This window comes from Gallinula chloropus, assembly GCF_964237585.1.
Source record: "Gallinula chloropus genome assembly, chromosome: 17".
Classification (NCBI taxonomy): domain Eukaryota; kingdom Metazoa; phylum Chordata; class Aves; order Gruiformes; family Rallidae; genus Gallinula; species Gallinula chloropus.
In genome coordinates this window covers 15893058-15961506 of record NC_140102.1, presented here as the reverse complement: position 1 = coordinate 15961506, position 68449 = coordinate 15893058, and the positions used below count along the sequence as shown (strand labels likewise).

The following is a 68449-nucleotide window of genomic DNA, read 5'->3' as shown; positions in this document are numbered from 1 at the left end:
GTCATTTGGGTAATCTAGAGAGCCGGCCCCAACTAGGATCCACAGAGCCTCTGGCCAGGCCACGGAGGCAGGTGGCTCCCCAGAGCTCCAACATCCGCCGGCTCCATCCACTGGGAGGGGGTTTTATTGGGCAGCAGTGAAAAGCAGAGCTGAACATCCCAGTCAGAGCTGTCCCGTTCGGAGCGGGGAGCCGGGAGCTAAAGCTGGGTGTGGGAGGGCTGCAGAGCACCCGGCCCAGCTCAGGGAGCTGTAGGCTCAGGGGCTGAGACAGCAGCAGCCTGAGGGAATCTTTGTAGCCAGGGTGTTCTCCAAAGTCATAGAGGGAAAATACAGGATGTATTTGGGGCATGAAAAGCCCCCCAGAGATGCTGACGCTGTGCCAAAGCAGAGTGTGATGGAGAACAGGTTACTCGGTCAGGCAGGTGAAGCAGGAGATCCCTGTGTGCAAGGAGGGAGCAGAGGAATGTGACTCCAGAAGGGAACGTGCCAGCAGCAGCCTGGGAGGAGATGGGACAGGGTCCTTCCCAGTGGCCAATGTGACCCTGGTTCTCTACTGCTGGAAACCAAGTCAGCCAAGAAAGGCAGCCTGACACCAAGCAATTCAGAAGGTTTATTGCTGCTGTGCACCAGGGGTTTTCTATGGCAAGGTCAGGATTCAGCTGCTGCTAAACATGATTGCCCTTCTGTTGCCCCCACAAATTGAGCAGAAGCAGCCTGCTCTTTCAGGCCAAGCCTGATGTCTCTTCAGGACATCTCCAGGTGTTCCATGAGGAATGGGTCGTTTTTCTGGAGAATTTGGTAGAGCTTCTCCTGTGCCTTCACCCCTTTCTTCTCAACCATCTCCAGCAAAAGTCGGTTCTTCCTTTTTCTTGTGCTTTGAGCTTCCACTTGCTCCTCTTCATCGCTGTTGATGACGTTTTCCTGCCGTAAGTGTAGCAGAATGGTGGAGATCTGACTCATCCTGGAGCAAAGCTCAGTCTTGTAATTCTTCAGGAAGGCTGCACCTAGCAGACACCAAGCCCATGTTATTGTGCTGCCCATGGCCAGGCAGCTGCAGGCGAGTCTCATGCTGCACCACAAGGCACCCTAAGCTGGCAGACACCGTGGCTGTAGACCCTGTCCCACAGCCATGTGTCTCCATCCCTCCACCAAAAAGCACGGGCTCCTGCTGTGCCCATGATGGGGGCACTGGAAGAATGGCAAGCTGGAGGCTGGGAACGTGAGGTCAGAGCTGGGGGAGGCCAGGCTGGTGGCAGCCCCCATCAGCTGCAAGTGCCTGTCCCCTCTGGGATTCCTACAGCGTCTGGGCATGAACGGCCCATCCTGTGTCCACCCTGCAAGGTGAGCAGCTCCTGAGTCAGAACACGTGTTGCTCAAAGGCCTGAGATCTCACAGCACTGTGAATGGTTTGTGTGGAAACTGAGCCTGGAGAGGAGCTGACCCCAGCAGGGCGCTGAGCAACCACGATCAATGCAGTGGGCAGCACTGCCTGGCTTCTCCCAAGCCTCCACCCAGCCCTCCTGTGCAAGGCTGAAGTGGGAATCCATATGGCATCTCCCTGTAGCATCACAGGATAGTTTGGGTGGGAAGGAACCTCAAAGCCTCCCCAGTGCCACCCGTACTTTGGGCAAGGACACCCTCCACCAGCCCAGGGTGCCCAACGCTCCATCCCACCTGGCCTTGAGCCCTGCCAGGGATCCAGAGGCAGCCACAGCTTCTCTGGGCACCCTGTGCCAGGGGCCTCCCCACCCTCAGAGGAAAAAACTCTTCCTTGGGTTGAATCTAAAGCTGCCCTCTTGCAGTTTAAAATCGTTGCCCCTTGCCCTGTCTTTGCTTGGCAGCCCCCCTGCTGTCCTCTTGCTCAGGCTGTACCTGGTGTGGCGACTGCGTGTGCACAGCAAGGGAAAAGAGGAACACTGACACGTCCCAGTTTGTGTCTATCCCAGCCAGGCCTGTCTCCCTCAACCTGTGGCCTCGCTGCAGGGGTGTCCTCTTGGATCTGACCTTTCAGATGGGAGAGGTGTGAGGAGGACAAGGTGCAAGAGGTAATGATGCAGAGTTGTGGCCTTGGAGACACTGGGCTGGGATAATCCCCCCAGGCTGAGGGGCAGCGTGTTGCTCTCACTGGATCTGAGGCAAGGGGAAAGCAAAGCCCCTTGGTCAGAGTCTTCTGGAGCTGCTCTGAGGGGGGTCCTGCTGTCCCCTCTGCTCACGCCTGTTGCAGGCTCCTGCCCAGAGGTGTGGGTTGTGTCTCACATGGGCTCTCAGCCCCTCAGCTGGCTCTGAGGGGTCCCACTTACCAGAACCCAAAGCAGTTGTTATTTATGGACCGTGAACTGTCCCAGCTGCAGCTCATTCTCTGGGACAACAGAAAATTCCCTGTCCCCAAGAAGGCAAACCAGTGGTGGGGGGGACACCTTGACCCACCAGCGTGGCACGGATCCAGCTGCCAGCAATGTGGGCAGAAACATTTGAGGTTGTGGCTTTCAAGACTTTTTCCCCAGAAACTCTCCTAAGTATGGGAAGAGAGGCTGCTGTCTGCCTTACACCTGAGGATGCTGAAAGAGAAGGAGGTTCAGACTCCAGAGATGAAGCTCTGGAAAATTGGACTGACCTGGAAAGGTCCCAGAGAAACGGCCAGGAAGATGAACATCACCTGAAAGAGCAAGGAGAGAGATCACTAAATCTGCCCCCGCTGAAAGGATGGTGCCTGATCTTCCCCGGTGTCTTCCTGAGCTGCCTAATCCTCCATGAAGCCATTAGCCTCCCAGTTCTTGTACCTGTGCAGATCTCATGAGAAGGTCCTGGGCTCTGCAGGAGGCGTTACTTGTTCTGAGTGCTGGGCTAGGCTGACAGAGAAGGGCTGTGAGGGCACACTGAGCAGCACTGCTCCCCTGCAGCTCTTCCCCAAGCCTTCCCAGAGGGGACCCCAGGGCTCAGTGTAGCTGCAGCGTGAAGTTGGTGGCAGGTGGTGCTGAGCCCACCCGTCAGCATTAGGAATCCCGTGCTCTGGAGGCTGCTGTGCTGCTGCCCTCCTGGAGGACACATGGACACGAGTCTTGGCACCCACCATCGCTGACCCTGCTCCTGACACCTCCATCATCTGCTGCCCCCGACCCAGGTTCTGCTTGGGACCCAAGTCAGTGCCACCAGCCCTCCAGCAGCAGAGTCAGGAGCGACGGTCTCTGGATGCCCAGGAGAGCGGTGCCCATGCCATCCACAGCCGTGCTGCGTGCTGCCTGCGCCCAGGAGCGCAGACGGGACGTGGTGAAGGCAGCTGCTGGTCCATCCCGCCCTGCCCCGGCCCTGTGTGCCCCGTTCCACACAGCACATGTGGAGGAGCAGTGCTGGCTGGGATATGGAGGCTTTTAAGATGCTGGTTTTCACCAGAGTTTGGGTACTCTCCTTCCTTCCTTCCCCTGCATGGCACAGGGGTTGCACTGGCACAGCCACGGGTGTTCATTGCACTACTGGGTGTCTGGAACCAAGTCAGGTGTCCATGCAAGCAGAAGCCAGGAGCACAGAGAGACACCAGGAGTGCTGGCATGTGCTCTTAAACCCCAGCCTCTGGAAATGCCCATTCAATCTGGGGATGACCGAGGTGACAAAATGGGTGAGCTCTGCATGGCTGGCACAGCTCAGCTTTTGGTAAGGCAAAGGAGCCCCTAGATGGACCTGCTGTTCCCACCTGATCTCAGTGATGCCCTCCACACCACAGTGTTGTCCCGCTTGTCCATCATACGGAGCTCCATCTCCTCTGCCATGTTCTTGATGTAGAGCTCAAGAAAGGGCTGCTGCTCCTTTGGGCTCTTGTAGCACAATGGCAAGCGTGGCTGTGGAGACAGGAAAGGATCTGAGTCTGAGCTGCAGTGAATTCACCTACATCATCCCAGGACAGATTCACATCCATCCAGGTGTGTTCCCTGCTCACACCAGCACGAGGCAAGACGAGGGAAGACGCACACATCAGGGCTCTGCTGTGCTGTCAAGATCCCCAGGGCTGCTTGGAAGTGACCTCTGCAGTGTTTTGTCTGACCTGCCTCTCCGAGATGGAGCGATGTCAAGTGGAGATCTCATCAGCCAGGGCATTCCCAAGCTGAGTGGTGGCAATCTCAAAGAGCAGAGATTTACCACCTGGTAAGCCTCTCTCATGGCTGTGTCTCCACTGAGGGGGAACACTTGTCCCAACATCAGGCTGGAACTGCCCAGGTTGCAGCTTTGGGATTTTACAGCTGAGGGACTGAGAGACCCTCTGTGGTTGCTGACTGCAGCCAGAGCAGTGCCCCACGCTGGGGCAGCTGGGGAAGAGCTGAAGCCCCGTGGGAAAGGACTCCCGCTGGAGAAGCTCCTGGAGGACTGTCTGCTGTGGGTGGGACCCCAGGGTGCAGCAGGGGAAGGGGGTGAGGAAAACATCTGGTGAGGAACTGACCCAAACCCCCATTGCCCCAGTCCCTGCCCCTCCCTGTGCCACAGTGGGGGGAAGAAGGGAGCGAAACCCTGACTAAAGGGCAGTCTGCTGAGAAGGGAGGGGTGGGGGGAGCTGCTTTGAGATCTGGTCCCACTTCTCATCCCCCGACTCTGGTGGCACTGGGGGTGCAGGGCAGGGGCATCAATTAGAGAGTTTTCTGCCCTTTATCCTGTGCTGAGTCTGTTCTGCCCGTGACACTGACTGCAGAATGATCTCTCCCTGTCCTTAGCTCCACTCCTCAGCCTCTCAGTAGGTATTTTCTCCCCTGTCAAACTACAAAGGGGGGTGATAGAGCAGCTTTGGTGGGTGTCTGGTCTCCAGCCAGGGCCAAACCACCACAGCCTATGAAATGAGATTTTCATCCCCAGCCATGAACATGATCACAGAACATGTGAAGTCTGACAGACTCAGACTGTCATCAGCTGCTCTCAGGATGCCACAAACCCCTGTGTAAAACAAGTAACCACAAGGACTGACTGGCCAAACCTTCCCTGATTGTCCCAGCCGGTGCAATCTGGTTGCCACAGGGCATGGTGCCCGTGGTCAGAAACTCTCCAATGGAGCATCAGTAGAGAAAGGAGTCATGTCATGGCCCAGGGAGCAGGGCTCTCATCAGGCCTCCTCTTAAGCTTTGGGGGTTTGGGGTGAGCTGTGTGCTCTTTTGGGGGTGTCTATCATGAAAGACCTTTGCTAATCTGTAACCAGCACAGCTCCCACACCTCTGGCTTGGAGGGCTGGTAAGGTGGGTTCTGTTAGCAGAACATGGCCAAAGACAAAGACTTCTTGTATTGTCTATTTTATGGGGGGGTGGGGGGAGAAAGAGAAAAAGAAGAAAGGGAACAATCCCACTTCCCACTTACTTCAGGTGTTATCTCCACAAAGTTATTACTGGTCACCCAGTAATCACAGCCAAAGAACAGAGGGCTGAATGGAGAAGGCTTGGGAATAACCTTTGAATTCCAGTTGCTTTCTTGTCTTTCAATGGCCTGGAAACATCAAGAGTTACTCTTCAGAGGGCATGGGGTGGGGGATGGGGGAGGAAAGCACAGAGCTGTGACCTGCAGGGAGCCCTTGGAGCTGACTGACCTGTCAGAAGAGGCTCTGGGCTGTGTTACAGACAGCTTCAGGGCCAGGGAGCTGCTGTGGCACAAGCAGGAACCTCCTGTGTGTGGGCAGGAGCCTGGGCAGGCGAACGCACCCTCACTGTGCCCGGGGAGGGGGCCAGGGGCTGGCACAGGGCAGCAGCTGGCTGTGGCCAGCAAGCCCTACATCTGCTCTGTGTTGCAGAGTATCCCTGCCAGGGCTTCACTCATGCTAGGACATGCTGTCCTAGCTGACAACACCAGAGCTGTTCCTGGAGGCATCTGAGGAAGAGGAGGGGGAGGGAGGCAGGAGCAAGGATGCTGTCCTGCAGTGAGACATGGGGCACAGTGCGGCATGTGAGTCAGAGGCTGCTGGAGGAAGAACTGTGTGGGATCTCTGCTCATCTCCTCCAGGCCCTGAAAGGACCTAGAGGAAAGCTGGGAAGGACTGTGCCTGTTTGTAGGGCCATGGAACGATGGGACGAGGGGGGGTGGTTTTAAACTAGGACAGGGCAGGCTTAGATGACGTCTTAGGAAGAAGCTCTTCACTCTGAGGCTGCTGAGACACTGGCACAGGTTGCCCAGAGAGGTGGTGGAAGCCCCATCCCTGGAGACACGTAGGACAGGGTGGATGAAGCTCTCAGCAACCTGATGCAGTGAAGGTGTCCCTGCTCACTGCAGGGGGTTGGACTAGATGGACTTGGGAGGTCCCTTCAACCTGAGGCACTTTATGCTGATCAGATCCTGTCCCTGCTGCCGCAGCCACCCCAGATGTCATCCTCTCTTAACCCAGCCAAGCTCTCTCTGTCTTACCTGCTTCACAGAGTTGTCATCTGGGATCAGGTAGAGGTGCAAAGTTGTATTTGCAGCACTGAGCTGCTGGAAGATCAGCACCAAGGAGTGCGCAGGGAATGAACGTAAGGATGAACGTAACCTCCTCCAGAGCACCCCGAGTAGGGAGAAGCTGGGGTTCTCCAGGACAGCAGAGAAAGCAACCAGGCTGGTTGGTCTCTCCAGGGTCATTATCCCAGATTTAAAATGGGCAATGGAGCACAGGCTGGTATCTACATCTTCTGCAGGAGACAGCAAAGGCAACAAGTTCTGTTCAGTTACCCTGGCGCCCTCTCCAGCTGTCTTCTAAGTAAGGCTTTAGCAGCACGAAGAAGATGTGCACCCACAGGGGATGACAGGCTCTATTTTAGGTGCCATGTGTGCCCTGGGCTTTGGGGGTCAGCAGGAGCTGCTTTGGCAGCCTTTCTCCAGACTCAGAGAGCCACGGATCTGAAGGTGGCAGCTTGGGGCCATGAGAAGGGCCCTGGAGGGAAGGGTCTGAAGGGCTGTTTCCCAGGAGCCAGAGATGTCCCAGGGTAGGGGCAGGCTGGGGGCCTGGGAGACCCAGGTTCATGCAGTTGATGTACCTGCCAGGCAGATGAAGTGGGGGAGATACACTGCCTGCACCAGCTCGGGCTGCGCCTTGATGTCGAAGAGGGGTCCAGCAGGCACCCACAGCTCCTGGTCAGCCTGGCTCAGGTGCCGGGTCCAGGAGGTGTATCTGTAGGTGATGGTCACTGCAGACTTCACCTTGAACCCGAGGCCTGTGAGGCGGCACTGGAAGGTGCCTGCACCAGGGACGTGAGCTCTGCAGGCAGGAGAGACAACAGGCTGGTGCTACCTGGGACGGGGCGTTCCCAAGGGGCTCCCCCTTCCCCCAGCAGCTCTTACTGGTACGTGGTGCGGTGCTTCAGTGGGTCCTGGGTTATCTCTGGCACCACTTGTGGGAGATCCTGCAACACAAGTGTGGCCAGTTGGGCACCGAACGGGGTGTTGTGCACTGGGAGCTGCTCGCAGGAGGCGTGCTGGGCTTGGCAGTGAAGCAGGAGGCAGCGTGGCGCTGGGGCTCAGAGCCTGGCAAGCAGCAGCAGGGCAGCAGCAGCGCCTGCCTGTGCCTAGAAAGGCCTCACTCTCATCAGTGAAGAGGCTGGAAAAATCACTGACTGGCATCTCCCCTGCCCTCAGCTCCTCAACAAGCACTGGTCACATCTGAGGCTCCTCACCCCTCTGCTGCAGATCTCTGCAGCAGTGCCCAGGAGAAGTGCAGCACGCAGGCACAGCGAGGGGGAATGGACACTCTTCCCTGCTGGGTTAGATGATACTGGGGTGGGGAGGGCATCAGTTAGTCCATGCATCCCCCATGCATCAGTAGGAAGGATAATGGGTGGGTGAGCAGAGCAGCTCCCGGAGCTCCAACCTCCGTGTTTCACCCACTGAGATTTTGGATTTACTTTGCAAGTGGGAATTCCAGATACAAAGGGTTTGTTTCCTGAGGGAGAAAACGCTGCTGGTTGTGACCTTCTTGTGAGTAAAGCTTGGGCTCTTCCCTCTCTCCAGGGTGTATCAGCAGAGAGGACAGTGCCCACAGGCAGACAGACTGGGGCAGTGCTGCTGCACGTGTTAGCATAGCAAAAGGGAGGCTGAAGAATCTTAGGGAGGGTGGAGAATTGCAGCCAACAATGGGCTTTGAAGGTGCAGCTAACCACTGGGTGACAGCTGGGTCCTTTGGGTGCTGCAGTGCCCTGTCTGCAAAGCCCTTACCTCCTGACTGCAGTGCTGGCAGCGTCTCCTCAGTCGTGAGCCCTTGTTCTCCAAGTAATAGGTCTCCTGCAGAGAGGAACACAGGGGAAAGAAGTCAAAAGCTTTTCCCCCTCCAGCCACACTTGCCTGCTGGAGGCAGCAGGAGCGGGTCTCTGCGAGCACAAGCCTGCCCCACGGCAGCTGCAGTGCTGGGCTGCTCCCCATACCTCCAGAGGTGAGGCCACTGCTGCAGCTATGCCTTCCTCCCCAGCCTCACTGTCCTCCTCGGTCAGGCTCTCCAGCGTCTGGAGTTGTGGCTCGAAATCCTCCTGTGCCATCTCCAAGGGCTCTGTCAATGTTTCCAACGGACACCCACTGCAGAGATTGTCACCCTTTCTGTGGCACAACAGGGAGACTGTGTCATTTCTGGCTCTAGTTTGGGAGAAGCAGCCAAGGATCAGGCATCACCTGACCTGAGGAGTGCAGTTGGACAGGTCCAACAGCACCTCGTGCTGCAACAGCCACACAAAGCAGAGGAGCCAGGCCACATCCAGAAGTGCATCCCATCCTCCCCCTCTTCTTCACACCTTTGCCATGAAACCTGTTCCTGCTGGTTTGTGCCCACCCACACCAAGCTGCCGGCACCAGGAATCCCACCAGCTGCCCACCCCAGGAAGGCAGCATCGCATGGGGCTGGGAACATGCTCCCAGCCTCTGCCTCTCCGTTCCTCCCTGCTGTGACACAGAGAGCAGATTCCTTGCTCAGCTTCCAGGACCAGAGTCTGTCCTCTCCCTCCTGCCTTCCTTCAGCACAGGGGCATCCTTGGGCCCTTCCCCCCGTGCAGTGCTCCCTGTGCACACACTCCAGAGCCACCTTGTGCTGCCTGCGCCGGCTCCTTCCTGCTGCCCCAGCCGCCTGTCTGCAGTGGTGAGCCCGGCTTCGTCATGTAATAGGTCTCCTGTAGAGAGGAACACAGGGGAAAGCACTCAAAAGCTTTTCCCCCTCCAGCCACACTTGCCTGCTGGAGGCAGCAGGAGCGGGTCTCTGCGAGCACAAGCCTGCCCCATGGCAGCTGCACTGCTGGGCTGCTCCCCATACCTGCAGATGCGAGCCACCTGCTGCAGCCGATTTTTATCCCAGCCGGGTTGTATGGATCGATTATGCAGTCCAGTATTTGGACTCGTGGATTCAAATCAATCTCTGGGAACTTAAAGTCCTCGATCTCCGTAGGGCACAACCATCCAGTCACCAATTCTGTGGCACAACAGGGAGACTGTGTCATTTCTGGCTCTAGTTTGGGAGAAGAAGCCATCCTGAAGCAGCCTTCAGCCGAGCTGCCTGACCCCGCTCGTCGTGCTGACCCCCTTGTGTAGCACCAGGTGCTCCCGCAGCCACCGCAACTTCCACATCCCCCTCCAGGAACTGGGGCAGGGAGACGCTCAGCACCACGCAGTGGGGTGAGCACCTGAGCTCACTGCCAGGCAGCCCCACCAGCCCTGCTGCGCTGGCTGCTCAGGGAGGGTCAGGGCATCACCTTACCTTCCCTTACGAAATCTTCTCCATCATCTCGTGCTGCAACAGCTATACAAAACAGAGGAGAGCTCGGGAGCCAGGCCACATCCAGAAGTGCATCCCATCCTCCCCCTCTTCTTCACACCTTTGCCATGAAACCTGTTCCCACTGGTTTGTGCCCGCCCACACCAAGCTGCCGGCACCAGGAATCCCACCAGCTGCCCACCCCAGGAAGGCAGCATCGCATGGGGCTGGGAACACGCTCCCAGCCTCTGCCTCTCCACTCCTCCCTGCTGTGACACAGAGAGCAGATTCCTTGCTCAGCTTCCAGGACCAGAGTCTGTCCTCTCCCTCCTGCCTTCCTTCTGCACAGGGGCATCCTTGGGCCCTTCCCCCCCGTGCAGTGCTCCCTGTGCACACACTCCAGAGCCACCTTGTGCTGCCTGCGCGGGCTCCTTCCTGCTGCCCTGGCCAGAGTCCCTTCATGGAAGATACCCCAGTTTGCACCTGCTCCCACCTCCAGATGGATCCTCACCCACTTCCCCAAGACCACCCTGCACTTACATAACCGTGAGCGGCTCAGAGTGCAGTTGGGGGTGATTTGATAGTGCCGCAGGGTGTGCTCATCCTCCATCGGTGTTTCATTGTAGTACAGCCGTCCTGACTCGGGGGTCAGGGAGGAGTCCTGTGCATTCAGCTTGGACTTAAGGTCCCTCACCGTGTCATCCAGAGACACCGGCACTGAGAATGTTTTGCCGCCGTAACACCTAATGGATATGGGGAAGCTGTCGGGGCTGTCGGCTGTGAGATGCTTCCCCTCCATGCTGCCTCTGTCACCTTTCCCTGGCCTGAGTTCCGGCTCTGTCACTTCCTGGGAAACTGAAAGCTTCACTGGGTGATGTCAGGGCTGGGCTGTGCCTTCACACCTCAGCTGAGCACACCTCTTCCTCCTGCCCAGGGCTGCCTGTACTGCTCTGCCTCTCTTGCCTGCACTAGTATTTCCCCCTGCACTGCCCTCTGTACAACCTCTCTCCCCTGCTTCCTCCCATTTCCCCTTCTCCCCAACCCAGCTCCCCTCTTGGGATGTCTTTCCCTGGGGAAGGACGGGGAGGACAGAGCCCTGCAGGCAAGGGCAGAGCTTTTTTCCCCCAAGGTAACGGTGCAGCAGTGCCTTGGATCAACCCTGAAAATTCTGGGGGTGCCAGAGGGTCCCCTGATGGGTTCTGGGGTCACCCCAGCACATCCCTGCCCTCCCTTTCCTGCCGGCCTTGTGGGTGCTCAGGCTGAGCAGGACACGGCTCTACCTGCCCCAGGAGGCACAGGGGACCAGCCCATTCCCGACCCTGTTGCAGGAGCGTAGAAAATTTGGGAGTGATGGGAGGTGCAAGGCTGTGGGACTGTTGTGCCCCTGACCCCTGAAGAGCTGGCAGGGAGCTGAGGGTAGGCAGCACAGCAGGCAGCTGCCTGGCACTGCTGGCATGGCCCTGCCAGCCCCATCCCCGTGAGGCACTGCTGCCACCCTTGGGGCAGACCCCCGGGCCCTGCCCTGCAGCACACACCCCCTTCCCCCCACCAGCAGCCCCAGGATGGCAGAGCACCCTGCCACAGACCCCAGCACAGCCCAGGACCTGGGCAGGAGGTGCAGGATCTGCAGGTGATGTTCAGGACTCCGTCCCCCTGGCAGAGAGAGAACAAGGAGGTTTCAGGGACAGACTCTGTGGTGGAGGCAGCGTGTCAGGGTGATGGAGTCGGTGCCCGTAGCCCGAGGCTGCGCTCAGAGAGGCAGCTATGAGCAGGGCACACGCTGCCCAGCTGCTCCCCAACACTGATGGGGAAGGGAGGACCCACAGCTGTCCCTCAGGTCTGGGGATGCCCACGTGCCTTGGCATCCACGAGTCCTTGCCCTAGCCCAGAGCCCTGGAGCAGGCAGAGCTGCATCTCCCACTGTTCCCGGGGCAGCGCAGCCCCACAGTGCTGCTGGTGTCCTGCCATCTTTGCCCTGGAGCGATTCACTCGGCCCCTCAGGGTGCAGGGAAATGCCCCCAGTTTGGTTTGCTTGGCGTGCCAGCGCAGCCTGACTGCCCGGGGCCTGCCTGGCATCTTGTCAGGAGAACTCCCTGCAAAGCACCTTCCTGACGCCTTCCAAGGCCCAGGACTGGCTGTTGGGTTGGCCGCCTGTTCCCCTCTCACCCAGGCCGCTGTGTTTTGAGAATGGGATTAGGAAGCTCCTCTCAGCAGGAGGAACTTTGTCCGTCTCATGGGAACAGGAGGACGTTGTCAGCACCTAAACCCGGGCTGGGTTTGGAGAGCTGAATCTAAACCCAGAGAGCCGGCCGGCCTGCGGCCTTCCCGACAGGATCCACAGAGCCTCTGGCCAGGCCGCGGAGGCAGGTGGCTCCCCAGAGCTCCAACATCCGCCGGCTCCATCCACTGGGAGGGGGTTTTATTGGGCAGCAGTGAAAAGCAGAGCTGAACATCCCAGTCAGACCAGTCCCGCTCGGAGCGGGGAGCCGGGAGCTAAAGCTGGGTGTGGGAGGGCTGCAGAGCACCCGGCCCAGCTCAGGGAGCTGTAGGCTCAGGGGCTGAGACAGCAGCAGCCTGAGGGAATCTTTGTAGCCAGGGTGTTCTCCAAAGTCATAGAGGGGAAAGAAAGGACGTATTTGGGGCATGAAAAGCCCCCCAGAGATGCTGACGCTGTGCCAAAGCAGAGTGTGATGGAGAACAGGTTACTCGGTCAGGCAGGTGAAGCAGGAGATCCCTGTGTGCAAGGAGGGAGCAGAGGAATGTGACTCCAGAAGGGAGGAGATGGGACAGGGTCCTTCCCAGCGGGAGGGAGAAGCCTGCCCGCGCCAGGGGCTGGGCGCAGAGCCGCAGCTCTGGGTGCCCGGGGCCAGCGTGGCCACTCACGGCCCGTCGGGGCCTTGGAAGGGCCGGGGGGGATGGGGGTGGCCGCGGCCGGTACCGCGTCCCGTCCGGGCTCACGCCCCGCCCCTGCCCGCCCCGCCACTCCCGGCGGCGGCCGCGCTCCCGCCGCCTCCGCACCCGCCGCTGCTGCCCAGGTAAGTGCGGGGGGCGGCGGGGCTGCGTTCCGGAGCTCATCCCGGTGGAGCGGGGGCGGGGGGGGGGGGGGGTGTTGTTTCCCGGCGCGGGGCCGCTCCCAGGACCGCATCCGCGCTGCCGGGCGGGAGAATCGGGCGGTGGGAGCCGCCGCTGCCCCCTTCCCCCCGCCTCCATCTCCCCCCCATCCCCGGCGTGGGCATCCCGGGGCCGGCGGGGCGACGCAGCGGACCCGGCGGCTCCTCTGCAGCCGGAGCTGCCGGCAAGGCCGGGGCCGGGGCCGGGGCCGGGGGGAGGCGGCCGGTGGCCTCCGCAGCGCTGCGGGAGCGCCGCTTGTTTTCGCAGCTCCCCGGGGATGCAGCGATCGGCCAGGAAATCAAAGCAACGGGGGGAGAACATCCCCCCCAAAACCGGGCTGCGACTGCTGCCGGGGCCACCGCCGCCTTTCTCCTGAAGCCCCGATTTTTGGGGTCCCCGCAGCCCAGCATGTCCTCCAAGTTTGTTTGTCCCGGTTGCGGGGGTCCAGTGGTCTCACCTGGGCCGGCCAGCCCCGGTTCCACCCCCAGCAGCCGGCTCCAAGCGGTACTTGCGGGGACAATCAGCCTCTGCATCAATGGGAGGGGGTGGGTGGGCAAAAGGCGTCAGTGCCGTTGTTTGAGGGGGACCACCCGGTTCTGAGCGCGGTGGATGGCAGCTGGAATTGGGTGGTGCTGGGCTTGAGCTGTGAGTCCTGGGCAGGATCGCCTTTGGCAGCTCCTGAAGGCAGCACGGCTTGCTGCAGAGCAGCTGTGAAGGGGCAGGGATGCCCAGCAAGAGAGGGACTTGGCTGCCTGGAGTTGGAGCGGTTTGAGAGTGAAAACTCTTCTGTCTTGTGCAGTGCTTTGATCTTTTTGCATCGAGCAGCCCATCCCTGGGGAGCATTTTCAGGACCTGCAGTCGTCCTTGCCCTACCTTTGGGATCCAAACCCAACCTCATGTTTAATCATAGAATCATAGAGTTGTAGGGGTTGGAAGGGACCTCGAGAGCTCATCGGGTCCAACCCCCCTGCCAGAGCAGGGTCCCTGGGACAGGGCACACAGGTCGGTGTCCAGACGGGTCTTGAATCTCTCCAGAGATGGAGACTCCACCACCTCCCTGGGCAGCCTGTCCCAGGGCTCTGGCACCCTCACTGGGAAAAAGTTCTTCCCCATGTTGCTGTGGAACTCCCTGTGCTCCAACTTGCAGCCATTGCCCCTTGTCCTGTCCCCACAGACACTGAAAAGGGGCTGGCTGATTCCCCCTGCATCCCCTGCTTAAGATAGTTATAAACTTTAATTAGGTCCCCCCTTAGGCTTCTCTTCTCAAGGCTGAACAGTCCCAGCTCACTCAGCCTTTCCTCCCAGGGGAGATGCTCCAGCCCCTTCAGCATCTCTGTTCCTCCTCTGGACTCTCTCCAGGAGATCCCTGTCTGTTTGATCCCAGGGAGCCCAGCACTGGACACAACACTCCAGGTGGGGCCTGAGCAGGGCAGAGCAGAGGGGGAGGATCCCCTCCTGTGACCTGCTGGCCACACTCCTCCTGATGCCCCCAGGATTTCAGGGTGTTTCAAATCCAAGAGGCTGGGTTTGGAGGGGGTGGCAGTGACAGCACTGCCGAATGAGCCTGTAACCTGAGCCTAGGAATTGCTGAAGCAGCAGTCAGTAAAACAATTGTGACTAATTGTAGCCTGACACAGTGTTCCTGCTGTGCTGCTTTGGAAGCTTTGGATGGCAGCTCTGTGCTGCTGCTGTGACACAAACGCCTGGTGACAAGGTGAGGAGGTGAAGGGCGCTGGGCTGGGGCTGCCAGCAGCTCTCAGCATCTTGCAGCCCCAGTTTTGCTTCTGTTTCTTGGGGCCACCGAAAGCAAATGACCTGGTAAAGAGCCAAACCCAGTGTGCTACAGGTGGGTGGAAGGCAAAGCTCCAGCAAGCAGCTGGAGAGGTAAAGGTTTGGGTGTTGGGGGGGGTAAGTGGGCAGGGACTGGGTGGTCTCAGGGAGTCAAGGTGGTGGGAAGGAACAAGAGGGTAAGGAGGGCTCAGAATCACTGGGTGTCAGCAGCAGAGGCTGCCATGGGTATGGAGGTGGCAGGAAACTGGGAGCTGGAGGGTTGGGCAGAAGGAAGGGGGACCTGGGGGAAAAAGGGGGGTGAAGAGCTGGCAAGGTAAGGGGTCACTGGGATGCTGGGGAGAGAAGGGGGTGCCTGTGTGCCAGCACCTTGGAGTTCAGCTTATTGGATGTGTGGGCAGGGACTGCCACGTCCCTGCAAGCACCACGGTGTCGTGGGTGCAGCATCCTGGAGGTGGAGGGACAGGAGGCAGTTACTGTAATGAGGGTGCTTTTCCCCCCAGCTTTCCCCCCAGGAGGCTGGTCTGGGCAAGCTCTGGGAGCTGAGGAGCTGTGGGAGACCTCTGATCATCCTTTTCTAGGGCAATTCCTGAAAAAGGTGCAATAGCTCCAGGATGGAGCCCCATCTGTTCAAAATGTGAGTTCTCCCTGCCCTGACAGCATCCTTTTGTGTGCCTTGGTTGTCTTCCCAGTGGCTTTTCCCCAGTTTTTCTCATGGCAGGAGAGCCCTGTGCACCTCCCTGGGGTCAGAGCAGGGCTGCTGGCATTGCCTCTGTACCACAGAGCAAGTGGCATGGCCTGTGGGGCACAGACAAGAGCCATGGGACCCCCAGTGCTCTGGCCACACCTGGGCTGTGCTCCAAGTCCTGGGTCTGGAGCAGAGACCTGCTTGTCCTGGAGATGGAGCAGCATGATGCTGCTGAGCTGGAGCTTGCAGGGAACTGGACCTCCCGATGGTAAAGTGGGGAGTTTTTCCTCAGACCTGGGGGGCTCTGGCAGCTTGGCTGTGCCCAGGGTGGGGCTGTGGGTGGAGGATGGACCCCCAAGGTGGGCTGAGGCAGCTGCCAGCACAAAGTCCTGCAGCTGCCCCAGCTTTTGGTGCCATGGTGGTGGAGATGGCAGGAGGGTACCCGTGGGCTGTGTGACACTGTGGGTGTGTGGCTGCACTCACACAACCAATGAGACAGCATTTGTGGCTCAAATGCTGTCTCACCACTGCCATGTGCCATGGGGACTGTGGTCTGTGCCAGCTCCTGCCCTGCCAGGCTGTGCTGGGATGCACTGGGACTACTCCAGCCCGGTGGCCCACAGAGACTGGCTGCTCTGGGGGAGGTGCTAATGGGATGGAACCTGGTCCCTGGCAGGGGTGGGGGGCATGGCAGGGGTACTGGCACCCATGTTACATGACTTGATTAATGGCCCCTGCCTGCAGAGCAGCAGATGCTGATGAATCTTGCTGCAGAGGCGAAGGTGAGGAGCCTTGGTGGTGGCTGGAGTTGCCCTACAAAGAAGAGGCAGAGGATGAGTGGGGCACAAAGCTGTGCATGGTGGGACCAGGAGTGACACCAGAGCTGGCCTTCAGGAGATGATGGAGGAAGACAGTCTGGGTGTGCTTATCAGGGACAGGGCGATGTGAAGTCACCACTCTTAGGTCTTGCTAACATCGCTGTGCCAGGACCTGTGGTGGCTTCACTGCAGGTGACTGAACTAGAGGAGATCCCCAGAAGAGCAGCCCATGTCTTAGGAGGACTCCAGGGTTGTGAGGCTGGTGGGTTGGGGTGGGTCTGTGCCTGGCTGGAGTGGGACCACCCAGGGCGATGCTACATGGTGTGATGGTGGGGCTGGGAGACCGGACTCTGCTGCTGGGTGCCATGGGGTGAGGAGGAGGGTAGGACATGAGGAGAGGTGAGGGCCAGGACTCAGCAGGCAGGGGAGGTGCCTTGGGCTGCCCCGTGGGATGGGTTCCACGTGGTGGGAGGTGCCACACTGGAGAGGCTGTGGTGGGGTCGTGCCTGGCTCTGTTTGTGGGGCGTGTCTGAAACGTGTCTGCTGCTGGGGCTGCTCCTCAGCTCCTGCTGGGCCTCGTGCTAAAGACAATATTTTGCACATGGGGAGGGTTTGCAAGGAGGCAGCTCTGTGCTGCACAAGCCTGGCCTTGGGGTCAAGGGTTGTTTTTTCCCACAGCAGGGACCAGAGGCAGAGCCAGCTCTTCCCTGCACGTGGGGACGGTGCCAGCAGATGCTCTGAGCCTCCAGCCATCTCCTCCCCTTGCCCTCCTGCTCAGGGTGCAGCCTGTGGAGCTGCATCTCCCTGGCTGGAACAGGCACGTGGTGCTCCCTGCCCTGCAGAGCAGGCAGGGCTGTTGGCAGGCAGCAGAGCTTCCAGGAGATGTGGGGCTTGGCCCCTGAAGGAGCAGCCTGTGGCCAGGCCTGTAGAGAGGAAAGTTTTGCTTTCTGCCTTCTGAAGGTCAGTTGTGTCCACAGTGACGTGTCCAGATGGAAACCAGCTGGGTGTGACAACCAGCACCTGAGCAGCAAGTGTGGTAGGACAAGGCTGTCACTGAGAGTCATCAGGGACCTTCTGAAACTCCAGCTGTCTGCTGGGGACATGTCCCTGAGTACTGGGACCTCCCTGCAGCCAGGAGGAGAAGGTCAGTGGTGAGGTTGAAGCACCAGGGCACCGTTTTAGGCATCATTACACTGAGCAGGGAAGAAATGGCTCTTCAGAGACACCCCCAAAGGATGCCCCATGGAGAAAGTGCTGAGTACTTCAAGTGGGGATAGCACTGCTGGGAGCCCAGAGATGACTTGCAATAACTGATAATGCTTCTGAAGGACAGAGTTCTTGGGGCAGGAGCAACCATGTGTTTGCAGGCAGCAGAACCAAGATGCAAGGGGAAGAAGAAGTGTTATTGTGTGCAGGCACAGTTAAACCCCAGCAGCTCCTGCAGAGCATGGAGCAGGGGGATGCTGCCTTACAGGACCTGTGCTCTGAGTGACAGAGCTCTGTATAAACAAGGAGGAGAGGTGGAGAGACCCCCAGGCACAGCTGGGGTCCTGGGGCTGCACCAGCAGGGAGTCGCTGGCCAGAAATGGCCCCGTGGAGTCCTGGCAAGGGCTGTGCTCAGTGCTGCAGGGGGGTGAAGTGCCCCCTGGGACCTGTGCCAGTCTGGCTGTGGGAGAAATCTCCATCCTGGCCCCAGAACCAGCAGCTGGCTGTTCCCTGAGTACGTGAGCAAGAGTTACCTCTGCCCCCCCAGGGCTGCCGTGGCTCCAGGGAACACCAGCTTGACCCTGTCCCTCCCTCCCTCCCCTGGAGGCATCTCCAGAGCTTCCAAGCATGGAAAAATACTCCAGAAGTGATAGGCCTGGGACATTATTGCCAGTCCCTGAGGGAAACCATTGGGTGTTCCAAAGCATTGGGATCATGAACTTCTCTGAACATCTCCACTTCCCATTTCTAAAGGGTGCTGCAGCTGGCAATGGAAGAGGTGTGGGTGGGGAGCTCTAGGGTGGTCTCCAGCACCCAAGAATGGATTTTCTTGTCCTTTGTAGACCATCAAGTCTCAGCTTTTTCCACTGATACCCCTTTGAAAAGGCCTGTTACCTTTAGGGACACCCAGGTATTGGAGGGTCTCCTCATGTAACCAGTGGCATTGGGTTCATTCTCCAAAGCAGGATTAAGGGTAGATCCAGGTTGGTATCTCACCCTGCTCAGAGCTGGAATTGTATCAAATGACCACCAGAGACCTCTTCCAGCCTAAATTCTTCCATGATCACTGGCACAGGCTGCCCAGAGAGGTGGTGGAGGCCCCATCCCTGGAGACATTCAAGGTCAGGCTTGATGAAGCTCTGAGTAACCTGCTCTAGTTAAAGGTGTCCCTGCTCACTGCAGGGAGGTTGAACCAGGTGACCATTAAAGGTCCTTTCCAGCCAATGCAGTCTGTGATTCTATGAGTCCATGATGCTGTGGCTACACAACAGCTCTTTGGTGCAGAGCTCTCAGATGTGGGATTCAGCCTGTTGCCTGCAAGACCAAGATGCAGCCTGTGACAGCTGTTATCAACAGCTACAGGACCTTCATCAGCCTCCCAACATCTTCTAAGGGTCTTGGAGCCCCTGGGGTGCATGCTGGGCATGTAGTGTGGATGGAGAGGAGGAGACCTAGGAGTGATGTGGAGCTGCCTGGGCAGAAGGTCCCATCCTGCTGGGAGATAAAGGCCAACACAGCAGTGAGGACTGTCCCAACCCAGGGGCAGGACCTTGCACTCGTCCTTCTTGAACATCACGATGTTCAACTTCAACCTCTATGTCTGGTCCAGGTCCCTCTAGATGACATCCCAACCCTCTGGTGTATCAACCCACCACTGAGCTTGGTGTCAGCTGAGAGATCCTGAGGCCCTTTCTGAGCTGCAGAAAAACTTACTTTGCTTCTCTTAAAAACTCCTGTGGGAACAGCTGTAGCTTCCTGCCCAGATCTCAAGGTGAATAAGACCTGGCAAAACCATAGTGAATCAGTTCAAGTACAGGTCTGAATGGGTAAAATCAATTCAATCTTCTGGTTTATTTGCTGTTTTCACTCAAGGAATAAAACTGAATCATTTTTATTCCAAATCTCAACCTCTAAGAAATCTGAGAGCCCCATCACTCAAAGCAAACGACATGAGCACAACTTGAACTGTTTCCTTGTCCCACTTAAACATAAACCTGTCTTGCCTTAAAATATAAATAACTGGGGTTTGCTGCAAAATGCCCTGATACTGAAAATCTTCTCTCAAACAAATAATTGCATCAGAGCAAGCAGGATTCCTGCAGGAATGAGCGTTCCTGGGAAGATGGACCTTGCAGGACTGGGCAATAAAGTAGATTTCTTCTTTCCATCACCTAATGAGAAAAGAAGAAAAGAAGTGTTTCTGGCTTCATCATTGTGTTTGGGACATGGAGTATGTGCCCAGGGATTCAATTCCCAAAGGCAAGGCTTTGGAAAGTTATTAAGTTCTATAAATGATGCAGGGTTCTGTAATTTGAAACTTGGAAAGGCTGATTGAATTGATGAACTGGTTTCCCAGTGACTGCCAGCACAGCCCCTCCTCACTGGGGTCACTGGGGTGGCTCCTGTCACCCACTGTGCTGGTGCTGCCTGGCTCCTGCCCACCTTCCCAACTCCTGCCTTCCCTGGCAGTACCAGTTCTCATGGAGCTGTTGTACCCACTGCAGGTGGACAGCGATGCCTGGAGCCCCAGCTTCTCACGTGAGGATGTGCCCCTGACCTGCTGGCTGCCCCCTGTCCTGGCCAGCGCCATGGGAGGATGCTTCTCCAGGCCCAAACCAGGTGACTGTCCTCCACCTCCACCTCCCTGTCCCGCTGTTGCTGTTCCCATGGTGAGAAGTAGGTCAGCAGCAGCAGAGGCTGGCTGGGGGAATGTTAATTCTGGCTCCTGCAGGGAGGATTACCGGCCCTTTAATCCCACCCCGAATTCCTCAGTGCTCTTGCTCCCAGGCAGGGAGCTGTGCAGGGGCAGTGGGTGGGTGGGAGCAGCCCTCAGCACCCTGCAGCCCCATCCATGCACCCTCTGCCAGCTCCTCCCCATCCCACCTCCTTACCCCCACTGCCCTCCCCGCCTCTGCCTTTCCACAGCATCTGGGGCTGAAACGACCCCCTTGTCCCTGGGTGGCTTCATGTGACAAGCTGGCCAAGCTGGGATCTGTGTGTCTCCAGCACCTTGCTGCCACAGCTCTGCCACACACCTTAGCCATGTCCTCACTGGGAGGGAATGGCCAGGGAAGGAGCAGGACCAGGACCACCATCGCTGGTTCTCGGTGCTGTCTCAGTCCCACCACCCAGCCCAGCTCCTGGGGCTGCTCTGCTCTCTGGGGTTTATTTTCTTGGCTGAAGCTTGTCCCTGCTGCCTCCTGAGGGGAAAGCAGCCACAGGCACAGGGACATCAGGGATGTCCCCTTGCCCTGCACACTCCCGCTGTGGCAGGGCCAGGTGGGCTCCTGCCCTTTGCACTCTGGTGGGGGTCCCCAGGGGACTGATGCTGGCACATGGGGGCTGGTGCAGTCAGCGTTGCTGGTGCTGCCTTTGAGGAGCACTCCCATCCTGCAGTGTGTTTCAGCCTCCTGAGAGGAAGCTGAGGGATGGCCACGTCCTCACTACCTGCTCATGCCTGAGAGTGAGGGGAGCTGGGTGGGTCAGCACCCACAGGTAGCCTTTGTGGGTGGAAAAATGTCTGGGGGGGACCTTTTCCTGGGGGTTTGCCTTCACTGGCACAGGGAGCAGGGCTTTCAGGTGGCATGCAAAGGGTCAGAGGGGTGACACAAGTTGTGGCTGTGACCCCCCCAGGCCCCTGCTGAGCGAGTGTCTTCTGCCTTGCAAGGCACAAGGAGGAAATGTCAGTGGTTTTCTGCCCTTGACCTGTCCTGTGCTTATTTTATGCCCCATCACAGCAACCAGGTGGCGTGGCACTGGGCACTGGGAACTGCCAGTTTGCTCTTGTGGAAAGCCCACGATGCTTACAGCCTTCCTTGAAGGGTTGGAGGAGGGAAAACACACCCAGGAATGAACAGCCATGTGGACTGGGCTTGTAACAAACTCTGCCTGCAGCTCCACTCTGTTTTGTAAACCATCAGCAAGACTGTGTTTCCCTGGGGGCTGGTGCTCTGCAGGCATACTGCCTGAGCTGCAGATCCCTCTGCAGAGCTGTATTTGCATAGCAAAGTGATGGGAAGTGACATCCTGGGAGGCAAGGAGCTCCATGTGGCTCTGGTTTTGATGAGCAGTCTTCAAAGGCTTCTGACAAGCCTTTCCCCAGCCCCTGGTTAGCAGTGCTGGGTCTCAGTGCTCCTCAGGCCCTTAAAGGCAGTGAGGTACAGTGATGCCTTTGCAGATGCTGTCTGTTCTTCACAGCCTTGTGATGCTACGTGGCATTCCTCTTCCTTGCTTGCTTATTCCTCTAACAGGGCTTTCCTATTCCTAAAAATCTACCTGTCCCCCATAGAAATGAGAGGCAAGTCTTGCAGAGACAGCCCAGAGCTGTGTTCTCCATCAGCTCAGTTTGGGCACATGGGGAGTATTTCAGATGCAGCCTGAAGTCACCAGAATTTGTGTAGATGCTTTTGAAAGATGCATGTGTGGTCCTTCTCTGCTCCATCTTCTTGTACCCCAGAGAGACCCACTGTCCCCCTGAGCACCCTTGGCCTTTCTTGAGCTAACCTTGACATTGCCTGCACATAGCTGCTGCTGATCAGGTCACTGGTACCAGAGATTGAGGGTGTGGAGACCTGTGACAGTGAATAACTGTGCTGGCAGCCCTGAAATCAATCTGTTCCCACAGCACCTGACCCCATCCTGATATTCAGGAGCTTAATTAAAAGCATATACTCAAGCAGCAATCTGTTATCCCTAGCACTGCAGTCCCCTGCCACCAAGGGATGCTCTTCTGGAAGCCCAGCACTTGATTATTGTTTCCTCTCTGGGTGCTGATGCATCTGTGATGCCAGCTGGCAGTCTGCATGGCATCCCCACCCCTGCCCCAGGGAGGCAGCCAGGGCAGGATGATGGGCAGAGACACCCACGTTGGGGCTCAGTGCAAGCCTTGGCAGCACCATCTCTGCACCCCATGCAGAGGGCTCTGTGTGTCCACCCCCAGGGCTGGCTCTGAGAGTGCCCTGGGCTCGGCTGGCAAGTCCTTCCAGTCGGTTTTTGGGAGCATGGCATTTGCTGGGCAGGGTAACTGGAGAGGGAGGGTGGAGCCAGGTGTGTTTGATGTGATGGCTTTGTTGTTAAGTCTGTCATTTTTAACAGAAACACTTTGGGGTCTCTTTGAGGGCACCTCATGCCATTGCCATTGGGGTTGGTGGTCTGAGGGGGATGCAGGACAATAAACCCTGATGGAGTAAAGTGGCCCCTCTGTCTGTGTACACCAAAACCTGCCCGTCCCTCCCACGTTGCCATCCTGGATGGATTTCTGGTTTCCACTGGTTTTCCATCCCACCCAGACCTCCCCCCAGGTTCAAGCCAACCTTGACTCATGCCAGCTCTCCCTCCCTCCTCACTGCCACGCTAACTTTGGGTTTCCTTGCTTCTGCAGCTTTAAGCATGACATTTTAAGCAGCTTGATACAGATAGCTGTGGGTTACCAGAGTTTACATAGTGCCCCTCTAGAAGGGCACTGAGCCACACTGCAAACCTACTCCTGTGGTAAAGGAGTCTGGGGTCACTTCATTGCACTATTTCTTTTTAAAACAGTGACTGTGGTCCTGCACTGAAGCCCAGCCACCCCCACCCCTCACTGACACTTCCAGCATCCTTGGCAGAGGCTTTGACTTGTCCCACAAGGCTGTGAGTAGTGATAGAGAAGGAATAAACTCAGGGGAGATGTAATGAGGTATTAATGACTGACTGCTGGGTGTTAACAACATGAGGCAAAGCATGAGAGTATCATGGTGTGAAAATAACATAACCTACCCAAGCCAACGGTGCTAAAAGAGGCTGGGAGGTGGCCCTGGGTGTGCACACAGAGGTCCTACCCATGCTCAACATAAAGGCTGAGAACCTGGGAGAAAGGGCAAAATGTATAGTCTTGACTAGAGTGTGTGTTTCAAGCAATCCTGTGGGTTTTGGAGAGCTCACTCTGGATTTTGAATCCTAAGAGCTGGCAGAGCTGAGGGGTGTGGGGATGTGTGGTATTAGCCTCTGCTAAAATATATATTAAAATCAGACATGAATGCACAAAACCCCCATATGTTACATGTGTGTATATATGTGTATATAAGTGATGCTGGTGGCACAAGGCAAGCATCAGTATCTATATACCCATATATCTCTATTTATACCCAAGTATATAAAGATCATAGAATCCCAGAATCTCAGGAGTTGGAAGGGACCTCAAGAGCCCATCAGGTCCAACCCCCCTGCCAGAGCAGGGTCCCTGGGACAGGGCACACAGGTCGGTGTCCAGATGGGGCTGGAATCTCTCCAGAGAAGGAGACTCCACACCCCCTGGGCAGCCTGTCCCAGGGCTCCCTCACCCTCACTGGGGAAAAGTTCTTCCCCATGTTGGTGTGGAACTCCCTGTGCTCCAACTTGCAGCCATTGCCCCTTGTCCTGTCCCCACAGACACTGAAAAGGGGCTGCCCATTCCCCCTGCATCCCCTGCTTCAGATATTGATAAACATTAATCAGATCCCCCCTTTGTCTTCTTTTCTCCAGGCTGAACAGCCCCAGCTCCCTCAGCCTTTCCTCACAGGGGAGATGCTCCAGGCCCTTCAGCATCTCTGTCCCTCCTCTGGACTCTCTCCAGGAGATCCCTGTCTGTTTGATCCCAGGGAGCCCAGAACTGGACACAACACTCCAGGTGGGGCCTGAGCAGGGCAGAGCAGAGGGGGAGGATCCCCTCCTGTGACCTGCTGACCTGCTGGCCACACTCCTCCTGATGCCCCCAGGATCCCATTGTCTCTCTCAGCCCCCAGGGCACACTGCTGGCCCAGGGCCACCCTGTCACCCACCAGCACCCCCAGGTCCTTCTCCACTGAGCTCTTCTCCAGCAGGTCACCCCCAGCCTGTCCTGATTCCAAATACACACACACACACACATTTATATATATATATATATATAGTGCACATCTTTGTAGGCATGTGCCTAAAACCTTCCCAGCAGTCTGCCTTAAGGTCAGGAACCTCTTGTAGAAGCTGTAGGAAGGAGATTGCCAGAAGGCTGGAGCGTGCTGGACCCAGCCAGGCTGTGCCAGACAGGTTTCAGAATGGAAGTTTGGGCTTCTAAGTGTTGCCTTGCAAGTCAAGTGGTTGGCTGGGTGGGCTCAGGTGCTGCTGAGTCCTGGATTCTTGGAGGGATCATCCTTTGGGAATGTGAGTCTCCTGCCAGAGACGCTCCACGTGGGGCTTGGGGAGCAGCGAGCGGGACTTGCCCCCCACAAAGGCAAAGTCCTGAAGTGTGGGGCCTGAAATAGGGGTGGGGGAAAGACTTTATACCTCTTTTTGGTTTTCCTTGGGAGCAGCCGTGCTGGTGAGCAGGGCTGGCTGGGAACATTGCCACCCTCACTGCTGCCAGAGACCTGCTGCTCCTTGCACATGTTGTTCTGACCCATAAAGTGGTGAGGAGCTTGGGAGCCAAACATCCATCCTCCCCTGGGTGGGTTCAGACACCACAGGTGCTCCCTGGCCCAGTCTGGAAAGCAAAGCATGGGGTGTTGGGCCAAGGGAGAGATGGGGGGGTTGTTCCCACCAGCACCAATGTCACTGGCAGGGCTTGGAGCCCACAGCTTTGCTGGTTCCAGTTGCAGTCTTACCCTGTGCTGCATCAGCAGCAGCACCATGCTGCCTGGCTCCAGCAAGGATGCACAGCTGCCTTCACTCTGATCAGCTGTATAACTGTATGAAGTGATGGTGACAGTTTTTCCCAAGGACTGCCATAAATGGGTGGTTGATTTCCTAAGCATCACCCAGAAAACCCCACTGCTCATCCAAACACCGCGGGGAAGCGGTGCTGATGGAAGGTGGCCTCTTCTCTGGGTGCTGCAGGCAGCTGAGCTGCTGCTGTGGAGCTCCAGGAACAGGTTTTCTCATGGCACAGGAGAGTTCACGTGTTCTGTTGGGTCAGCAAGGGATGCAGAAAACTGCATGAGGAGACCAGAGCTCCCAGTGGATCCTGCACTGGTGCAAGCAAGTCTTCAACCCTTGGGCAAAAAGCCACCCTATCCTCCAGAACTAAGAGCTCACAGGGCTCTTGAAAGAGCAGCTTGCTTCTAGTGCCTGGACAGCCATGGCTGCTTGCTTTTCTCCTGTCCTAAATGAGTGATCATTCCCCTCATCCTCTCTTCCAGCATCCTCTTGATGGACTTACAATAAATGCCATGGGGCAACAGACAAAGCTGGGGAGACCCAGCACCCTTCTCATGCCACAGGGCTTGTCCCACTCCTCTGGGCCACACTGTTTCCTGCCTTTTGTCTTTCCTTAATGGGTTCTGGACATTAATTTCATTGTTATTATCTGCACAGCTTTTCCTGGTCGTGACATTTAAGGTGGGGAAAGCTCAGCAACCTCCTGTTTGCTTGAGACACTCTTTCATGGCACTGGCCTGCCACAGAACTCCCCAGGGTATACTGTAAATATTAATGCTTTAGGTTTATCAAGTCCTTAGGAGATAAAGTGATGTTTTTCACCTTAGGATGTGAGAGCTCCTTCCCAGCTTCCTCTGATACTCCTCTGTCCAGCCTGCTCCCCCCTGCACACAGGGTGGGGGATGTAGCTGGGTGGGTGTCCTTCACCCCAGTGTCTCAGTGCTCTCCCTCCATCTCTGCATGGGAAGGACCAGCAGCACATCCCAGTTGAGGGAGCAGGAGGGTGGAAGGGGGACAGGCAGAGGAGCAGCACCCTGGCTGTGCCATGCCATGGGGCATCCATTGCTGCCCCATGACAGCACCCAGCAGGTGGGGGCTGAGGGGACCTGCAGAAATGATTTTGGGCATTTCTAGTGCCTTATTAATTGGTGTCCACCTAGTGATGCAGGTTGAGACACCATATGCAGTGTTGACTCTCTCTTCAGTTAATGTCATCTACAAAGAGTTAAAGGGTGTTTTGAAGTCTGCTTGCAAGAATACACACTTGATGCATGCAAAGGATGGAGAAAGCACAGTGGAATAATGGGCTCAAGTAATCAAGATGAGTTCAGCATTAAATGTTTCATTTTCCCCAGCAAGCCAATCAAAATGTCTCTTCTGATGATGTCTCTCAGCCCCTTTGGCAGGAGAAGGAAGAGGCATAATGGCAGCAAAACCTCTTCATTGTAATGATGATTTCTCTTTTGTTCCTGTAGTTGAAGTGAAAATTGAAGTTGTAATACCAGAGAAGGAGAGAAGCAAGGAGGAGATGTCACCCAATGGCAAGGCCAGCCCCTTGATCTACAAAGTCAACGGGACTGCCCGGCACTACCATCTGGAGGAGCATCCCATTGCCAGCAACCCCTACCACAACCCAAAAGATGTGGTGGAAGCATCTGTGTGCCATGTGAAGGACCTGGAGAATGGACAGTAAGTGCTTCAGATATTTGCAGTTATACCCCAGACTGAATCCCAGAATCACAGAATCCCAGGGGTTGGAAGGGACCTGGAGAGCTCATGGGGTCCAACCCCCCTGCCAAAGCAGCTCCCCAGCTCATATTGCACAGGGCGGCGTCCAGATGGGGCTGGAATCTCTCCAGAGAAGGAGACCCCACACCCCCTGGGCAGCCTGTCCTGTTCTTTACAGTTTCTGCAGATGATATTTTAACTTCATCAATTTTTTTCCTCACCTTAAAAAAAACCCAAAGCTAAACCAACATCAGGGATAAGCAACAACTGTTCCTGACCAGAAGGTCTACTCACTGCTCCTTGCCCTGTCCTCCCTGGGACATCATCTTAGGAAGATGGGATGTTCTGTAGCAGACCTTCTGAGCAGCCTCTGCTCAGCAGACAACCCAGACTCATCTGTAATAAGTGTATTTAGCCTCAGTACTTTTACAGCTGAGCCAATGCCTTGCTCCTCCAGCTGAGCTCAGCCCTTCCCATCTGCTCTTTTACCAAAGATGCCATTTGCTTTTTTTTTGGAGTGTCCTTACTCTGTGTCAAGAGTCTTCTGAAGCCTGAAAGGTGCCTGTCCCAGCCCCTGTGCTTTACAGCCTGGGGTTACAGCCTGTTCTGGGTGAGGGAACACCTTTTCTGGATAGTCCAGTGGCCAACACCCCAGCACACTCTGTGCTTGTTTGACAGAAAACATAGTTCAAAACAGCTTTTATTGCAGTGTAGGGGTTTTGTCAGGGGAGCAGGAGGTGGCAGGAGTCTGGCAGCTGGTTGCATTAACTTGATCTATGACTTGTGACACTGTTCTGGAATGATCCATGTAATACAAGCGACTTTGTGCTGAGCTTATGGGGCTCCATGGGCTCTAAATTCACAGCTGAGGGAGCTGGGGCTGTTCAGCCTGGAAAAGAGAAGGCTGAAGGGAGACCTTATCACTCTCTACAGCTACCTGAGGGGAGGTTGTAGTGAGGTGGGTGTTGGCCTCTTCTCCCTAAGAACGAGTGACAGGACAAGAGGGAAAGGGTTCAAGTTGGGCCAGGGGAGGTTCAGATTGGACATGAGGAAAAAATTCTTCACTGAAAGAGTGGTGAAGCATTGGCACAGGCTGCCCAGGGAGGTGCTGGAGTCACTGTCCCTGGGGCTGTTAAAGAAATGGGCAGATGTGGTGCTTTGGGAGGCAGTTTAGAGGTTACAGTGGTGTAAGGCTGATGGTTGGACTGGATGATCTTGAAGGTCTTTTCCAGCCTTGATGATTCTATGATTCTATAAATTCTTCTTGTTAGGTAAGTTCACCTAGGAATGAGCTTGCTTGCTTTCATTGTGATGGGCCATTCCACAAAGGGAGGCATGGGTTAAACCTCTGTGTGATGAGATGCAGGTGACTCTGCAAGCTCTGCTGTAGCCCAGGGAAGCGTTGGGTGGCCATCAGAACCTGGAGCTGAGTTGGGGAGTGGTGAGGAGTCAGTAGAGACAGACTGGGCAAGGAATACACACAGTAGGTGCAGGGCTGCTTCTGGGAGGTGGTGCCAACCCACCACCTCCTGTGCAGGTGGGAAGTGACAGCCAAGCTGGGGATGAGGGGACCTTCCTGTGGAAGGTGAGGAGGGAGCTGGCTGCAGTCAGTGAGAACACAGCTGGCTGCCACAGGGAGCTCCTCAGCTAAAGTTGAGGCTGGAAACTGGGCTGATCCTTCCACCATGTGGGCATTGAAACGTGGTACCCAGCATGGCAGTGGGCTTGTCATCACTGGTCATTTTAATTTGAGAATGGCTTTATCCCAGCAGGCTGAGTCTAGCTCAAAGGAGGGGTGCTGCAAAGAAGGTCCCACAGCTCATGTAAGTGGTGGGATGGACCAGAGGAAGGAGTCCCTTCTTGCTCTGGAACACAGGAGGACTTCCCAGGATGCTTGTCTCAGGTTCTGTGTGGGGCAGGGATGTGTATGGGCACAGAAGCAGCATGAGGCACCAGTGAAAGGGTTTGGGCACCTCTGTGTTGTGTGACTGTAACAGTTCTGCCTCAGCCCCTGGGCAAAAGTCTTTTGCTGGTCAGAGATGAGTTTTAGCTGATGCTTCTCAAGTGGGAAGTGGAGTGGGGCAACAGGGCAAATTCCCAACTAAGTAAATAGCTCAGCAGGGGACAGTAAATCATCCTCTAGCTCACTTCAGAGTGAGCATGGGACTAGCAGCCTTGCAGGGGGCTGTGTGCTGCCTTGAAGACACCAGGTCCTGGTTTTGAGTCCCTCAGATTGCACAGGTCATTGGGTAAGTTGTAAACTCTTTCACTTATCTTATCTTCCCCTAGAGTTATGGTTGTCATTTAACAAGAAGCTCAGGTTTTATCTGAAGCACTGCACTGCTGAGGAATGCAGCAGAACTGCTCTATTCCCCTTGTGCTGATGGAACGACCTTCAAGTGCCAAGTGTCCTGCTAGGGGAGGAGCAGAGCTGTGGCATCCTGGGGCAGGGCTGCCAAGCTGCTGGGGCAAAACAGCTCCCAGGGGTAGGCATGATGATCCCCCCCTGCTGCTTTTGCCTGAAGTAGCATTACTCTAGTGGGACAGTGCAGTTGGAGAAGGCCAGGACAAGAGAACAACCCCCTGAGGCAGACCCTGGGGCCAGAGTGCCCTGAGGGTTGGAATCTCCTTTGTGGTTTCCAAGTCTCCAACCTGCCTTAGCTTGGAGCAAAGGAGCACAATCCTGGCAGGGACCTGCTGAGCTGTGGGGGTCAGGGGTGGGGCTGATGCTGCAGTAAAACCAGTTTGGTTCCTTGTTCCCAGCGCATGCCAAAAAGCTTTATTCTGACCCCTGGACTTGGGTGTGGACCACCAGCCTCTTCCCAAGCAGCTTGGGGGATGCTTTGGGCCACCTACTGGTACAGTGATGGGTGAAGAAGCTGCTGGTCAGTGCCCCACTTGGATGTGCCCCATGCCCAGCAGCAGAGGCACCTCCAAAGCCTGGCTTGGTGGCAGGAGTGACCCACAGCTCTCAGTCACCTGGAGCCAGGGCTGAGCAAGTTGAAGGAGTGTGGAGGGGAGCCTGGTAAGAGCAGTGCTGGGGGTTTGGGGTGAAGGGGTTGGCATACAACTGCCAGGCAGATGCTCTGCCACGTGTTTTCCATGCTCCTCCTCCCCAGGATGCGGGAGGTGGACCTGGGCTGCGGGAAGGCTCTGCTCATCAAGGAGAGCGGCGAGTTCCACGCCGTGGGACACAAGTGTCCTCACTATGGGGCTCCACTGGTCAAAGGTCAGTCTGCCTTACACCCTAGGAGGGCACCAAAGTCCTGCCCAAACCCAGCGTGTGTCTGTCTGTGCTGCTGGGCATCGCCCCGTCGCGCTGGGGGAAGGTGTGAGCAGGGAGCTGGAACCTCCTGGCAAAGCACTTCACTGCACCTCTGGTTTGCTGGTGACCCCATCTTGCCACTCACAGTGGCTTTGAAGAACAAACCAGCACAGGCACCATTAAATGCAGTTTGGTTTGGTTCTCTGGCTGGAGCAGCTGCCCCTCACTGTCCCCAGTGTTATGGGGCTTTTCATATTGTCCTGTTTACTGGTTCCCAGCCACTGAGGAGTTAAAAATTGTCTTAAAGGGAAAAAAACACCCCACAAGAAATCACCTTTTGATTTTTTTTTTGGCCTTTCAGTCTTAAAAAATCCCTCTGTGAAACTACAGCCCCCTGTGACTAAACATCCTGTGTGTGGAGGAACAAAGAAGGGTTTGGGGATGATGGGATCCTGTCAGTATTGAAAAGAAATGTTGCTGGTGTTACTGGTGGATGTGTGAGGTTCACTGGTTTCCCATCACCTGGGCATTTCCTCAGCTCAGGCTGCAGGCATGGCCATGCCCAGAGTGTAAGTAACAGCATCATGTAGATCCAGGTGGGATGGGTGCTGGAGCATCACCCACACAGGCCTGCTGTGCCTTCATGAGTCAAGGTGCAAGCACAGGACTGGTCCAGCATGGCCAGATGGGAGCCATTTGCTCTGCCCCAGCACTGTGAGCCAGCTGGTTCAGGCAGAGAAAGCCAAAGTCTGAGGTAGAAGTCTCTGAGCAAAGGCTTGCAAGGCAGGAGCTGCTGGCAGGGCACTGCCACTGAGGGTGTTTCAGGTGGGATCCCTCAAACAGGGTCTCAGTAGCTGTGTCAGCCTCTCCCCTACACAGCTGGACTGGTCCCATGGCAAGTGAAGCAAACTCCACGTCAAGGAGCCACTGTGCTGTTGACCATCCAGGTCCACAACATCTGCCACATGTCCTGTAGGAGAGGTGACACCTCTGGGTGATGCAGCATCACAGGGAGAGCCCGGACATTGAAGCAGCTCTGCGTGGAGCAGCACAGCTCCTGCTGCTGCAGAAGCAACTGTGCTCCTTCAGGAGGTCAGCTGTGCCCAGCAATGGTGTGGAGAAGCTGAGGAGTCCACCATGAGCAGGAGGGAGACCTGGCCTCTGCCATCTCTGCTCTGGCCAGGTCACAGCAGCTTGATGGAGCTGGTCTGAGGGCAGGGATGAGGCAACCTCAGCCTTGCTCTGACATGTTTCCTGCAGGGGTTCTGTCCAAAGGAAGAGTCCGCTGTCCCTGGCATGGAGCTTGCTTCAACATCAGCACAGGTGACATAGAGGACTTCCCTGGCCTGGACAGCTTACCCAGGTTCCAGGTGAGACCTTTGTTTTTTGCAGCATCAGAGGAAATGACAGGATCACAGCATGGTTTGGGTCAGCCATGACCTTTCAAGATCACTGAGTCCAACCCCCAGCCATGCACAGGGACACCTTTCACCAGATTGTGTTGCTCAGAGCCCCATCCAACCCGGCCTTGAGCCCTGCCAGGGATCCAGGAGCAGCCAGAGCTTCTCTGGGCACCCTGTGCCAGGGCCTCCCCACCCTCACTGTAGATCATTTCTTCCCAATAAGTTGTCTGAATTTGCCCTTTTTCAACTTAAAGCTGTCACACCTTCTCCTGTCACCACAGACCCTCCTGAAAAGTCTGTCCCCATCTGGCTTCTCAGCCCCCTTACATGCTGGAAGGGGCTCAGGAAGGTCTCCCTGTAGCCTTCCTTCTCCAGGCTGAACCAGCCCAGCTCTCCCAGCCTGTCTCCAGAGCAGAGGGGCTCCAGCCTTCAGATCACCTCCACAGCCTCCTCTGGACTCGCTCCGACAGCTCTGTATCCTCCTTGTCCTGGGGACCCCTGAGCTGGACACAGCACTGCAGGGTGGTCTCCCCAGAGCAAAGCAGAGGGTCAGAATCCCCCTTTCCTAGCCCTGCTGGTCCCACTGAGGGGATGCAGCCCAGGCCATGGTTGGCTTTCTGGGCTGCCAGCCACCATTGCCAGTGCATGTCCAGCTTTTCACCCCCCAGTACCCCAAGTCCTTCTCCTCAGGGCTGCTCTCCATCACCCCAACCTGTGTTGATACTGGGGGCTGCCCCAACCCATGTGCAGGACCTTGCACTTGGCTTTGTTGAACCTCATGAGGTACACATGGTCCCACCTCTCCAGCCTGTCCAGGTCTCTCTGGATGGCACCCTGCCCCTTTAGTGTGTCAACCCCCCCACAGATCAATGTCATCACAGAATCAGAATCACAGAATCACCAGGTTGGAAGAGACCTTTGAAGATCATCCAGTCCAACCATTCCCATCCTGTGCTAAACCAGATCCCTGAGCACCTCATCTACCCTGGTTTTGAACACATCCAGGGATGGTGACTCAGCCCCCTCCCTGGGCAGCCTGTTCCAGCCCTGACAACTCTTTCAGTAAAAAATGTTTTTCTAATATCCAATCTGCCCCTGCCCTGGCACAGCTTCATGCCATTGCCCCTTGTCCCATCTCCTGTCCCCTGGCTGAAGAGACCATCACCCACCTCTCTACAACCTCCCTTCAGGTAGTTGTAGGTGGGGAGAAGGTCTCCCCTCAGCCTCCTCTTCTCCAGGCTCAACACCCCCAGCTCCCTCAGCTGCTCCTCATAGGATTTGCCCTCCAGCCCCTTCCCCATCCTGGTTGCCCTTCTCTGGACTCACTCCAGGACCTCAATGTCCTTCTTACGGTGGGGAGCCCAGAACTGGACCCAGCACTCAAGCTGTGGCCTCACCAATGCCCAGTACAGGGGCACAATCCCCTCCCCAGACCTACTGGCCACACTATTTCTGACACAAGCCAGGATGCCATTGGCCTTCTCGGCTGCCTGGGCACACTGTTGGCTCATATTCAGTCTGCAGTCACCCAACACCCCCAGGTCCTTCTCTGCCTGACAGCTCTCCAGCCAACCTCCCCCAGCCTGTAGCGCTGCAGGGGGTTGTTCTGTCCCCTGTGCATCACTCTGCACTTGGCCTTGTTAAACTTCAGTGCCAGTTTGTGTTGGGATAAGCATGGAGCAAATATTGTCTAAGAACATACTGGGGTGGCCAATGGAGAGCAGGACCTCACCAAGCTCTCCTTCCTCCCTGCAGCTCCCCATGCATCCACCCACAGGCATCAGACATGTCCCAGGAACCTGAAGGTGGGGGAACATGGTCTGAGAGGTGTCTTGAGCAGCAGTGGGGTGGGACTGAGAAACCAGACAGAAGCCTCAGATAGAAATCAAGTTTTACCCTGACCATCAGTGCCTGGTTGATAGGAGACAGGAAACATCCAGCTGCCCTGCCATGGCCAGAGCAGTGCTCACAGGAGACCTGGCAAGATCTCTGCTCTGTTAATCGCTGCATGGAGGGAATAATGACCCTCTTCACACCCAAGGCACTCACTGTCCTGCAAACTGATGCTGTTCTGTCTCCCTCAGGTGAAGATTGAGAAGGAGAAGGTGTACATCCGAGCGAGCAAGCAGGTGAGGGGCCCCTGGCATTCAAAACCTGAGGGCTCTGCTTTTGCTTTCTGCTCCATGGGTGTGGGGGGAATCATAGAATCCCAGACTGGTCTGGGTTGGGAGGGACCCCAAGGATCACAGGGCTCCAACCCCCCTGCCACAGGCAGGGACACCAACCTCCAGGCCTGGAGCTACACAAGGTTGCCCAGGGCCCCATCCAACCTGGCCTTGAACACCCCCAGGGATGGGGCACCCACCCCCTCTCTGGGCAGCCTGTTCCAGCCCCTCACCACTCTTTCTGTAAAAAACTTCCCCCTAATATCTAATCTAACCCTTCCCTCCTTCAGCTTTAGTCCATCCCCCTTGTCCTGCCATTATCTGCTCTCTTAAAAAGTCGAATCCCCTCCTGCCTATAAGCTCCCTGCAGGGACTGGGAGGCTGCAATGAGGTCCCCCCGCAGCCTTCTCTTCTCCAGGCTGAACCAGCCCAGCTCCCTCAGCCTCTCTTTGTAGGGCAGGTGCTCCAGCCCTCTGATCATCCTTGTGGCTCCTCTGACCCCTCTCCAACAGTTCCACATCCTTCTTGTACTGGGGGCCCCAGATCTGGCCACAGGACTCCAGATGGGGCCTCACGAGGGCAGAGCAGAGAGGGACAATCCCCTCCCTGTCCCTGCTGCCACCCCTCTGCTGATGGAGCCCAGGATACCATTGGCCCTACGAGCTGCAAGAGCCACTGCTGGCTCATGTCAAGCTTCTCATCCACCACAATCCCCAGGTCCTTCTCAGCAGGGCTACTCTCAAGAAGCTCTTCTCCCAGTCTGTATCTGTGTCTGGGATGTTCTCTTTGGGCTGCCTGGCAGGGGAAGCAGTGCCTGAGCAGGAGGCATGCAGGTGAGCATGCCACATGGGTGAAACAAAGCTCCATCTAGCCCAGTCCTGTCTCAAGCAACTGCCCAACGTTCAAACAGAGGCACCTGTGGGGCAGGGCAGAGGTGGTGTGTCCCCTCCCATCCTTCCTGTGCTCCCCCTCCAGCCCCCCTGCAGCTCCTGGGCACCTGAGCTGGGGTGTCCATAGATTCAGGAGGTCTTACAAGGTGTTTGTCTTCAACTTCCCTCTGTTGCCTTAAACTCAGAACAACATTTAACTTATGTTAACAAAAAAGAGACCTCTTCCAGCAGCCTTTTGGCCTCATCTGCTGGGTCTGAATGTGGCAGGGCAATGACAGGGGTCATCTGCTCCCTCTTGAGCCTCGATAGCAGCTCCGTGTGCTGGAGAGGAACCTGGTGCCTGGGCAGGAAAGGCTCTCACTCCCCAAGATGGGATGCAGAATGAAGCCTGTTCAGGCCAATGGCATCTTGCTTTCCATGAGAAAGCCTTTCTCTGATGTGTATTTGCACATGTGAATCCAGCAGCTCCAAACCAGCTGGACCCTTTGCATGGGAACTGGATCCAGAGACCTGGACTGCTCCAGCAATCCCTGTGGGATGTGATGGGGAGGGTTGAGCCTCTTCCATCTGCCAGAAGTGGATTTTGTCCCCCAGTGGCTGGCAGCAGGGAGTCTGTGCAGCACAGCTGCAGTGCCATAGGTCCTCAGACTGGATAAGTCCATCAGCTTCTTTGGATATCAGAGATATACAAGCTCTGCTCAGGTGCAGGGTAAAGCTGCTGACAGGACTTCTGCACTTCCACTTCACCTCTTGGTTGCAGAATTGCACAATTACACACCAGGCCTGCTTTTCCTATTGTTTTCCCAGCTCTGTGTACCTGGAGGAACTTGCAGGAGATGATGAATTTGTTTTTCTTTTGTACCTTGAAGGGGGGTAATGCACTGGATGGTGGGAAGGTATCTGGATGAGCCTGGGTCTGGAGTCCTCGTTGGGCACAGGGGTTCCCTTTCTATCCCAGCTGGTTTGTGACAGTGTCCCCATTCCTGCCTGGCTGCCCCTGCTAAAGCTGAGGCCAGGGGAATGACTTTTCTTCTTGCTGGCGGTGTCGTAGGCTCTGCAGACACAGAGGAGGACAAAGATGATGGCAAAGTGCATCTCCCTGAGCAGCTACAACCTGAGCAGCACCAACGTGCTGATCATCGGTGCAGGTATGGGGTGGCATGTGCTGGGGCTGCTGGCTGTGTTCCCTCCTGGGCAGGTGTACCAAGGACCTTCTGTCACCCCCTTGTGTCCCTCCTGTCAGACCAGAGGGTCTTCCTGAGCCTCTTTGTCCTGCACACTGATAGTCCAAAGGTCCCTGTGCCTCTGGTATGTGGAGCTTCACGATTCCCTGTCACAGTCCTTTGCAGTGGGTGCCCTGACCCGCTTACACCCTCCCCAGATACATCAGTGAGCCCTGATTTCCACAGCAGGTAAGTGCCAGGTCCCCTCAGGAGTTCCTGGGATGTGGATACACCTTTTCCTTTGGCAGCCTGCAGATCTCTGCCTCATCCCACTGCAGCTGCCAGCAGCTCCAGAGCTCTTACCTCAAAGTGCTTCTCTGGAGAGAGATTCTTCTGTCTTCCCAGAAAACAGAAGATCCCTGCATGGAATAGAAAGGCTGCCAAGCTGCCTTGCCTTATCTCTTGCCCCAGCTCCCTTGGTGTACTGCAATTTTTGTAGAAGTCCTGATGGAGTGAATCCCATCTACTGAATCTGCCCATTTCTGGAGTGGGTTGGCTGCTTCCACCACGTTGTGGTGCAGTGCAGGGTGGGAGGAGGACAGCAGCTCCCTGGTGTTAGACCTGGGGCTGGGAGGGACCAGCTGCTCCTGCCATACAGGTTGTTCTCACTTGGTTACAGCCCCCAGGCCATGAGACCCAGGCTGTGGACATGGGGAGCACCCTGTGACCCGCTCCTGCCACCTAAAAGGGTGAACCCAGCCTGGCTGGCTTGTCCTGTGCTGCTGGGAAGCGTTTGCCCTTCCTTGTGCCCTTGCTGTTTGCTGAAAGCAAGCCAGGGTGTGAGCCTGCTGGTCCCTGAGGGCCAGCCTGGTGTGCAGCAGGGCTGGACCATCACCAGCATCCTCAGCAAGGTCACTCCCCAGGCAGCATCACCTGTTGCTGAAGGAACTTTCTCAGGCTTGACCAGCTGGAATTTTTTAAAGACCTGGTGGATGGGGAAGGAGATTTCAGGGCTGGGGTTGTGAGGAGGAAGAGTTGGGAAGGCACCACCTGCCCAGCCCCACATTGAGGACGGGAGGTGAGGTTGCCCTGCAGCCCCTGCCTCCTGTGAGGGTCATCCTGAGGTCAGTGCAGCATCACTCCTGGCTCAGCGTGCTCCAGGCAGCATGCACAGGATGTTCCCCCTCCTGTCCCTTCTTCCACTGCCCCCCTGACTCCATCAATGGCAGCGTTTTGTCACCAGCCCAACCCATGCTGCTGCCCAGGTCCATCTCCTTTCACTGGTATGACAGAAGCTGTGGCCCTCATGACACTTGATGCTGAGTGAGGTTTCCCTAGTTGGGAAGAGACTCAGGGCTTCTCCCTTGAGCTCTCAAGTCTGAGAGGCTCAGCCATGGTGGCTCCAGGGGCACAGCACACCCTGAGGCAGCGTTTTGTTTAAAAACAAGCAAGCAAACTGAACAGAGCAAACCCTGGAAGAAACTGCATGCAGGATTCCCTGGAGTGAAGCACCCAAGCAGTGAGGAAGGGAGGCTCCCAGCCCTCCCTGTTCAGCTGGGAGTTCACCAGGAACTGCCTGGGGCTTCCCATTCAAGCCATGTCCCCAGAGGAGGGCGGTGGAGAAGGACCAGGGCTGGTGGGGATGGGTCAGGAGCAACTCGGGGTGCCCCATCCACGTGGCTGCCCCTCCTCTTCCTTCTCCCTCAGGGGCAGCAGGACTGGTCTGTGCAGAGACCTTGCGCCAGGAGGGCTTCTCAGACAGGGTTGTGATGTGCACCATGGACCGGCACCTGCCCTACGACAGACCAAAGCTCAGCAAGGTTTGTGCCACTTTAGGGGTGCCACGTTCCCTTCCTTGCCCTGTGACCCTTCCTCACCACCTCTCATTGCAGCAGCATGGTTCTCCTTCCTCATTTGTCCTTCTCTGTTTTCCCTTTGATTTTCTTTCCTGTTGGTGACTGAAAGATGAAGCACAAAAGAGGGAGTTGTTCAGACCCTGAGCCAGGAGTCTTCCAGCACAGAAACAAGGGCATTCTTCATCCTCTAGCAATAGCTGTCCTGGCCAGCTCCTTTACCTGGGTGGATCTTATTCAATTCCTGGATCAAAATCTTCAGGGCAATGAAATGGTGCACAGGAGAAAAATTGTATTGTCTACCAGGCTTTTTGTTATGGCATGGTTCTTACTGCCCAGTGATGCTCCACACAGTGATTATGATGATTATCAGTCATCATTTCAACGTGTCAACTCAATCACAGGGCAAAGATCACTTTTTCTGGCACACATCCCATTTTGCATTCCAATCCCTGGACACAGGGTGATCTTCTAATCACATTTTTTTATTACTGATTCCTGATATCAGGATGTCAGATAGCAGCTCAGGTTGGTATTTGATCTTGAAGCTCTGAGGTAACATGAGAACAGGCAGTGTGTGTATTCCCCCTTACATCAGGGATGATTATCTGTGGGGGCTTAACTCTGCTGCCAGCCCCAAGGCAAAGTGGTTTCCAGAGGAAAGCAAATGTGCATGTGGCTTCTTGAGGGTGCTCAAGCCAGTTTTGAGCTTGGACAAAGGATGTTGTGCCTGGGTTGTTCTTCTCTCCACCAGACAACCCTGCCCACAGTTGGCTTTGGAAGGTGCACAAAGCCCATGGAAGAGAAGGCAGAAGTTTGGGGAACAAGCTATGAAAAAAAAGAAGGGTTTTTTTCCCCCTCAGTCCTGCTGTGAGTGGGACTAACCCTGGCAAGAGCAGTTAGAGGAGGAGCATGTAAAGCTGCAAGCAGCAGACCCTGTGCCTCCTAAAGCTGCAGCACTACCCGTCCCCTACCTTGCCGAGCAGCTGTTACCAGTCAGGCCTGAGGTCCTGCCAGGCTGCTCCTCTCCATCCCCTTTGGACCATGATGTGCTGTAGCATCCCCATGACCACCTCCAGAGCACAGACTATGCCATGAGGACTGGCTTCAGGGCTTGGCAGGGTGACTGTCATTTCTTCCCTGCCATGTGCGAGCATCCTCACACAGACCTGGGGTGACCACACGTGCCCTGGTGAGGACAACCAGTTCTACCAGCTCGTGTTGGCAGCTGGGGCTTCTCTTGTGTCTGACCCACAGCAGCTGACTGGAAAGAAGGGCTCTTTTGTTTTGCAGTCCATGGATTCCCACCCGGAGCAGATAGCCCTGCGCCCCAAGGAGTTCTTCCGCACCTACGGCATCGAAGTCCTCACTGAAATGCAGGTGAGGAGACTCCCATGGCTGCCTGCAGGCTGCCTTCTGCACAGGCTGGCCCCTGTTGAGGAAATGTGGTGGCTGCCTCTGTTCCTGGCTCATGGGATGCCGTTGCAGAAATGGTGGGGTCCCCCCCCAGCCACCCAAATCCTGCCCCAAAGTGCAGGTTGCCTGTGGTTGTTCAAAGGGACAGGTAAAGCCCTTCCTGCCATGGGGACTGTCATTTCTTACCTGCCATGTGCAAGCACCCTCACACAGGCCTGGGCTGAGCAGACATACACTGCTGAGGACAATCAGTTCTGCCCAATACTCGTATGGGAGGTCCTCAGGGCATATTCAGGGTCTGGGCTGGCCAAGCTGTGTACAGGAGTGGAGGGGGACTCAAGCCCTGCAGACAGGTTGGCTGGGCTGGGAGCTCCAGGAATCCCTGGGTTTTCATCCCTAATGTAATTTAGGAATGATTTCAGGTTGCAGCTGTGGATGTCAAGAACAAGATAGCTGTGTTCAAGGATGGCTTTAAGATGGAATACAACAAGCTGCTGATAGCAACTGGAAACACGTAAGCTGTGGAAAAACCCAAACCTTTTAAAGATCAAGAGAAACTGTTTTCTGTGGGAATATGAGGAGCTCGTGCCTGGGGCTGAGGTGTCAAATGTGGCCATTGGATTCAGACACCAAATTTGTTGGGCAAGGGTGTTTTCAGAAAAGTCAAGGAGCACCTGTTGGGTATGTCCATGTGTATCTGTATGTCACATACCTCTGCATCTCCCTGTAAAGCTGCACTGAGTGTGTCTGCACAGCCAAAGCTGCAAAGCCTCTGGGAGTCACCCAGAAAGCAGGTAACACCCAGGCACAGGGCTGGAGGCACAGCGATGGGATGTGCTGCCTGGGGTCCTTCATGGTCAGTGTTGAGGTCCGAAGGGGGTTCACAAAACATGAACCCACTGAAGCACTCAGGGTGCCTGGGTTGCTTGGTGTCAAAGAAAGTGAGAGAAAACACAGATTTGGAAAGGGGGAGGGATTTGCCAGCACCACCCTGACGCTGTGCTGGGGGCTGGCACAAGACAGGAGGAATTCCCACCAAGTTCTTCATCACAACTCAAAGTCCCTGCCCAGGACCTGGAACACACTTTCTTTAACAAAAGCTCCCAAGATGTAACTCTCTTGAATTTGCTTTCAGACATTATTTTTGCCACCTTGCTCTGCTTTTCACCCCTGAGTAACACCCAACCCTGGCAAGAACCCGCCCGTTCCAACTCCCATCTTTCATGTTCTAACAACCTTTTAAGATCTGGAGAGGCTGGACCCATGGGCTGAGACCAATGGGATGAGGTTTAACAAGGCCAAGTGCAGAGTGATGCACATGGGACAGAACAACCCCCTGCAGTGCTACAGGCTGGGGGAGACTGGCTGGAGAGCTGTCAGGCAGAGAAGGACCTGGGGGTGTTGGGTGACTGCAGACTGAATATGAGCCAGCAGTGTGCCCAGGCAGCCAAGAAGGCCAATGGCATCCTGGCTTGTATCAAAACCAGGGTGGCCAGTAGGTCTGGGGAGGGGATTGTGCCCCTGGACTGGGCACTGGTGAGGCCACAGCTTGAGTGCTGGGTCCAGTTCTGGGCTCCTCACCATCAGAAGGACATTGAGGTCCTTGAGCAAGTGTAGAGAAGGGCAACCAGGCTGGGGAAGAGGGTGGAGGGCAAATCCTCTGAGGAGCAGCTGAGGGAGCTGGGGGTGTTCAGCCTGGAGAAGAGGAGGCTGAGGGGAGACCTTCTCCCCACCTACAACTACCTGAAGGGAGGTTGTAGAGAGGTGGGTGATGGTCTCTTCAGCCAGGGGACAGGAGATGGGACAAGGGGCAATGGCATGAAGCTGGGCCAGGGCAGGGACAGATTGGATATTGGAAAAAAATGCTTTACTGAAAGAGTTGTCAGGGCTGGAACAGGCTGCCCAGGGAGGGGCTGAGTCACCTTCCCTGGATGTGTTCAAAAAAAGGAGAGATGAGGAGCTCAGGGATCTGGTTCAGCTTAGGATGGGAATGGTTGGACTGGATGATCTTCAAAGGTCTCTTCCAACCTTGTGATTCTTGTGATCTTGTGATCTTGTGATCTTTATTGATGATGAAGGCTTAAATGTGACTCTGTTGACGTCATAATTAGGTGTTGCAGTTACCCCAGCTTAGCAGACCCCTTTGTGAGGGTTTGCCCCCAGGAGGGAAATTTTCAGGGCTAAAACCATGTCCAGCCATGGGGGAAGGCAGTCATGATGTGCCTGTGCTGCTGCTGGGGGGCAGAGCATCACCCATCATCCCTAGCACCCTCCAAGTCCTGTGTCATTTTGTTTTCAGTGGGGGATTTATTGGAATTGGCACAGTGGGAGAAATGCAGCCCCTGCACATTTTCTCATCTGGGGCAGGGATGCTGTAGAGCAGCTGAAGCAGGGACTCCCCAAGTGCCACAGAGAGCTCCAGCCCCATCAGGTGCTGCTGGCTGATGATGGGGTGTGTGGGGCTGCAGCCAAAACGCTTCCTGCACCAGCCACCTAATTGGGTTCAAAAGAGCCTTTGGTAATAATTTTAAAATCCTTATGCAACCCAGTGTCCCTGGGTGCTCCAGGGAAATGCTTTTAAGGTACCTCAATTATTTAGGATCATCTGTCCCGTTTCCAGATGTGAGGGGGCAGATATTTAAAACTAGATCATCTCCAGTAAGTGCTTGCAAGAGGACATGACTGAGCTGCCACAGCATCCATCAACATGTCCCTGGGAGCAAACAGCAGGACCTGCATCAGCAGAGGCTGGTGAAAGCTTCAGTGCCTGGCTCCAAAGTGTCTGCTGGAGGACACAGCGTTTCCTGTGTCCCATTAAGCTTCTGGAAACTTTACCATGTGCCAGTGGTTAAGGTTAAGGTTGACCTGCCCCACACTGCTCTATGTTGCCCCAGAGGGGTGCTGACCCGAGCTCCAGGGTGCACCAGTCAGTGGATGAGGTTGGGAGCAGCTGCCAAGCAGCCCCCCCTGCACCCCCGTTTCATAGAATCATAGAATCATAGAATGGTCTGGGTTGGAAGGGACCCCAAGGGTCACAGAGCTCCAACCCCCTGCCACAGGCAGGGACACCAACCTCCAGGCCTGGAGCTACACAAGGTTGCCCAGGGCCCCATCCAACCTGGCCTTGAACACCTCCAGGGACGGGGAATCCACTACCTCTCTGGGCAGCCTGTTCCAGCCCCTCGCCACTGTCTCTGGAAAAAACTTCCCCCTAATATCTAATCTAAACCTTCCCTCCTTCAGCTTTAGTCCATCCCCCTCATCCTGCCATTATCTGCTCTTTTCAAAGAGCTCTGCTCTGAGCCCACCAGCATGGGGGGGGCTTTTTTCCCCATGTTACTTCTCCAGCCCACAGAAAGGTGAAGAGCTGGAAGGTTGTGATGCTGTTGGAGTCCTGGGGAGGGGTCTGCAGGCCCTGTTGCCCCCACAGCATCAGCAGAACAGCACCTGTATTGCCCTCAGTGTGTCATTTTAGGCCCAAAGCTCTCAGCTGCAAAGGCAAGGAGGTGGAGAACGTCTTCAACATCCGCACACCTGAAGATGCCAACCGTGTCGTCAAGCTGGCCACCAGCAAGAACGTGGTTATTGTGGGAGCATCCTTCCTGGGTGAGCGCTTCTGTCCCTGCCTCAGCTGTTCAGATGGTCCCAATCCCTCACCCAGTTTGTCCCTGCCCAGTCAGAGGGAACCTCCCTCCCCAAACTGGACCTCACGGTAGTCTAAGCCATCAGTGGGATGATGAGGGCATCTCCTTGCTGAAGACATTGATTTTACTGAAGAGGATGGGCTGTTGAGCTTGCATGGGCATAGGTGTGGCTGTCCTGGTCAGAAAAGCATACAGCAAGTCCAGTACTGGTGCTCAGGTGGCTTCTAATCTGGTGCATCAAGATTTGGCTTCAGTTGGGAGGGTCTTGCTTGGCAGTGGAAGCCTTTGGGTTTATTTCTTTTACTTTTTAGCTAGGTGATGCATTGTTAAAAAGCCCAGGGAAAACCTGATCATTTCTGTGATGGTTCTTCCCTTACTTGATGTGGTTCTAGCAAAATTATTGCAGATCCTAAAGTTTTAATCAACCCTATCTACAGAAAAACTTCTGGTGTGGGGGGAGGAGAGGCAGTTGCAAACTTCAGGTCTTCAAAAAGATCTCTTTCTAAAAAGAACCAGCCTGATGGATGGAAAATGCCTTGGAGTCTTGGGGAAGGTTCCCAATCCATTACTGGCACCAAAACTGTCCCACTCTGATCAGAGGAAACAAGTAATCACAAGGGCTGTTCTCAGCCTGTGGCTCATTCTGCCTGCTGAGACAGCCCCAGATGTGAGAAGAAGGTCTCCTTCATCTCAGATCCGTTGCTCCAAGTGCTGTGTCTTCACTGTGATCAGCTCCCCCACTTTGGTTTTTGAATCCTGCATCTAAGACCATCTTGCCATCAGTGGTGAATCTCACCTGCAGTGGTGCAGCCCCATGTGTGCTGGTGGCAACCCAGATCTCCCAGCAGAGCAGCTCCAACCTCCCCAGCCAGGAACGGGCAAGGCTGCTCCTGCGTTGTGACCAGCGCTGGGGATGCAGGGCAGCACCACGGTGGAGGGGGTGGGGGGTCTTGTGGCTACTCAGACTTGCTTGTATTCCCCCAGGGATGGAAGTGGCTGCCTACCTTGCAGAGAGGGCCCACTCAGTGTCCCTGGTGGAGCTGGAGGAGGTCCCTTTCAAGAAGTCCTTTGGAGAGAGGGTTGGCCGCACCGTCATGAAGGTGACCTTGTTTTCCCATCTGGGAGGTGGTTTTGGGGATGGGGGGAGGGGGTTCTGCATGTTTCCCTGATTGCACTAATTAATTTATGACATTTATTGATTAAGCTGTGATGCCAACAGTCACTGGAAAGACAGACTAGGCTGCATCTTCCCTCTCATGGTCCACGTGTGTGTGGGGGGGGATAACACGGAGGTGATGCCGACCCCCTTTACATAGAGGGTCAAGGCGAGCGCAGAGGATGAGCAGAGCAGCTCAGGGGTAGAGGCACACCAGGGATAGGGGTGGTTCAGGGTCCTGATGCCCCTTTCTCTGCCCTATGTCCCCCCTCCAGATGTTTGAGAGCAACAGGGTGAAGTTCTACATGCAGACAGAGGTGTCGGAGCTGCGGGAGCAGGAGGGGAAGGTAGGGTGTGGGCAGGGGGGTTCCCCCAGAGGTGCCTTTCCCTTTGCTGCTGGGGTTGTGTCCCCTACTCTTCCCTACCCTCAAAAAATTCATATTCCTGGGCTTGTTCCCTGAGGAACAAACACTCACCAGCGTGGCGAGTGGGTGGTTTCATTGCTCCCATCCTGCTCTGCTGCTGCTGCCAGGCATTCCAGACCCTTTGCACGTCAGAAATGAAGTGAGCTGCCAGCTTGGCTTGCTGCTGCTATGGGGGGTGGGGGTGTGTTTGTCCCTAAAATAACCACCACGTCTCCCTGTGCAGCTGAAGGAGGTTGTGCTGAAGAGCGGAAAGGTCCTGCGCGCCGACGTGTGTGTCGTTGGTGTTGGTGAGCTGTGGGGACAGAGCCTGGTGGGGCTGGTGGGGGCTGTGCTTGGTGGAGGAGAAACTAGAGGGGACGTGGAAGTGATGGGTCACTGGGGCTGGGGGTGCTCAGGGGGGACATGCCACCCCTGCTTGGCTGTCACAGCAGTCTGTGTAGCAAAACTGAAGAAGCCATTCCTGGAACCTCCACCCCAAAACACAGCTGAAGAAGTATTTGGGGAATAGTGATGGTTTACATCTTTCCAGAAAAAAAAAAACCATCATCTCAAGTTGTTTTGTCTTTTAAAGCCTCCACAAGCTGGTGAGGCCACACCTTGAGTGCTGGGTCCAGTTCTGGGCTCCCCACCATAAAAAGGACATTGAGGTCCTGGAGTGAGTCCAGAGAAGGGCAACCAGGCTGGGGAAGGGGCTGGAGGGCAAATCCTCTGAGGAGCAGCTGAGGGAGCTGGGGGTGTTCAGCCTGGAGAAGAGGAGGCTGAGGGGAGACCTTCTCCCCACCTCCCCTGCCCTGCCAGGAGGGTGCAGAGAGGTGGGTGATGGTCTCTTCAGCCAGGGGACAGGAGATGGGACAAGGGGCAATGGGCTCAAGCTGCCCCAGGGCAGGGGCAGAGCAGATGGGAGGGGAAAGTTCTTCCCTGGCAGAGTTGTGGGGCTGTGGCACAGGCTGCCCAGGGAGGGGCTGAGTCCCCACCCCTGGGGGTGTTTAAAAAAGGGGAGATGAGGTGCTCAGGGATCTGGTTCAGCTTAGGATGGGAATGGTTGGACTTGATCTTTAAAGGTCTTTTCCAGCCTTGTGATCCTGTGAATATTTTTTCCTCTGATTTTTTTTTGGGGTGGGGGCATTTGCTGCCACTGCCATAGAAGAGGGTATTTTTCTCCACACTCAGGGGGAAAAGAACCCCTTTGTCACCCTGTAACATTTCTAAATGTTGCAGACTGGAAGAAAAGTGGAATTAGTTTAATTCTGCTTTTGTTGTTTTATCAACTGTTCTGATGTGTGAAGGCTGGAGGAGAGGAAAGGGTCAAAGAAGGCAAGAAAAAAGGTACAGACTGGTGGGGGGGAGCAGAGGAGCCTTGTCTGGAGACCTTTTAAATATATTTATTTCAAAATACCTGTATAGAGAGAAGTGGATTGAAACTTATCTTGAGGTATTCATTAGGCAACCGTGCTGGGCAGGTGGCAGCAGTGCTGATGGCTTGGAGGGTGGTAGGGACCCTGGAGTTGCAGTGGCTGGGGGCTCTGTGGGGCACCTTGCTGCCTTTCCCCTGGGGCAGACAGGCTGCCCAGGCAGGGGGGATCTGTTGGCCAGCCCCCCAGTGCTGCTAGGATGCCACACCAGCAGCACTTCCCTTCTCCTGCAGGTGCTGTCCCAGCAACAGGGTTTCTCAAGCAGAGCGGTGTCAACATCGACTCCAGGGGCTTTGTTGTGGTCAACAAGGTGAGCTTGGGGGTCAGTGTGTGCTGGGGGGGGAAACAGGAGGAGCCAAGTCTCCTCTCCCTTGAGATGAGCTTCCCAGGGGCTCCAAATTGTTGTCATGGGGCTGTTGTATCTGCCAAGATGCTGGAATGCTGGGGGCACCATGCTTGGGTGCTTGGAACCCCCCTGCAAGGTTTTGCAAAGCCCATCCTACACAAAGAGGAGCAGGAAACCACTCCAGAGCTGCCATGGTTGGTCCCTGGGAATAGGTGGACAACCCCTGTTCAGCTGGGGGACCCCCAGGCAGGATGTGGTTTGGTCTTTCTCACCTAGAGCATCCCTCTGCCAGGGGTCACTTGGTAACAGGACATGGGGACAGGTGTCCTGGAGCCCCCTTCAGAAGACTGTGGTCTGTCCACAATAAGCACAGGGGTGGGTAGCAAGGAGCTCCAGCCCCCCCCCCACACACAGAGCCCATCAGCACCACCACAGCTCCCATTGAATCACAGGTGGTGGGGAGGAAAGATAAGATCCCCTGGGATCCTTGGAAAGGTGGATCTTTCTCTGTTTCTTGCTACTGCTCCAGCAAAGCTGGGAGCTGGAGCCATGCCCCAGCATCCAGGGATCACAGAACTGTAGGGGGTTGGAAGGGACCCCAAGAGATCTTGGAGTCCAAGCCCCTGTAAGGTGCAGCCTCCACTGATGCCCACTTCTGCTTCTCCCCTGCAGATGATGCAGACCAACATCCCCGGAGTCTTCGCAGCCGGTGACGCTGTCACGTTCCCTCTGGCCTTAAGGAATAACAAGAAGGTGAACGTCCCTCACTGGCAGATGGCCCACATGCATGGTAGGTGCTCTTCAGCCCCTTCACTTTGCAGCAGCATGTTGCACATGGAGGAGAGCCTTTTCCACATCCCTGGGATATTCCCAAGCCCTCTAGGGAATGACACAGGACACTGGGCATTGGTATTAGACACTTTGAAGCATTTTTTTTCTGTCCTGTCCTTGGTTTTCCAGCTTTCCTGAAGGGCAAGATGCCCTGTTACAAACAGGCTTTCCCACACACCCTGTGCTCCCTGGCACCTGCAGTCATGGCAGGAGTTTGGTCTTCTCCTTGCCCCAGGACACTTTGGAGCTCACATCCTGTTGCTAGTTTGGGCTTGTCCCCAGCAGAGCTGCTGGCCTGGCCTGGGAGCATGCTGTGGAGATGAGACCTTTCTCCTCTTTGAACCAGCAAGCCTGGAAACCCTGGTGAGACCAGCTGCCCTCAAGCTTTCCAAGGCCACAACCTCATGTGGGAGCTCTGGGCGGGTGCCCTGGGTGAGAGGTTTTGGAACCACACATCTGAAGTCAGGCTTTAGACACAACCCTCTCTGGTCCCAGCACGACTCTGAGGCAGGAACTGCACTCCAACCATCTCTGCCTTCAGGGGGGGCCTGTTCATCTGCCCATCTGCCCTGGGAGCTCAGCCAGCTCTCAGCCCTGTCACTGCTGCCAAACTGGGGTCACAACAGGCTCACCAGCGCCTCACCAGCAAAGACCACAAGCCAGCAGGAGCTGTGCTGGTGTGTAAAAGTCACCTGGCCTCAGACAATGCCACGTTTGCCCATCTGTGCTTGCTGCCCCCCAGTCCTCCTCTTGGTGCTCTGGGGCTGGAGGTGGGGGTGCTGTGCTGCGACCTGAGCGCAGCCCGTGGGACTTGTCCTGTCGTGGAGCTCCCTTGCTCAAGCTGCTGCTGCTGCTTCTTCTCTCCCAGGCCGTGTAGCTGCCCTGAACATGCTGGCCCATGGCATGGAGATCAGCACAGTCCCCTATCTCTGGACCGCCATGTTCGGGAAGAGCATCCGATACGCGGGTAAGGGGCTCCCCAGGGCTGCCCCAGGCCTTCTGCTGCCAGACCCCTCCTGGGCTGGACCCTGCGTGCCAAACTCTGCCTCGGGTCTGCTTCCCTTCCTGGCTCCCCAGGGGCTGGGTGTGTCCCCTGGCTGTGGGGCTGTGAGGGGGGGCCCTGCATGGACACTCTCCCTGAACTTGGCTTTGCTGAACACGAAGGGATGGGTTTGGTGCCTTGATCTCCAGGTGCTGGTCTGGCCAAGGCGGCAGGATGCTCTTCCTGTATCATAGAATCATAGAATCCCACCCTGGGCTGGGTTGGGAGGGACCCCAAGGATCACAGAGCTCCAACCCCCTGCCACAGGCAGGGACACCAACCTCCAGGCCTGGAGCTACACAAGGTTGCCCAGGGCCCCATCCAACCTGGCCTTGAGCACCCCCAGGGATGGGGCACCCACCCCCTCTCTGGGCAGCCTGTAGCTCTGGATTGAAACACTCTGTCTTAAGAAATCCAGGGGAGCTGCTGCTGAATCCACTCCTCTGCTTTCCAGGCCACGGGGAAGGGTTCGATGATGTTGTCATTCAGGGAGATTTAGATGAACTGAAGTTCGTGGCATTTTACACCAAGTAAGTGTCTCTCTTCTCTGTGTTCCTGTCTAAGCTTGTCCTGCTGGGCTGGGAAATGTTGTTGCCAGTGTTTCTGTCAGTCAGGTTTGTTCCTCTTTGGCCGCTGAGCTTGCAGGACAGGAGTAAAAGGCCTTGGAGAAACCATGTGCTAAGCACAAAGCAAGTTAAACTGGCCTTTGGACCTAAGGACCCTGCCAGATGTGAGCACTTGGTTCAGATAACACCTGAGAGCAGATAATGGCTTCTTTTAATTTGTTGCTGGCAATCCCCATCAAAACCTTCCTTCCCATTGGCATCACTGTGTTAATGATTTCTGCCCAGGGCTGGACTGAGAGCTCAGGCATCCCTGTTTCTGCTTCTGGGTTGACAAATGGAGCTCAAACCCCTCTCCTGTCTATTAACAAGCTGTGAAGGGTTCAGGAGCTCTCATTAGACCTGTCCCCAGGCTGGCAGCCTATCTGGGAATACTTTCCTGAGAGGCATTGGCAGCCAGAATGTGCTGCCTCTGCTGTTCTGGACCCACGCTGACTGGTGAGACTGGGCAGGGTGCACTTAGCCCCAGAGTACCTGCTGCTGGCTGCTCTTCTGTCACCTGTGTCCCATCCCAGCCTGAAGCCGATGGCCACAGAGCAGCCTCCTGCCTGGAGACAGGGGATTTCTTCAAGTGCTTCCTGATTTTAAGGATGGGAAGAGGGAAACCAGTGAGGTGAAGGTCTGCCTGGCTCAGCAATTGAACTTCTCTGGCAAGGATCAGGAGGGAGCCCAGGCAGGATCCAGCTCCTGCTCTCCATGTGATCTCACTGGGGTTCACTGCCCCATGTCCCTCAGGGCCTCCCCTCTACATCCTCCCTCCCTGAGGGCAGCTGCTTGCCCCCATCACTCTGGGATGGGATGGAGCCTGCTCATTGGATGTGTCTGTCAGGCTCAGGGAGGCACAGGACTCGTTTTGTCAGCCAGTGGCATGAGCTGGGTCCCTGACTCTCATCCCCCTTCTCCTGGTGCACCTCAGATAGGAACCTGCTGCAGGTGATGGGGCCTCCAGCTGTGGGGCCCTTTGTGCATGGACACCCCACTGGGCTCACTGGCACCTTGGCCAAGCCACAGCTGTGCCAGGGAGAGCTGCTCTGAGGGGATGTTCCCCCTCCACAGCCACACACCATCGCTCCACAGGCTCCTGGTGCCTGGAGGGGCATGTCAGTCACTTAAAACATCACATTTTAAAACTCCCCATTTGCCCAGCGAGTGGGAGCAGGGGAAGCCAGAGCCCCATTTCCAGCAGCTTTGCTGAGCTGGGTGTCCTTGTGATGCTGTTGCCCCTGCAGAGCTGCTCTGCAGCTGCTGCTTTGCCATACGCTGCAGCTTTCAGCGTGTCACCTCCTGTGCAGCCTTCCCTCCTCCTCCTCCTCCTCCTCCTCCTCCTCCTCCTCCTCCTCCTCCTCCTCCTCCTCCTCTCCACACCAGAGTGTGTAGCCCCCATCTACCAACCCTCCTCAGAAAGGGAATGTCAGGCTGCTTCAATGAAGCATCTGTCAAAGCCCTTCACAAGGACAGCCCAGAGCAAGGGGCATCATCTCTGCTCTGTGCTGCAGCCCCCTGCCCGCTGTGCCACCAGTGTGCCCAGTGTGCCACCAGTGTGCCCGCTGTGCCACCAGTGTGCCCAGTGTGCCACCAGTGGCTGTGGGGATGCCCAGGCAGACCTGCTGGCAGGCAGCAAAGCTGGGCTGGGTGAGCATCAGCTCCTCAGGGAGCAGGGAGCAGGGGTCTGCTGCTGAGCACTGTGTTGTTCTGCCACCCATCCCAGAGATGGCTCGTGGGTACTGGGATGGCACCAGAGGTGGGGAGGCCAGGTGGCTGCTCTGTTCCTGGCTTGCTCTCCTTTATTTGCAGTGAGCTTATTCAGGAATCAGACCCCTTTGAAACAGATAGTTCTGCTGTGATGGAGCTACCCCCTGGCTTTGTGGGACAGCAAGGAGAGAACTTCAACTCCCCTGGCCCCACAGAGGTGCAACTTCCTCTGAAGTGTGGCTCCTGCTGTCCAGGGAGCCAGGCACAGGTCATCCCCTCACCTGATGCTCTCTGCTCTGTTGGTCACAGAGGTCTTTGGTAGTGGATTGATGAGCAGCTCTTGATTTGTTGGGTGCTTCTACTCTTCAACTTGGTCAACTGGTGTTCAGCATCCTACCCACACACCTTCCCTGATCTTCACACTGTCTATTCAGTTATCCATCGATGAGTCACCTCCTGGCTTCAGTCTCAGATTTATACCCAAGCTGACCTTGGCAACCCTCCAAGCAGAAGAGCCCTTCTTGTTTGCCTCGTGACCTTCACCCAAAACTCCTCCTGTGTTTGTACATCCTCTTCCTTGACACTCTGTTTGTTTCCCCTTCAGCCTTTGAGGTTGCCTTGTGCTGCCATCACCTGCTGGGTGACAGTCAGCTGGGCATCCCTCATACACAGGGCTCTCATCCCTGGGGCTAGTGGGAGCCTAGCCTTGGGCACCCCATCTGTCCCAGCCCTTTGGGAGGAGGTGGCCACTCTTAGAGCTCAAGGAGAGAGTGTGGAGCAGCACAACCAAGTGTCCCACAGGGACACCTGCTTCTCCCCTCCCTCAGTACAGGGCAGCAGTCACTGGGATCCTTGCTGATGTCTGGATTTTTATCCACCCTTGCTGGTGTTTTCCCCCAGATGCTGGGACTCCCAGAGCTCTGTGTGTCCCCTGGGCACCACAGTGATGCTCACTCACCATGCCAGCATGTGAGCATCAGTGAGACCAGTGTGGTGCCAGCCCTGAGCCCTCTCCTGCCCCTGTCCCTCCACCAAGCACAGTCCTCATGGTGCTCGTGCCTGGGGACAGGTCCTGACCCTGGAGTGGGTGTTTCTTTTTGCTTCCTGCTTCTCTCCAGCATGTTGCTTTTGGGGTGATGGAGCTGTGGCCACCTGAGGCTGCCCTAACCTGCTCTGCTCTGCCTGGCCCTAGGAGTGACGAGGTGGTGGCTGTGGCCAGCATGAACTACGACCCTATTGTGTCCAAGGTGGCCGAGGTCCTGGCTGCTGGCAGGACCATCCGAAAGCGTGATGTGGAGTAAGTAGATGCACAGTGGGAACCAGCAGTGCCAGGGCAGGGGCTGAGCACAGCCATGGGGTGCACAGCCATGGGGTGCAGGGCAGAGGCTGAGCACAGCCATGGGGTGCTGTGCAGGGGCTGAGCACAGCCATGGGGTGCAGGGCAGGGGCTGAACACAGCCATGGGGTGCACAGCCATGGGGTGCAAGGCAGGCTGAGCACAGCCATGGGGTGCAGGGCAGGGGCTGAACACAGCCATGGGGTGCAGGGCAGGCTGAGCACGGCCAGGGGGTACAGGGCAGAGGCTGAGCACAGCCATGGGGTGCAGGGCAGGGGTCAAGCACGGCTGTGGGGTGCAGGGCAGGCTGAGCACAGCCATGGGGTGCAGGGCAGGCTGGGCACAGCCATGGGGTGCAGGGCAGGCTGAGCATGGCCATGGGGTGCAGGGCAGGGGCTGAGCACAGCCATGGGGTGCAGGGCAGGCTGAGCACAGCCATGGGGTGCAGGGCAGGGCTGAGCACAGCCATGGGGTGCACAGCCATGGGGTGCAGGGCAGGGGCTGAGCAAAGCCATGGGGTGCAAGGCAGGCTGAGCACAGCCATGGGGTGCAGAGCAGGAGTCAAGCACGGCTGTGGGGTACAGGGCAGGCTGAGCACAGCTGTGGGGTGCAGGGCAGGGGCTGAGCACGGCCATGGCGTGCAGGGCAGGCTGAGCACAGCCATGGGGTGCAGGGTAAGGGCCCAGCATAGCCATGGGGTGCAGGGCAGGGGTTAAGCACAGCCATGGGGTGCAGGGCAGGGGCTGAGCACAGCCATGGGGTGCAGGGCAGGCTGAGCACAGCCATGGGGTGCAGGGCAGGGGCTGAGCACAGCCATGGGGTGCAGAGCAGGAGTCAAGCACGGCTGTGGGGTACAGGGCAGGCTGAGCACAGCCATGGGGTGCAGGGCAGGGGCTAAGCACAGCCATGGGGTGCAGGGCAGGCTGAGCACAGCCATGGGGTGCAGGGCAGGGGCTGAGCACAGCTGTGGGGTGCAGGGCAGGGGCTGAGCACAGCCATGGGGTGCAGGGCAGGGCTGAGCACCCTGAGGCAGCACCCCAATGGGCACCACATGGCATTGTCCCATGGCTCCCCCCTCCCTACCCTTCATCTCCTGTCCTGCTCACTCCATCAGCCCAAAGCTGCCTCCCAGCTGCCTCCCAGGCTGGCATCCTGCAGACAGCAGGGGCTTGTCTCAGACACCAGGCTCCACATCCCTGCACAGACTCCAGAGGAGTGGTGCTTCCTGCCACGGGGTGCTAGCAGCACCCCATCAGTTGAGGGGCTGGGTGTGCTGCCTGTGCACAACCCCCTGGGAGAGCAAAGCCTGCAGAGCTGCCTGTGCCACGACAGTGGCCCGTGGTGGCTCAGCCTCTGTGGTGTAGCTCACAGGCACAGTGTGTTCTTCTCCCTTTGGTTGAAGTTCAAGGCTTTGCACAGAGAAGAGCGTGGTGCTGGCACACAGAGCAGGGCTGCTGTGCTGGAAGGCAAGCGCCAGGGAGGTGCTAACAGCTGGAAAGGAGCCTTTGGAGTGGGAATTAGAAGGGGAATGTGGGTCCCTGGGGTGTTTCCACCTCTGGAATAAAAGCAGACTTTGCCAAAAGCTGGGGGAGAGCAGCACTCCCAGGCTGTGGGCAGCCCTGAGCCAGCTCAGACACCCTGGGCACCCCTGGAATGGGTACCACCATCTCCACTGGATGCTGGCTGCCCACGTTGCAGCGGGGAGGGAGGTGGCATCTCCTGGCAGCCCAGTGGCTACTGGCCCCCATGGTGGGGCTCAGTGTGCCTGGGGGAAGCCAGACTGCTCAACCCTGACTGTTTCTTCTCTCCTCTCTCTCTGTCTCCTGCTGCTTTCACAACTCGTAGGCTGTTTGTCCGTCACGGCAAGTATGTCCCATTCGGGGTCCTGGGTGTGCTGGGTAGGAAGGGCTGGCAAGAGGGACACCCACAGCCCTAATTCCTGTGTGGGGGTCATGGCTGCATGCTTGTTTTGCCAGCACAGTGCCACTGGGCTGGGGCTGACAGCAGCTGTGCTGGGGACAGGCAGGCATGGCTGGTGGTGCCCAGACCTGCTGGGTAGGAGCTGTTGGGCTGGGGGGGTTCTGTGACTCCCCAGCTGAATGCCAGAAGGCCTTTGGTTTAAGTTAAAAACACCCTGTGGGAACACCCATTTTGATTGGGATTGGTACATCTGCATGTGAGGTTCTGGACAGTTTCAGTGACATGTGAGTGAGGGTGGAGGAAGGATGCTCCCACCCTGCCCAGGTGGCTGTGGCTCTGTGCACAGGTTCTGGGATGGGCAGTGACCAGCAGGCACCCTGCACACACCTATGTGCCCGTGCTGGGAAACACCTCACAGCACTGCTGGGCTTTCCCTCTTGTTTTTTCCAGAACTGGAGATATGTCTTGGCTAACTGGGAAAGGCTCCTAACCCCATGGGTGCCCTGCTGGTGCCATGCTGGCTGTGTGGAGACAGGATGGCAGCTCCATGGATAAGTGGGAACACTGTGGCTGAGTCATCTCCCTTTGAGACAGATGAATCCAGCACCTGGCCCTTCACACTGCCCTTCCTGCAGCCTGCCAGTGGCTCCTCTGGCCTGTGCTGCTGCAGTTCCCTTGGGAGCCTGGGAAAGCAGTCCTCAAGAGAGTGGGGTCAGGCACGGGCACTGTCTGGCTGTGGACACTGGGGGATCCCCAGGCTGCCCCAAGCTCATCCTTCACCCCCTGAAACAGCACGAGTGCCCTTCAGGCCAAGAGCCCTTCATGTTGCCCCTTTCCAAACCCTCTTCACTCTCTGCAGACCTTGGTTGCACATCCCCATGGAGCCTGACACCCTCTGCAGCACTTGCCAAGGCCTCCCTGTGCCCTCAGCCCTGGGAGCACTGAGGGGGGGGACACAGAGAAATGGTGTCACACCAGGTGGGCTCTGACAGCCCCTGTGTTTTGCCTTGTCCCTTCTCCAGGTGGCTCATCAACCCCCCAGCAGAGACAGGTCCTTGCCCAAGCCAAGGGCTCTGCAGCTCACTGGTCCCTGTCCCAGCATCCACAGCATCTCCCCACCCCAGAGCAGACAAGGGGCTGACGTGATGCTCCCCATCCCTTGGGGACTGGTTTGGGCTTGGGCACTGGCAACTCTTGGTCAGTCCCCAGGTGCAGAGCAGGGGCTCCCTGGAGAGGTGTGACAGGCAGACTGCAGCCCCCCATCCTTCCAGCATCTCTCCCCTTAGTGACTGGTGCAGGATTAGTGCTGATGCTGTGTTGTTCCTCAAAGGAAAGCAGCGCTGTGGCTGCCCTCCAGCCTCTGCCACCTAGTGACAAGGCTGCATTTCTTAGCTTGGCTTTCCCTGCCAGGGCTCTGCTGTCGTGTTTTCTGCCCCATGCTGGAAGAAGAACTGTTTCCCCAGCTCAGGAGCAGACCTGGTCAGCCCCCAGCACTGTGCCCACCAGCCCAGGAGAGCTGGGGGGGGGTGAGAACCCCCCCCCCCTTGGAGAGCACCAGTGCTTTGGCCTCAGGAGGTTTCTTCCCCAGCAGTCCACATTCTACCCTGAGCCCAAAGCAAGAGGATTCACATTTTTAATTTGATGAATAAAGCAGTTCTTGGGGTCTGGCTCATCTCTGGTTCTTTCCAAGGCCTTGGGGCACTGCTGCAGGTCAGGTGGGTGGTAGGGGCACCCCTTCTCTGGAGGCTTCTCTCATCTCCAGCTCACCTAATTCCCAGAATTCCTGATCTTTACTGGGTGGAAATGTCACCAGTTGGTCTCTCCTGGTTTCAGGGGGTGGTTTTTCTCAGGTGATAAGCCCAGAGGGGATGGCAGGCAGGACCTGTGTGTCCAGCAAGGAACAGTCTCCAATTCTTCAACCACTGTACAGCTGCACGATCCACAGAGGGATGGGGACTGACCAGGGGTGTCCCAAAGGACAGATGTTGATGTCCCCAGAGGTTGATGTGAGTGAGGGCTTCTTCCAAGGGCACACAGGTGGCTGGGCTGCTCAGTGCTGGTGCTCTGAGTAGGGGTCTTGCAGAGGGGTCGTGCCTGCTGCTGGGTGGAGGCAGCTGCCCAGCTCTGCACCCTGTGTCTCACCAGTGGGATCACTGGCCTCTGCTTTGGCAGCTTTGGCAGCTTCCAGTGAGGATACCTGGGCACACTGGGACACCAACCACATGCTGGGACCCCCAGAGCTCCCTGTTTTCTACCCTGGGCTCACCAGCACCTCTCCCATGCCAGGTGAGACCAGCACCAACCGTGCCCCACATGCTCCCCCAGCACAGGTTGGCAGAGCTTTGACAAGTCTTCCTGAAGGCTTGTTGCCCTCTGCAGTCCTGACCAGGCTCAGGACACTGCTCCAGCTCCCTCAGCTCTGCTGGGGCCTCATCCAGAGCTGCACGAGCCACGCACAACAGGCATCACCCCCACGTTCAGGGGCTGTGGAAGGAACCTCTGCCTCAGCTGCAGTGGAGGGATCAAGTCCCCTTCTTTACAGAGGAGCCGTTTCAGCTGGGGCTGGAGAAACCCTGTCCCCTCCCTGGCTGTCCTCAGGATGTGTGGCAGGTCACAGCCAGGGCTGTGGCACCACTGGGCACTGGGACACTGACTCCTACACACGGGCGTGGGGCGACATCGGACCCGGGACCCCTTTGGCTGGTGCTTTGGCAACGCTTACCAGGGGTGAGCGTGTCCAGGAGCTGGGCAAGGTGGGACTGTCCCCTCTGCCCATCTCTCCAGGAGCATCTTGCAACCTCCCATGGCCTGCTCAGGCCCCACCTGGAGTGTTGTGTCCAGTTCTGGGCTCCCTGGGATCAAACAGCCAGGGATCTCCTGGAGAGAGTCCAGAGGAGGGACAGAGATGCTGAAGGGCCTGGAGCATCTCCCCTGGGAGGAAAGGCTGAGGGAGCTGGGGCTGTTCAGCCTGGAGAGAAGAAGACTAAGGGGGGATCTTATTAATGTTTATCAATATATGAAGGATGGGCTGCAGGGGAAAATGGGCAGCCCCTTTTCAGTGTCTGTGGGGACAGGACAAGGGGTGATGGGCTCAAGTTGGAGCACAGGGAGTTCCACACCAACATGGGGAAGAACTTTTCCCCAGTGAGGGTGCCAGAGCCCTGGGACAGGCTGCTCAGGGGGTGTGGAGTCTCCTTCTCTGGAGAGATTCCAGCCCCATCTGGACACCAACCTGTGTGCCCTGTCCCAGGGACCCTGCTTTGGCAGGGGGTTGGACCCCATGAGCTCTCCAGGTCCCTTCCAACCCCTGGGATTCTGTGACTCTATGATAATGATGTTGATCCAAGCAGGCTGGGGGCTGCCCCAGAGCAGAGCTCTGCCCAGGGGGTGCACAGGCTGGGGACACCACCATGCTGATGGGTGCCACCCCCTGCAGAGGTGGGATGCTCCATGTCCCTGCGCCAGTCGCCCATTCCCACCCCCTCCTCCCACTCCAGCAGCCCTGGCCAATGGCTGGGGTGCCCCACGCGTCAGCCCAAGCTCTCATCCTCTTAATCCACCCAGTTCCCTCTGGGTTAATCCTGGCTGAGCTGTGCTGGGGGCTGGCTGGGGCCATGGCCACACACCCCCCTCTGCCCCCCAACCTCCGCCGCGGCCTGGCAGCCGTCAGCAGCTCCCTCTTCATCAACAACAAGACACGGGACAGTGGCACTGCCCACACCTACCCCCCAGGTACAGTCAGTGGGGCAAAGGGCTGTGGAGAGGGGGTGGGGGGGGGTTTTGCTGTTGCTTCATCCCTGCAAGCCTGCTCAGCACAGCACCCAAAGGGTCCCAGCACCCACCCACAGCCAAGGGGGAGCAGAAACAAGTGTGTTTTGCTGCCAAGAAATAGGTGTTCTTGCTGCACCCTGGCTGCTGCTCTCCCCTCCATGGGCAGAGGGTCCTGCTGGGCAGAGTGGCCCCACAGGGTGCTTGGCACCCCTGCCCACTGTGCCTGCCCTGCCCTGCCCAGCCCAGGAGGTGTTGTCCAGCCTGCCCCTGCAGATGATGCTCTACTTCAACGTCTGGTACTTCCCAGTCTGGTGCCTGGCTGAGGGGGTGATGCTGCAGCTGAAGGTACTGTCCTGTGGGGAGAGGGTGGGGGGGTGAGCCTGTCCTAGCCCCCACCTCCCTGGGCATGGGGAGGAGAGGGGAGCCTCTTCACAGGTAGCAGGTCCTGTGTGTGTTGTGTGTGTGTCCCTTCCCACCCCCCCAAAAAATGCCCTGTACCCCAAAATTGCTTGGTGCTGGCTCCCAGAAACAGAACTCACAAGAAAAATCCCTGGACCTTCCAGGCAGGGAAGGTTTAACTGGGAGGGCAGAGTGGGCAGGGGCTGGGTGGAAATGTCACTAACTGGGTGGGAGTGGGAGACCATGGGGCACTGGGAGCTGGGGACAGGGTGCAGGGGCTGGAGCTGGGCACAGGGGCTGGGGACAGGGTGCAGGGGCTGGAGCTGGGCACAGGGGCTGGAGTTGGGCACAGGGGCTGGGGACAGGGTGCAGGGGCTGGGGACAGGGTGCAGGGGCTGGAGTTGGGCACAGGGGCTGGAGCTGGGCACAGGGGCTGGAGTTGGGCACAGGGGCTGGGGACAGGGTACAGGGGCTGGAGCTGGGCACAGGGGCTGGAGTTGGGCACAGGGGCTGGAGCTGGGCACAGGGGCTGGGGACAGGGTGCAGGGGCTGGAGCTGGGCACAGGGGCTGGAGCTGGGCACAGGGGCTGGGGACAGGGTGCAGGGGCTGGAGTTGGGCACAGGGGCTGGAGCTGGGCACAGGGGCTGGGGACAGGGTGCAGGGGCTGGAGCTGGGCACAGGGGCTGGCTGGACAAGGCTGTGCCCCCCTTACAGTTCCACCTGCTGCCCTGGCACTACCAGTTCCTGGTGGTCGCTGCCTTCCTCATCCTCTCGCTGGCTGAAGGCTCCCGCCTCTACCTGGGCTACGTGGGGAACCTGCAGGAGAAGGTGAAGGGACATCCCTCTGCCATGGCCACAAGTACCTGTGCTCAGTGAGGGACATTCCTGCTGGGGCTGCTGGATGGCCCCTCACCCAGGCCTTGGGGGGCTGGCACCACCCCCCCCTCCTGGAGTCCTGCCTGGGCAGGGGAAGTGCAGGTGTGGGCAGGGCACAGAGGGGCTGCACTCGCCCTCCTGCTGCATCCCCCTGTGCTGGGAGGGGAAGGGGGGGATGCTCCAGCACCCACTCCCATGGATACAGCTCCCTGGGGCAGGCAGCACAGCCCCTGCCAGGAGCTCCTGAGGAAAAAGAGGCTCCTCCCATCCCACTGCTGGTCTCTGCTCCCACAGGTACCCGAGCTGGCTGGGTTCCTCCTCCTCTCCTTCCTGATCCAGCTGCCCCTGCTGCTCTTCCTGCTGACAGACAGCCAGGTCATCCGTGTGCCGCTGGAGCTGGCCATGCACAGCCTTCTCCTGGCCTTCCTCACTGCAGAGATGGGAGCTGCTTTCCTTGCACTGAGGACCATGAGCAGGCAGCTGGTGGCCCAGTTCTACCTGCAGGAGTTCAAGGAGGGTGGGGGGGGGGCAGCTGGCCAGGGCAGGGGGGCAGGGGGGTGAGGGGTGATGCTGCAGGACCCCTCCACCCCAGTCAGGCAGGGAGCATTAAACGGTGCTCAGACCCCTCCCTGCACCCTCCACACTGTGTTTCTGAGCTGGGCAGGGTGTGGGGGGGTGTTCCTGGAGCATCCCCTGGGTTTGGACCCTGCCCTACCCCAACCCAACAGAGCCTGGCACAGGGGGAAAGCAGCAGTTCAGAGCCTGAAGCGCTCCAGGGCTGCACTTGCCCTCACTGAGCATCAGCCCTGGCAGGAGGCAGGAGGCACCGTTGCTTTCTGAACAGCTTTTATTTCACTGCAGCCCCGTTTTCCACGGGGGAATCCAGCCCCACAGCCAGCTGGAGCAGGAAGCAGCACCAAGTGCTTTAAAGCCTCTGGTGGCCAAGCAATAGCCAGCTGCTTGCCAGCTCTGCCTGCTCCCCAGCTGGGCAGCACTGGGAGCTGCTCCAGGAGCCCAGAGCTTCTCCCCACACAGACACTGCCCCAAGGCAGGCAGACCCTGACCCCAGCAGCCTGTACCTGAGCTGGCAGGACCAGCCCAGCTCCCCCTGAGCTGCAGCCCCTCTGCCTGGGGTGCTGGTGGTGAAGGTTCCCACCGTGCCTACGCTGCAGCCCCAGCCTCAGGGTTACCTTTAGGGGGTTTGGCCTGTGGAAAGAACAGGGGTATCTCAGTTAAGCCAGGGGCAAAGGGGACAGCTGGGGCAGGTGGTGCTGCCCTGCTCAGCCCCACGTGGCTGGAGTCACTGTGGGAGACTGACAGTGCCCCAACAGTTTGAGATTGGGTGTTTCTGTCCACCCCAGTGCAGCACTGGGGCAGGTCACCAGTTCACCAGGAGCTGAGGGTCTCTGTCCCCAGGGCTTTGTAAGACTTGCCAGATAAAGCTGGAGATGGACCCACACTGGGGCTGGCACCAGGGCCTCCCAGCACACACACCCTGCACCACCACAGTGGGCACAGTGCACAGGCAGGACCCTGCCACCAAACCACAGCACCCACACAGCTCCAGGACACACACTGGGCAGCTCACTCCAGCCCCCAGCTCCCTGGAGCAGCCCTTTCCTTACCTCCTCAAACTTCTCCTTCCAGTAGAAGTCAGCCTTTGCATCCAGGTAGAGCAGAACCAGGTCACAGAGCACTGTGGCCTGCAGACAGACAGACAGACAGACAGACAGACAGCAGGGCAGTCAGCAGGGAAACTGCCTGCAGGAGCAGCAGCCCCTCTGCCCTGTCACCCACACTGCCCTGATCCAGACCCCAGAGTGAGGAGGGCAGCAGCCTGGTCTGCCTCTGGCTCAGCCCACCCTGGTCCTCTCTGACCTGGCCCCTGTTCCCACTGCCTGACCCCACAGAGCTGGTGTGATCATCCACATGGCCACGGGGCACAGGCTGCTCCAGCTGGGAAGGGAGTGGGACAAGCACTTTTGGGAGGAAAGGAGGGGCTGGTGAGGCTCCCCATTGCTCTGCTGAAGGGGAAGAGCCACAGAAGTGGTGGAGAAGACACTCTCCCTTCAGCTGGAGAAGCAGAGGGGCTCTGTCCAGTGGCCACCAGCACCAAGGGGGGTCCCTGGGCCAGCAGTGGTGCCACTGCTGCTGAGCACAAGGAGGAAAACCAAGAGCCCAACCCCCTGGCCAGACCATCTGCCCTCCCAGGCTGGCAGGCACCAGGGAAGCCTTGCAGCCAGGCAAGGGGAAACACAGGGGAGCAGCAAACCCCAACCCCCAGAGAGAGAGAGAAGGAGAGTGTCTGGAGTACTCACAGCACCCAAGAGGGCGATGCCACTGCCCAGGCTCACAGCAGCAGGAACTATGCTGAACTTCCCAGCCTGGTGAGAAACAGAGGGTGTGGAGAGCAGTGGGAGGGCTGTGGGGAAGGGCTGGGCAGTGGGCTTCAAGCTGGGGAAGGGATGGAGGGGATGGAAGCAGCTTCTCTCTGTCTGGCTGTAGGGACAGGACTGGAAAGCCAAAGGGACTGAGGCAGCTGGTGACATGGTGGTAGCAGAGGGTACAGGGACCACCTGCTCCTTGGGGTGCAGCAGGAGCCCCCTGCTTGCTGCAGGACCCAGCAGCTGCCCCCACAGACCTCTGTGCCAGCAAACACAGCCCTGGTGTGGTGTGTCCCTCTCTGCTCACGAGGCTGGGATCCCTGAGGAAAGATGGTTTGGGGGTTCCTGTCTCTCTCCTACTCCACATCTCCCAGACCTGGTCATAGAATCCCAGAATCCCAGCCTGGGCTGGGTTGGGAGGGACCCCAAGGGTCACAGAGCTCCAACCCCCTGCCACAGGCAGGGACACCAACCTCCAGGCCTGGAGCTACACAAGGTTGCCCAGGGCCCCATCCAACCTGGCCTTGGACACCCCCAGGGATGGGGCACCCACCCCCTCTCTGGGCAGCCTGTTCCAGCAGATCAAGAGGACACCTCTGAGGTCTCATCACCCAGGAGTGGTGACCCCAGCCCACACCAGTGGAATGGCTGTGTGGGGACACAGATGAGCTGGGGACACCTCTTGAGGTGACCAGCTGTGGGAAAGGGCTGCACCTTGCAGTGTTTCTCAGTGATGCTGCACAGAGCAGCATCAGCCACAATCACACCCCGAGGCTACAATTAATCAAGAAGGGATTCATTGTCCAGGTAAAGCAAAGTTCAGGTTGATCTTTGCCAGGATACTCCCACCACAAGACCCTCAGAGATGTCCAGGGGCACTCTGCCTGGATAAGCTCACCTTGCCTAGAGGTCCCAGCACTCCTCAGCACCCTGCTCAGGGCACGACCAAGAACTTGGCTCTTCAAATGGGAGAGATGACTTAGTTTATGGTCCTTGCTCTGCTTGGAAAACTCTGGAAGCAGGTGAAGAGCTGCTAGCAGGATGCCAGGGGGTTAGCAGGAGGAGAGAGAGCAGCAGGGGGTGGCTCCAGGGCCCCCCTGGGGCTGTGCATGCAGGGGGGTGGTACCTGGCCCTGCACAGAGATGTGGAAGCGGATCCCGTAGAGCTTCAGCAGGTTGCGGCACAGCCCGTGCTGGGGGTCCCAGTAGTAGGAGGCAGTTCTGTGGGAGACACTGGGATGCAGCTCAGAGCCATGGCAACTCTTGGGCAGGCACTGAGGGAAGCTACCACCCTGCCTCTGCCCACCCTGTGTCCCCCAGCAGGCTGGGGTGTGGATGATGCGTGGGGACCAGGGCGCTGGCATCACTCTGCACCCTGCCCAGGGGCACTGGGACTGGGCAGCTCCCAGTGGGGCCAGTTCAGGGATAGGATGAGCATGTCCCTGTCTGTGGGCAGGGGATGATTTGCACAGCCCCAGGGCAGAGGGATGAGGTGTGGGAATTACCAAGGCAGCCCAGCACTGGCAGACCCTGCACTGAGCCACCACATGCTGCTGCCCCTGCTGCTCCTGTCAGAGCATGAGCCCAGAAAACACATCTCCAGCAGCTGCTCAAGCTGCAGGCACGTGTGGCCACTGTCCCAGCACAGAATCCCAGAGTCCCAGGGGTTGGAAGGGACCTCCAGAGCTCATCAGGTCCAACCCCCTGCCAGAGCAGGGTCCCTGGGACAGGGCACACAGGGAGGTGTCCAGATGGGGCTGGAATCTCTCCAGAGAAGGAGACTCCACACCCCCTGGGCAGCCTGTCCCAGGGCTCCCTCACCCTCACTGGGGAAAAGTTCTTCCCCATGTTGCTGTGGAACTTCCTGTGCTCCAACTTGCAGCCATTGCCCCTTGTCCTGTCCCCACAGACACTGAGAAGGGGCTGCCCATCCCCCCCTGCATCCCACCCTTCAGATATTGATAAACATTAATTAGATCCCCCCTTAGTCTTCTTCTCTCCAGGCTGAACAGCCCCAGCTCACTCAGCCTTTCCTCACAGGGGAGATGCTCCAGCCCCTTCAGCATCTCTGTCCCTCCTCTGGACTCTCTCCAGGAGATCCCTGTCTGTTTGATCCCAGGGAGCCCAGAACTGGACACAACACTCCAGGTGGGGCCTGAGCAGGGCAGAGCAGAGGGGGAGGATCCCCTCCTGTGACCTGCTGCCCACACTCCTCCTGATGCCTCCCCAGGATCCCCCAGGCTCTCTCAGCATCCTCACCTGTAATTGTACCTCCTGTCCTGCAAGCTGAAGGAGTAGTGTGGCTGGCACTGGGTGGCAGGGTGATCCAGGTCACAGTTCCACTCGATGCCAACGCCGATGCTCCCCCCCTGCAAAGCACATGGTACCCCAGAAAGCACAGAGCTGCTGACTTCCCTGCTGCTCAAATGCTCACAGCTGCCCCCCCCACCCTTTCCCCACACCCTTGGGGGATGTGGAATGACCTCCCATCCTTTAACTCAACAAGTACCAGCAGTGCAAGGTCCCCAAAGGTCTCTCCAGCTGCCTCCACCATGTCCCGGACACGGAAGACGGGGCAGGAAGGGTTGAGGAGGGGGTCGTATGTGCAGCTCTTGAAATAGGTGGGGTCAGTGGTTTGCAAAGTGTTGCACCTGTAGCAGGAGAGGGAACTGTCAGAGGTGGAGGGGAGGGGGCCAGGCAGGCAGGGAACCCTGCTGCAGGGCTGCACAGCAGAGCCTCCCACTCCACTGGGGTCTGGAACCCTCCTGCTTGGGGGCAGAGGAGGGAAAAGAGCCCAGAGGCTGCACACAGCTTTAGCATCCTCTACAGCATCTCCTGTGGTCCTTCCCCTCCCAGGTCCCCTCCTGGCCTGTGTGCTTCCCCTTTACTCCCAAGCACCCTGCTCCTAGCCCAGTTTGTGGCCTGAGGGTGACAGCAGTGACAGTGCAGCCCCCCCAAGGCAGGTGTCCTGCCAGAGCCAGGCAGTGCAGCTGGGCAGCACTTCACTGTGTGACAGCTCTGTGCAGGAGCTAAAATGCACAGGGAAAGGGGTAAAACACCACCTTGGGAATGACTGGCCTTGTCCAGCTCTGCCTGCAGTGCTCCAGACAGACAGACAGGCAGGCAGACAGACAGACAGACAGACAGGCAGGCAGGCAGACAGACAGACAGACAGACAGACAGCAGCCCCTCTCCCCTTTCTCTGGGGGTTCCCCATCTCACTGCTCCTTCCAGCAAACAGGGGTGCTGCTGAAGCAGCCCATGTTCTCCTGAACATGCCTGAGCCCCACCACCCATCCAGCAGCTCCTTGGAGGCCCCAGCTGCTCAGCCCCAGCCCAGAGGTGTGAGCTGGCTTGGAGAGCATCAGACTTACTTGGAGAAGTTAAATTTGGTGAAGTGGACAGTGTTTTTTATAAAGAGAGTGAAATTCTCTGCCTCAGCCAGAAGAGGTTTCCTGGAAAAGAACCACCAAGGACCTGAAATTCTGCAGAGCAGCCAAAGCTCAGCCCTCACCCTGCATTCCACAAGGAGGAATGGACAGACAGATGGAATAAAGGCTCCTGTGTGAAGTCAACAGACCAGTAGATCAACACCAGAGGTCACCCAGAGCCCAGTCACCCCCCAGTTAGGCCCATGGTCACCCAGAGCACAGAGGGAAGGAACCAAAGCTCTCAGCACCCACTGTCCCTCCCCCCTGTGCCTTACCTGGGCAGGGTGTTGTTCTCCACAGGACACCAGCCATAGATCTCACAGGTGGAGTGGGTGACATTGAGCATCACACATTTCCCAGTTCTTATCCCTAGAAAGGAGGCAGAGCACAGGAGACATCATTCCCTGTCCCTTTGTGAAGCACCTTCCCTGCAGCTCCCCTGTGGCCTGGCCACAGCCTTCCCAAAAGCCAAACCAGAGAGACCAGCCTGTGGAACCCTGTCTTGGGAATGATGCTTCTCAGAGAGAGAAGCAGCTGCCTGCTGCTGTCAGCACCTCTCTGTCCCACACAGCCCCTCCTGCCCCTGCTGAGGATACCTGCTCCCCAAGTGGGTACACAACAAGCTGGGGTAACCCCCACACACACCCCAAACTGGCCTCCTTGAGGTGGACCAGCCTCACCAGCTGGACTCAGGGGTGTGAAGGAGACCCCAGGCTTTCTCACAGCAGGAAGAGGGGCCAGTCGTGCAGCACACCCGTTCCAGCCACAGCAGCTGGTGCTGGAGACAAAGCAAGTCCTGTATCTGCTGTGACAGCACCCTGTGCCCACTGCCTGTGTCCACAGCACCCTGTGCCCACTGCCCTGTGCCCACAGCACCCTGTGCCCACAGCACCCTGTGCCCACAGCACCCACTCCCCTGCCCTGTGCCCACATCACCCTGTGCCTGCAGTGCCCACTCCTCTGCCCTGTGCCCGCAGCACCCTGTGCCCACAGTGCCCACAGCACCCTGTGCCCACAGTGCCCTGTGCCCACAGCGCCCACTCATCTGCCCTGTGCCCACATCACCCTGTGCCCACAGCACCCTGTGCCCACAGCGCCCTGTGACTGCAGCACCCACTCCTCTGCCCTGTGCCCACAGCACCCACTCCCCTGCTCTGTGCCCAGCACCCTGTGCCCACAGCACCCTGTGTCTGCATCACCCTGTGCCCACAGCACCCTGTGCCCAGAGCACCCTGTGCCTGCAGTGCCCACTCCCCTGTCCTGTGCCCAGTGCCCTGTGCCCACATCACCCTGTGTCCACAGCACCCAGTGCCCACAGCACTCTGTGCCCAGAGCACCCACTCCTCTGCCCTGTGCCCAGTGCCCTGTGCCCACATCACCCTGTGCCCACATCACCCTGTGCCCACAGCACCCTGTGCCCACAGCACCCACTCCCCTGCCCTGTGCTGAGTGCCCTGTGCCCACAGCGCCCTGTGCCTGCAGCACCCTGTGCCCACAGCACCCACTCCTCTGCCCTGTGCCCACATCACCCTGTGCCCACAGCACCCTGTGCCTGTAGCACCCACTCCTCTGGCCATCCCTGCAGCCAAGCCTGAAGCATCTGAGATCACTTCTGCGCACGCTCCCAGATAAAGTGCTGACCCAGGGCCACTGGGCACCTCCCTGGATCCCCCACAGGAGGGGGGACAGGATCTGCTGTTGTCTATCTGTTAGGCCAGCACCCAGTACCGTTGCCATGGAGGACTGGGCTTCCCAGGGGACAGTCAGCATCTTCTGTGCACCTGGCATCAAGCAGAGAGGGGCTCTGAGGGGACAGAGAGAAGGGCTGTCACCACCCTGCCAGGCTGCCACTCACCACATCCCTGTGCTGCTCCTGGCAGGTAGACAACCCACCCACCGTGCTCAGAACCTGCCCAGGCTCCAGCCAGAGAGGAGACAGGCACTTGGGAGCTGGACCTGATGATCACTCGAGGTCCCTTCCAGCCCCTAGGACTGCAGGAGCTCTCAGGGACAATCCTCCCCTCCTGTCTCCATGCTGGGGCTGGGAATGAGCACAGTTGGGTTCCAGAGAGCCTTTCATGGCAGAGCCCACTGAGCATCTTGTAAAGCACCCCCCCAATCTCCCCAGGAAGAAGCTGCAGAGACCCCAAAGCCAGCACAACACCCGTTTCCCAGGAGATGCTGGAAGGTTCCAGCTCACCCTGCGCCCAACTGCTGGGCAGGAGCAGGACAAAGCTCCTCCCCAAACCCAGACACAAGGCTGGGTGAGGACACAGGAGTCCCAGCTCATCCCAGCAGCTCCCCAACCATCACAGGGGTCACATCAGAAACCCACCAACCCAAGGCTGGGGGTGGGGGGCTCAGAAGCCCAAAGGGAGGTGGGGAAACACCAGTAAGAGAGTCAGAAGAAGGGGGGTTGTGTCTGTCCCAGGCTGAGAGGAGCAGCTCCCTCCAGCGCTGTTGGGCTGGGTGGGTGGGGGTGTCACTGCCTCTGTGGGTATGGGAATCATTATGGGATGCAGAGGAGCATTTGGGGAACCCAACAGGATGTTTAGGGAAGGAAGCAAAGCCATGGGAAAGGGAGGGATTTGGCTGATAGGAGAAAGACAAACCCCTGGCAAACAAGGGACTGGCTGCACAGGCAGGGCTGGCTGCTCAGGACACTGGTCCAGCCAATGTCCCACAGCCCCTCAGCAGGAAGGAATCAGTGTGCTGAAGTCAGTGATGCTGTTACCAGAATCCTGAGTCCTGGGCAAGAAGGTTTCAACCCCCCTCACAGGGGAAATCAGCCTTGAAAAGCCCAAACCCAGGGCCACAAAGGTGCTCAGAGGGCTGGAGCAGCTCCCCTAAGGAGAGAGGCTGAGGGAGCTGGGCTGGGTCAGCCTGGAGAAGAGAAGGCTGTGGGGGGACCTCATTGCAGCCTCCCAGTCCCTGAAGGGACCCCAGGAACAGGAGGGGAATCAGCTTGTTAAAGGGCAGAGACTGGCAGGACAAGGGGGCTGGAGTGAAGCTGGAGGAGGGAAGGGGGAGAGGAGAGATTGGGGGGGAAGTTCTTTGCAGAGAGAGTGGTGAGGGGCTGGAAGGGGCTGCCCAGAGAGGGGGTGGGTGCCCCATCCCTGGGGGTGTCCAAGGCCAGGTTGGCTGGGGCCCTGGGCAACCTTGTGTAGCTCCAGGCCTGGAGGTTGGTGTCCCTGCCTGTGGCAGGGGGTTGGAGCTCTGTGACCCTTGGGGTCCCTCCCAACCCAGACCAGTCTGGGACTCTATGACATGTGCCAGGAGCACCTTGAGGGATGCAGGGATCTGGACTCAGGCCAAAGCTCTCATGGAGCCCTGGATTTGCACTCCCAAAGCTCTCTGCACCCCCAAAGCTCTCTGCACCACCACTGCATGTCAGCTGTGGAGGGCTCCAAAAGCTTGGGAACATCAAGAGCCACAATTTCATTCTAGGACCTTACCCAAGACCTGGAGACTTGGGAAGGGCCAGGGTGGGGTCTGAGCACACCAGCACATAGAAGAGGTTTCTGGAGAAGTGGGTGAGCTGCTGCTGGCTTCAGAAGACTTCCCCAAGGTGCTCACAGCAGAGCTCAGAGGATGCTTGGAGTCTGCAGTCTGTTCCTCCTGGGACAGGGCTGGTTTCAGATGGGGGCAGCAAAGAGGTGCTGGCATGGACAACACAGCTCTGCATCAGCACCAGGAACCTCCCTCAGGGCTGATGGGGTTGTGCTTTCTCTAGTCACAAAGAGCTGAAGAATTACTTTAATGGCTTTATTCTTAATCCTATTAGGAAGAATTGGCAATTCCCAGCCTGTGACACCAATGCAGCCATGTCCCAGGGGCCAGGACAAAATGAATGGTCCTGGAGAGCAAACTGCCAGTAGCATCACATGTGGGACAAGAAGAAGGAGGCTTCCTCAAAACCCTAACACCCCCCCCATTCCCTCAGGACATGGTCCTGCGTTGCTTGGGGCTGGGACCAGTCCCACTCCCAGGACAGCAGGGACCTCTGAGGCTCACCCAGTCCCACCCCCTGCCAAAGCAGGATGGTGTCCAGGCAGGTTTGGGATCTCCCCAGAGAAGGAGACTCCACAACCTCTCTGGGCAGCCTGTCCCTGGGCTTGGGCACCCACAGAGTGAAGAGGTTTTCCCCTCATGTTGGGATGGAGCTTCTTGTGTTCCAGTTTGCCCCTTGTCCTGTCACTGGGCAAGAGTCTGAGCACTGAGAAGAGTCTGGCCCCTTCCTCTTGACATCCACCCTTCAGAGATTTATCAGTACTGATCGGATCCCCTCTCAGTCTTCTCTTCCCCAGGCTGAACAGCCACAGCTCTCTCAGCCTTCCCCCACACCAGAGATGCTCCAGG

General features: G+C 57.4%; 3 protein-coding genes across 4 annotated transcripts in view; 2 read left to right on the top strand and 1 right to left on the bottom strand.

The window, feature by feature from the left end:
* Nucleotides 1-19857: 19857 nt before the first annotated feature.
* Nucleotides 19858-53719, top strand: LOC311198263 (apoptosis-inducing factor 3-like; the record flags this gene model as incomplete). 2 transcript variants are annotated; one of them, XM_084272171.1, is made up of 20 exons in its annotated part: nucleotides 19858-19888; nucleotides 26395-26608; nucleotides 29767-29876; nucleotides 31173-31282; nucleotides 33400-33444; nucleotides 35422-35518; nucleotides 37241-37353; nucleotides 38680-38766; nucleotides 39225-39316; nucleotides 42278-42408; nucleotides 43431-43546; nucleotides 43878-43949; nucleotides 44251-44314; nucleotides 45673-45749; nucleotides 46458-46575; nucleotides 47485-47583; nucleotides 48113-48188; nucleotides 51166-51270; nucleotides 53155-53175; nucleotides 53680-53719. In XM_084272171.1, the coding sequence occupies 20 exons, from the start codon at nucleotides 19858-19860 to the stop codon at nucleotides 53717-53719; spliced, it is 1818 nt and encodes a 605-aa protein (XP_084128297.1). The 2 variants fall into 2 exon arrangements, with proteins under 2 accessions (XP_084128297.1, XP_084128298.1); XM_084272172.1 differs by lacking the exon at nucleotides 53155-53175.
* A 3124-nt stretch (nucleotides 53720-56843) lies between these two features.
* Nucleotides 56844-59205, top strand: LOC311198334 (transmembrane protein 17B-like; the record flags this gene model as incomplete). The annotated part of the gene is made up of 5 exons (XM_084272256.1): nucleotides 56844-56961; nucleotides 57242-57345; nucleotides 58115-58228; nucleotides 58571-58793; nucleotides 59138-59205. 5 exons carry the CDS (start codon nucleotides 56844-56846, stop codon nucleotides 59203-59205), a joined length of 627 nt encoding a protein of 208 aa, XP_084128382.1.
* A 232-nt stretch (nucleotides 59206-59437) lies between these two features.
* LOC311198332 (uncharacterized protein) overlaps nucleotides 59438-68449 on the bottom strand; it is a gene marked incomplete at both ends in the record, with an annotated part of 14235 nt that continues 5223 nt past the window's right edge. The window contains 9 exons of the mRNA XM_084272254.1: nucleotides 59438-59482; nucleotides 59902-59979; nucleotides 60595-60660; nucleotides 61787-61880; nucleotides 62919-63028; nucleotides 63169-63310; nucleotides 64034-64114; nucleotides 64366-64459; nucleotides 65819-65894. Of these exons, the coding sequence (XP_084128380.1) occupies nucleotides 59438-59482; nucleotides 59902-59979; nucleotides 60595-60660; nucleotides 61787-61880; nucleotides 62919-63028; nucleotides 63169-63310; nucleotides 64034-64114; nucleotides 64366-64459; nucleotides 65819-65894 (786 nt within the window). The remainder of the gene's footprint in view (nucleotides 59483-59901; nucleotides 59980-60594; nucleotides 60661-61786; nucleotides 61881-62918; nucleotides 63029-63168; nucleotides 63311-64033; nucleotides 64115-64365; nucleotides 64460-65818; nucleotides 65895-68449) is intronic.